Genomic DNA, 72089 nt, shown 5'->3' with positions numbered 1-72089 from the left:
TAATATTTATCACTATTATATATAAATAAAAAATAAAATTACTATAATATTTATCACTATTATATATAAAAATAAAATAAAATCATTAAAATATTTTTCACTATTATGTAAAAAGTAGATTTCAAATATATCAAATTTTTTTAAAGATATTGTACAGATTTTACACACTTTAAAATTATATAAATAATTTTTCTTGTTAAAATTTAGAGATACAATTATAAGACTATAATATTTATAACTATAATAAATAATTTATCTTCTTAAAATTTCTATATAAATAATTTCTCTTATTAAAACACTAATCTAAACTAATTTAAAATTAAAATAATTAAAATATAAATAACATATCATACATAAACTATCAAATTTAATTTATAAAATACTAATCTTTCATCATTAAATAAATGATGAAATTTTATTAAATATTTTTAAGAAATTAATCTCAACCCTTCATTTTAAGTACCTAGATTTGATCTAACGATAGAAATTTAAACACTGATTTAAACTAATTTAAAATTTAAATAATTAATATATAAATAGCATATCATACATAAACTATCAAATTTAATTTATAAAATACCAATATTTCATCATTAAATAAATGATGAAATTTTATTAAATATTTTTAAGAAATTAAAACCATATAAATAATTAGAGTTTTAACATAATTTAAGTATGATAATATCCTTAATTAACTAAATAAATAGCATATCATACATAAACTATCAAATTTAATTTATAAAATACTAATCTTCCATCATTAAATAAATGATGAAATTTTACTAAATATTTTTAAGAAATTAAAACCATATAAATAATTAGAGTTTTAATATAATTTAAATATGATAATATTCTTAATTAACTAAATTAGGCAAACGTGCGTGGGGAAAGAAAGAGAGGGAGAAAGGAAAAGTGGGGGAAAATGTTGATTTTTTGGTTTTAAATTCCAACCCTTCATCTTGAATCTTCAGATTTAATCTAACTGTTGAAGTTTAAATATTGATTTAAACTAACATAAAATAGATAATTAAAATATAAATATTCTATCATACACTTAAAATTAACTTTAATTTATAAAATACTAATTTTTCATCATTAAATAAAAGATAAATTTTTAATGAACATTTTTAAGATAATAATATTATATCATACACTTAAAATCAACTTTATTATATAAAATACTAATTTTTCATCATTAAATAAATGATGAAGTTTTACTGAATATTTTTAAGAAAAAAAAACTATCTACTTAATTTGAATTTTTAATATAATTTAAATTTCATAATAAATTATGAACATAAATAAATAATAATTTTACTCTTATACATTAGGCTATTTTAATATTTGAGTTACACTTTATTTTTTTTCTTCAATTTGGCAGATGTGGCAAACGTGTTCTGCACGTTTACCACAGCTAGTACATATATATATAATATATACATAAATACATAATATATACATATATATGTATATATATATACACAATCCAAATTCAAAAGACTAAACTAGTATTAGGAGGGTCCTTTCTGTTGTGAAAATTCAACATACATTCTGGTAGTTTAATAAGGGGTATGTAGTCAAAGACATTATTTGTTGCGACTCGTTGCGTCAAATTATGCGCCGTGTTTTTTGAGTAGACCAACTCCAAAATGATTTTAGTAAGATTGGGATGTCTGTGAGAATTAGGGGTGTAATCGGTTCGGTTTTGGAAAAAATTTGGGACTAAATCTGTATGCACCGGTTTTACATTTTTAAGAATCGATTCCGCAACGGTACTTCTGCTTTTATCGGTTCCGGTCTAGTTCGGTCCGATTTTTCAGTTTTAATATACTATATTATATAATATATATAATACTATATAATACTATAGTAATAATATATTGTAGTATATTATAATATATATTATTATTGTATTATAGACTATAGTGATATATTATAATATATAATATAGTGATATATTATAGTATATTATAATATATAGTGATATAGTATTAGTATAACTATTAATACACACTATATAGTATTAATATAACTATTAATACAATAGACTATAGTGATATAAGATTTTAAAATTTAATATTATATTAATTAATAATTTATCATATAATACAAAACTATTTTTTATATAATTATATATTATATATAAAAATTATATACAATGTAAAAAATTATAATATATACATATATATATATATGAACTAGTCCAGTTTGGTCCGATTTGGTTTTAGAAAAAGAAAAATCGAAACTGGACTGATTTTGACTGATTTTAAGAAAAATAAAATGGGTACCGGATCGAACCAAACTGGATACCAGACCATACCCATCCGGTTACCAGTTTTTTTTACATCTCTAGTGAGAATGTTGAAGATGTACCAGTCAGGAGATAATGGAGGATTGGATATGGCATTTGTTACCACTTGACTGTCACTCTCTACAATGATATCAATTAGTTGCCTGGGAGTTGCTTCCTCAATAGCCATTTTTGCTACCATTGCTTCTCCAAAAACTGGGTTGATTTCTATATGTCTAGAGGCTGCAAAGATGATTTCTCCCGAATTTTATTTACAAAGAGTAGCTATTGTTGATCCCTTGCCTCTGACTGCTACATCATAAGATAATGAGTATTTACCTACAAGGGGAGGGATCCATTTAGGTGGATTGGATTGTATTTGAGTTTTTGTATTCCACATGAGTTGATGATCTTTGAAAATCTTAATTAGGGGTGTAAACTCAAACCGGAAAACCGGACCGGTTTTACCGGTTTTGAACCGGTCCGGTCCGGAACCGGTTTTTAAAACGTAAAAACCGGCCGGTTTCGGTCCGGTTCAGGTTCCGGAATTTTTTGGACCGGACCGATTGATTAAAAAAAATAAAAAATAATATTTTTATATATAAGTTTTATACAAAATATTTTATATATATTAAATATTAATATATATAAGTTTTATATATAATGTATAATTATAAATTTTTATGTGAAATTTTATATATAACATATATATTCATATATGAAATAATTTCTTATTATAATTTATAAATTATTACATAAAATGTTAATACTAAATCACTAAAAGTTTATAACTAATACTAATATATAACTTATAACTATACCAATAGTCTAATATTAATACTATTATATAGTCTAATATATTAATAAAAGTATAAAATAGTTTTTTTTAAATCAATTTTTTTTTTTTATAAACAAATTTTTAATGACAAATTGTGAAATTTATATTTTTAAAAAACCGGAAAACCGGACCGGACCGGACCGGAAACCGGTAAAACCAGAAGTACTGGTTTAGGAGGGTAACCGGTGCGTAATCGGTTTTGAAAAATATAAAACCGGTACATACCGATTCGGTCCTAGATTTTATCCAAAACATGACCGGACCGGACCGGTTACACCCCTAATCTTAATCACTAAATTAGTGAAGAGGATGGGAGGTTGGCAAATGTTTTTGTGGATGACTTGGCAATTATAGCAAATAGTTGGAAGTTATGTGACATCTCTGCCCAAATTTAGGAGCTTGGAGGGGTTTAGGATCATTTTTAACCACTCATGGTAGGCAATGCAGCAAAGGAAGAGATATTTAGAGGCCATGGGGATAGTCTCCAAAGGATTTGTGAGTGAGCACACCTGAAGAATAAGTGTCAGTGGTTTCTTCTTCTGCATGGCATAATAGGGCAAAGGGTATCATTCTTTGAGCTTGACAATGGGGATCTCAGTTTGGCCCTTGTTGGGATAATATTAGAGATAACCTTCCACAGAAACAACTTTAGTCTGTCTTGAATCTTGATTTTTCAAAGCCTTTTTCAATCAGATTTTGAGAATGGGGAATTACTAACAGGTTGGAAGTTTTGCTGTGATATGATAAAGTAGTCGTAAGCTAATTTCACAAAAAAATTTCCCGAGTAATGATTAACCTAGATTGGTTTGTCTGTCATGTGAGAGTTGATTACTTGGGGTAAATGGATTTTTTATGATTTCTTAGACAATTTGAGGGTGGAATAAAGCAGCAAGGAGGATATTGTTCCATCTACGAGGTTGCTCTAACATTAAAGCTGAAACAATTAACTTAGGGTCTAATGGAATGGAGTGATCTTTGGGAGTAGGCTTGAAGGATTGCAGAGAAGGTATCCATAGGTCTTCCCAAACTTTTGTTTGGACACCATTAACAATCTGATAGCAGAAATTGGCTTCAATGAGAGGTTTGGTTTTTAAGACACATTTCTAAAGCCAAGAGTCTGATGGTTTTGGTGTGACTTCGAGAAAGGATGAAGTTTTCAAGTATTTTGAGGAAAGAAATTGATGGCATAAGCTTGGTTTTTTTGTAGTGAGGTTCCATCCTATCTTTGAGATGAGTGCTACGTTGAAATCAATAGCTCACCTTATGTCCAGACCTCCTTTAGATTTTGGTTGGTAGATTGAGTGCCTAGCTTTTGTAGTGAAATTTGATTTTTTATTAGGATGAAAGCCCCACCAAAAAGTATTGATATGAGAATCAATTTTTCTGCAAACAGATTTAGGGATACTTAAGGAAGACATGAGGTAGGATGGAATTGAACTAGCCACATATTTAATCAGAGTGGTGCGGCCAACTTGAGAGAGTAGTTTTGAGCTCCAACCACTTAGTCTGGTCTGTATTTTTCCTATTATATCAGCAAACAATGAGCTTTTGGATCTACCAATTGTGAGAAGGAAGCCAAGATGTTTGATTGGTGAGGTTGTAGATTTGAAGGGAAGGATGGAGGTTATGGAGGGGAGACAGTATCAAGGCTAGTATTGGTACCAAAGTTTTGAATACCGTTCTGTATTGGTCGGAATGACTAGAATTTTCCTTACCGGAAGAGTAATCGGCACGATGAAGGTAGGTGTTTTATACCGGGTCAAATTTTGATTGTTTCGGTGTGCTTCAATCATCCGGTCGATTTTCAGTGTATCAATCAAAGTTAAGATTTTGGTCCGAAATGTTGAAAGCAGACATGGGTCATGGCATTTTTGTAATTATAGTGAAGCTCATGGCATTTTCATCAATTTGCTCCATCACTTTCCTAGATAATTGAAAATGAAGACCCATTTCGTATTTTCGTGTCTCTTCAAGTTTCTCCTATTTCGCCAAACCCATTTCGTATTTTCTACAAAACCAAACCCCTAGCCACCACCAACAGTGCGACACGCCAACACCACCTCTGGTCCTCCACACTATCGCAGACAAGCTTGAAGTTAGTTTGAGCCTTGGCTTCTCCACGCAATGGCAAACTCACAGCCACTGCTACTACTCTATTTCTTGAAGCAGATCGTCGATCTTCATCATTGCAAGTCGACCCATTTAGATAAAAGTTGGGTAAAGTTTAGATCAATGTCCTTTTCTATCAGTACAGACCAATGTACATGAGTGACCACTAATTTAGATCAAGGTCCACAAAATCATGTTTATTTGAAAAGATTATATGCCAAGCTTATATATCAATTGAGAAACCCACATATGCAACTTTTGTTAAGTTTAGTTATCAATTGTTCATGTATTTGTTGCCTTATTTCATGCAATTGTTCATGTATTTTCAAAATATAGCAAAACACTTGCATACGATATAAAAACCTGGAAATATATACGTTAGCTACTTATATTTGATTAAATAATGCTACAATATAAGCTTGGAAAAGTACTGCTCAAATTCTTGATCAAAGGTTTATAAATATTTGATTTAATGCTACAACATAAGTTTGGAAAAAAATGCTCGGATTGAAGCTTGGAAAATATGTGATTTTAGGTTGGCAAATGGCATAGGTGTAAATTATCATGTTATGCCAGTATGCGCTACATGAAAGTCAGGGGAATAGCTTTAGGTTAATAATTATTGAGTTCATGACTTATATTTTTGTTATTTTGGAATATAGTGTGTATATATATATATATATATATAATTTATCCATATATAAACTATTCTGAAACATTACCGGTATTGAAATATTTCGTTTCAGTGTCTCAACCAAAACGGTCACTAATTTGATCGGTACTTAATTGGATGATGGATTTGTTGTTGTGGATTTTTTGGCTAGACCATTTTGAGTAGGTATTGAGACAATTGAGTATGGACTGTGCTGATTGAATGGTAGCTTTGTTGAAAATTATCAAGTCATCCGCAAACAGCAAGTGTGATGAAGGATCCTATTAATCTCAATCCCTTCAAGTAGATTTGTGTTGGTCTCCCTAATGATCAGTCTGATAGAACTTCACTGCCCAATATGAAAAGAAAGGGTGATGAAGGATCCCATTGTCTTAATCATCTTGATGACTTAATGAAACCATGAGGTGAACCATTTATAAGGATTGAGTAAGAGATGGTAGTAATGAATTCAGTTATCCAGCTGATCCATGTTTGACTAAACCGAGTCGATTTTGTTTATCTATACATTGTCATATTCAAATACATGAAGATTGAAGCAAACAACTTCCATATCGATACTAATCTATTTGAAACACCCTCGTGACTTGAAGGTCATTAAAAAAAGGAAAAAAAGAAAAGAAAAAGAAAAAGGATTGAAAGGTCATTAAACCAAGAGAGTTATGGTATCAAACCATGATTCCCTGTAACTTAGATACTTATCTCGTATTATTAAAGTTTCCTTTCTCCCTAAAGAACTCAGCTAATTATTTAACTATTTTGGGAAGACTAAGCTCGGTAAACATAATATATATATATATATATATATATATAAATATATTTATATATAGCGAACATGGATCCTCCAATATATGATTTTTTAAAGTAAATGAAGGCTTCTCAACCATATTCTTTATATGTCAACAATTTAAATGATAATGGCTTAAAATGAATCGCGAAGAAATTTAAAATGGAGTTGGTCTAGATTCAAATGGTTTCAGTTTTGGAGACCTATTGGATTTTCAATCTCAAAAGTCAAAAGCTTGTAGTCTTGTTTGTTCAGCACCTAGAGTTATAAAAAGATCTTGATTAGAGGTATAAATTTGAATCGGAAAATCGGACCAGTCTGGGACCGGTTCTTGAAACCGTAAAACCAGCCGGATCCAGTCCGATCCCGGTTCTATGGTTTCCAAGATCGGACAGGTCCGGTAGGAAAAAAAAATTAATATTTTATATATATATAATTTTTATACAAAATATTTTTTATATATAAGTTTTATATATAATATATAATTATATATGAAATAATTTCTTATTATGATTTATAAATTATAACATGAAATGTTAATCTTAAATATAAACATTTGTAATTTGTTTGATCATATTTATTAATATAATTATATATAAGATAGTGTTATTATAATTTATAAAATAAAAGTTTAATCTTCAATATGAAAATTTAATTTATCATATGCTTTAAGCATAAAATATATATTTAAATTATTAAAAACATTTTATTTATGGCTATACTAATATATAACTAATTATACTGATGTATTATATATAGCTAAATTATCACTATACTAAATAATCACATATAAAATAATGATATAGTAATTAGTTAATACTAATTACTAATACTAAATTACTATACTAATACTATCACTATAATACTATCAATAATATAGTTATAATAAATTAAACTCACTAAAACAATTAACAAATACTAATATAACAATTAACAAACTCACTATAGCTATAGTTATACTTATACTTATAGTCTAATATAAACTATACTTATACTTATATTATATAGCTATACTAATATATAGCTATAGTAATAGTTTAATATTAATACTATTATATAGTCTAACTAATAATAATAATCTAATATAGACCACAGTCATACTTATTCTAATATAGTTATACTAAATCACTATAACTAATATTAATATATAACTAATACTAATATATAGCTATACTAATAGTCTAATATTAATACTATTATATAGTCTAATATATTATATAGCTATAACTAATACTAATATATACTTATACTAATATAGTTATACTAAATCACTATAACTAATATTAATATATAGCTATACTAATAATCTAATATTAATACAATTATATAGTCTAATATATTATATAGCTATAATAATATATAACTAATACTAATATATAACTAATACTAATATATAGCTAATACTAATATATAGCTATACTAATAGCCCAATATTAATACTATTATATAGTCTAATATATTATATAACTATAACTAATACTAATAGTTTAATATAAACTATAGTTATACTTATACTAATATAGTTATACCAAATCACTATAACTAATACTATACTATAGTATTAGATATAAATAACTATAATTTTAGTATAATATTAATATTATTATTTAGTCTAACTAATATTAATAATCTAATATAGACTATAGTTATACTTATACTTATACTAATATAGTTATACTAAATCACTATAACTAATACTAATCTATAACTAATACTAATATATGGATATACTAATAGTCTAATATTAATACTATTATATAGTCTAATATATTATATAGCTATAACTAATAGTAATATATATATACTTATAATAATATAGTTATATTAAATCACTATAACTAATACTATACTATAGTATTAGATATAAATCACTATAACAAAATATATATAACTATATATTAATATAACTATATATATTATATATATAATTAATATATATAATATATAATATACTATACATTATATATTATGCATATAGACTAAATTTTAGTCCTAAAGGCCAAACGACATCGTTTAATGGGGCTATATATATTACGGTTCTCTTCCCCGCTCGATCATCTCTGCTCTACCTCTTGAGTCCCTGAGTCCCCGCAGCCGTCTCTCACGCTCAACCCCTCTCTCGCGTTGTCAACAGCCCCTCGCTGTCGACATTGTTGGTCCGTTATGTTCTCCTCCGCTTCCAGTTGTTCCTGAGGCTACAGAATCACAAATATTGTTTTCCCCTCTCTCGGCGAGCTAATCAGTATGTGAACATATATATGCTTTTTAATTTTCAAAATCTTACATTTACTTCATGAATCATTATAATGTTTCAATTCATTGCTAATTGATTCATTTCATTTAGGGTTTTTATTGAATTTATAGATTTGAAATTTAGGATTTTTTATAGATTTCGAAATCTTATTAGGGTTTATATTTTATAGTTTTTTTTGTATAGCTCTCCATCAAGCTAAATCTGTATTTTATAATTGTGGAAGGTATAATTTTATATTTTAGGATAGGGTTTATATATGTTGTATAGCTCCCCATTGAGGATGAACATGTATAGTTCCCCATCCAGCTGAAAATAGCTTGATTTCTTTCCTTTTTGTTTTTGTGGGTAATTTTTTTTGTTTGTTCATATATATCTGTTAGTAGATTTGAACCTAATAAATTTTTTTGGGTTGCATGGATGTTAATCAGTGATTCTACTGGTTTGGTTTCTTGTGTGTTTTGTGTTTTCTTGAATCAATACAATGCTTTATTGCATTGTGTGTATTCTCTATTTGAATTTCTTTATGTCTGTATTCTAAGTATATTCTTTTTGTGTGTATTCTCTATTTGAATTTTCTTCTATTGCATTGATGATTTTTTTTTTCTCTATTAATCTTTATTCTGTGTGTATTGATATAAGAAATCTAGAAGCTTTTTTTCTTGTGCTATGAAACGAGAGGCAGGGTACTTTGCTCTTTTGGCTTGTCGTTGCAATTCCATGTACTTCAGATTACTTTACATCAATTTATTTGGTGTCCATTGAACACTTATAAAAAAAGTCAGTTTTGGTTGATCTTTTTTTTTTGTGTATTTTTTGTGAACTGGCATCAATATGTACATAACTATATATTGTAAAAAGTTTAATGAGCTTCTGATTTAGAGTTTATTTTGTTGTTACAGTTTTTTTTTTATATCAGATTTTATATTTTTATAGCAGATTTTTCTATAGCAGTTTTTTTTGTTATAATAGATTTTTTTATAGCACTTTTTTTATGACAGCATATTTTTTACAAGGGAGCAATTTTTTTATGGTAGAATTTTTTTTATGGTAGATGATTAAAACCAGACCGGAACCAATAAAACCGGAAGTTTTGGTTTAGGGGAGTAACCGGTGCATAATTGGTTTTTAAAAATGTAAAACCGGTATATACCGGTTTGGTCCTAGATTTTGTTTAAAATCAGACCGAACTGGTTACACCCCTAATCTTGATAGTGAACTTACAACTATGTAGTTTGATATTAAATGTTAATTTTATATTACAATAAAAGAGAAATGTTTTGTGTACAAAGAGATTCTTCAAAAATAAATTCAGATATTGATATAATTTGATATGTTACGTCAGATTCATATAAAATTAAATTAAATCTAACGTACTATCACATTAAACTATATAAGTTCGTGAGTTTATTTTTATAAAATTCATGTAACACTTTTTAATAAATAAAATTTTATAATCTAACGTCGTCTCAATCAAGACAAATCGTTTTGTAAGCTTACTGATCTTTGCGTGTACAAAACATTTCTCTTAATTTAAAACGAAGAGTACATGCCGACCGGCCTAATGCACTACTTTCTCTCCGGAGTAATGCTAGATACAAACTCCAAATCGACAAGCCTCATACAAATTTTTTGTAAAACAATGGATCTCACTAATAAAGAATAGTTTTTTTTATATTTTTTTAAGGTGAGATCTACTTTTTTACAAGGATTTGTATGAGATTTGTCTATCTAAGACTTGTACAAATCATTTATCTTCTCCACGAGCACGTACCAATCTTCCAAACGCAAGCCATGACGACGAACATAGAAGATGAACGATCACCTTGCATACTGTACGTAATTCCATAGACCCACAGCACAATTATTCTTTTTTCCGATAAGATGGGGACCTAAAAGAAAAATATTTGAAAGACATGATTAGGCATGCATGATTTGTTTTCGAGATTAAGGATGCGTTTGGATGTTGAATTGAGTTGAGATGATAAAATATTATTATTTATTATTATTATTATTTTAAGATTTGAAAAAGTTGAATTTTTTATTATATTTTGTGTTGAGATTTGAAAAAGTTGTAATGATAAGTTGAGATGATTTTAGGTTTAAAATTTAAAACTTTAAAAACCTCTCATCTCATCATTATAACTTAATTTCCAAATTTTCATACAAAATAAAATAAACAATTCAACTTTTTTAAATATCAAAACAAAAAATAATATTAAAAAATATATTTTAAAAATATTTTATTTAACTTTTTAATTTTAATCACAATTTATCTCATTTCATCTCATCTTATCTCTAAAATCAAACAAGGCAGCCTTGTACAAATTAAATTATTATATGCTAACCATATGACTCATGACAAGGCATGCAACATCGAGGGCGGCTAGCTTTTCAACCTTGAATTTAAACTGCGTTTTGTGATATCATCTGAGGTTAAATAAAAGTGAAGTGTTGCAGTCAATAAAAGATTTTATAAAAATAAATTTAGAAATTGATATGATTTTTTATAATACGTTGGATTTATTTTATACTAAAAATAATTTTACAATCTAACGTATTACATTAAATCATATTATTTTGTAAGTTTATTTTTATAAGATTTTTTTGTGACTAAACTACTTTTCTAAATGAAAAATCAATCACGTTAAATATATTTTAAATTGGTCCTTATGATCTCGCATTGAAGTTTCTATTCCTTATAATCAATAATAATGATAAGATTTATGACAAATTGAGTGGATCGACCCCTGGTCTAATATTCAACTTTTATCAGTTTCACACTTTCACTAGAGGAATTCATATATGCCAATGAGCAATGCTAGGTACAGTCCCACTTAGGAACTGCATGTGTAGGCCTAGGCTATTTTAATTTTAAAATTTTGTAAAATTATAAAATTATCCCTCCTAAAATAATGTTTTCTCTCATTTAAGCATGTGTCTGCACATACAGTCCCCACTTCAAGACTGCAAATAGAATTTCTCTATGCCAATATTACACCTCAAATGAGCCACGTGGATTAATTAATGTCCATGTCATCGTGTACCTGTTAAAAAATATTATGAAAGTAAACAAAAAATAAAACCTTATAACATAGTAATACAAAAAAAAAAAAAAAATGTGATCATCATAGTCAATTACCCAATAATTCTTCTTTTAATAAAAGTACTGCTAAGTGATCGATCTACAAATAAATCTTACAAAAAAAGTTTACAAATTGATAGGCTTAATCTGTAATGTGTTAGATTTATCTTATTATAACAAAAAATATTATTTATAACAATTTAACAAATCACATTAAACCATGTCAATTTGTAAATTTATTTTTTTAAGATCTCTATATAGACTATTTTTTAATATCATGACTTCAAAAGTCATATATATATATATATATATATATATATATATATATGTTGTTTTTCAACATAGAGCTGGTATATATAATTAATACATGTTACAAAGGAACTTAATTAACAAATTACTAGTTAGATAGAGGGTGATCTTTCCAGCGATTTCATAAGCATAATAATATATATATATATATTTATATATATATATATATATATATATAAGTTAGTCTTAGAAAATGTTTTAATGGAGGATGAATATGGAAGCATTGTGATATCCTGGAATATTATTGAAACCATGTTCATGAGTAGTACCTCTAGCTAGCTAGCACGCATAAACTTTTTGAACATCCATTAATGAATTAAAATCATGCGCATATATGCATAAATAGTAACATGCACTATATATATATAGTCAACTCAACCCAAATGCATCCCCCAATTAAAAATGAACTGTAACATCCCAATAAAATGTCCAAATCACATGATTTATATTTTAAAAGGACTAATCAATTATAATACAATTGGAGTCCTATTGAAATCATATAAAGAGTAAAAACTTCTCATTCCTAATGTGAGATATTATATGTACACTACCTAACTTTATCCTTATTATATGGGATATCACATGAACAAAGAAAACAATAGACCAAATTAATTTAATTATTAAGGGAAATCCAGAGTTAAAAGATACTGATGCTAACTGTATATATGCATGTATAGGACCAATTACTTAATTGTTATGTGGTGAGACACACATATCAATATCTCTCAAATTATGATGTGCTCCAAAATGCCAACATCCTCCATTTTTATTTGTGAACCCTTTTTTTTATCATTTCATCTTACGTACGTATCGCCCTAAAGTCACAAGATCAGGTGCAATTACTTAATTTAATATATATGTTTTTTTAATATTACTAATATATAATAGATAAATTATAAAATCAGTACAGCATATAAAATCAATACACATGATGACGTTCTTCTGAAATCATGTATAGGTCTGGGCAACGGAGAGTAGTACTGATTAATATTCTTATCAAACATGCACGTACAATTAACAATACGATGGGGGGTTACTTTTACCGAATGAATTGCATCGAAATGGTTATCCTTGACGTCCTCCTAGCTGCTTGCTTTGACCAAAAAATCATGGGTTAATCTGACTGAATTTATTGTCATTGTTTTTGCTTTTATCATCGTTTTCTTTACTTATAATGTTTTTGTTGAAACGGGGCTTTTGTTTGTCGCCATAATTCTAGCCAACCAGCTTCTTCATGCTGATCAATGCAATAGGTTTTTTTAAGTGGGAATTAAAAAACTTCCAACTCGAGTTCATTATAAATATTTGCCCAAGTTCACTGAACAAGGCACGCAACTCAACTTCCTACGTTAATTAATTCTTTGACCTTCCCAGCCTCCGGCCTCCCTCTCGCACTCAAAACTCTGGGTATATATATATATATATATATATATATATATATATATATATATATATATATATATATATATATATATATATATATATATATATATATATGTTGTTTTTTAAATAAAGAGTTTCAGAGTTTCTTTCAACCACAACTAGATCTGCTTTTTGAAAAAACTTATAAGCGATCGAGAGAGAGAGAGAGAGTCTCCAGTACCAGCCGGTTCATGCATACATGCAAATTAATTGGCATAAGATCTAGACGATCATGGCAACCAAGTTGTTAGCTTTAGCTTGCATTGGGCGGGAGAGTCATGGGCCTGATCTATCGCCGCGGTCGCACTATCCGTCGATGCCCAAGTACCCCAAGGGCATGTCGGTGCAAGAAAGAAGCGTGGAGCTGGCCGGGTCAGAGGCCAAGCCGGCCGTGTTCTCGGTCATGGGAATGACATGCTCCGCATGCGCTGGATCGGTCGAGAAGGCGATCAAGCGGCTTCCTGGGATACGCGAGGCCGTTGTCGATGTCCTAAACAATAAGGCGCAGGTCCTGTTTTATCCAAGCTTCGTAAACGTACGTAAGCTGGACCTTTTAATTATAAGTTTTAACAAAGAGAAGCGATCGATCAGATTTCACAAAATTAAAATTATATATTAACATAATTTAATAGATTTATTTTATAATAAAAATAATTTTACAATCTAACATATCATCCGTATGAGTTTATAAATCTATTTTTATAAGATCTTTTCATAGTTAAAGTATTTCTCTTTTAAAAATTCTGGATTTTGTTTGATTTTTCCGCGGTTTGTTTCCGGAGTTTTTTTTTTTTTTTTTGTCTGTAGCAACTGATCATATTGTTTCGTTCTTTATAACGAGGAAAATATTTTCACGACTTTAGAAACCTTCGTGTCACTATTGAATGGCCCTTCTCTTTCCCTTGTAAACAAACTTGTGCACTTTTCTTGTATTTCTTTTCTTCTCTTCATTGGTTGATTATTGCTTTAATTAGACGATTGAGAGATATATGATCATATTATTACTTTAGCAAGTCTTGTGAATTTGCAATATTTACACTTTTTATTCCAATTACCACCTTGACTCTACCCAACATGTACGTTTTGCCATTCAAATATGTCAATATATTATTTCTTACATGAACATGAGAATTAAGGGAACAACGCCATTAATTAATTACTAGCTTGGCTTGAATCCAATATTCTAGTTTTAATACATATTGATAATATTTATATTTTACTTACAAATCAAAATGCGTAGGATGCACTATGCAGTATTAATATATATATATATATATATATATATGTATATATATATATAGCCTCTGCCTTAATTCTAAACCTCTTTCTTCCATGGGTAAAAACTGGGTGCGGAGGCCCTCCTCTAAATTGCAGCTTGTGTTAATTAAGTACCTTGGTACCATTTTATTAAAGATTAATGATTTGTTAAAAGCAGGTAGGCCATGATCTATTAATCTTACTGCTTCTTACTACTCATTTACTATTTTTTTATTTTTTTATTTTTTTACTTAATAGTTAAGGAAGTGACTATTAACTAGTGAAGTTGTGTATTTTTTTTTTAATTTTTCCTTAATGATTAAGGATGTTAAAAAAATACTTAAAATAAAATAATAAAAAAAATAAAATTTTCAAATACACTATAGAATAGTAAAGAATAAATCTGCACTTCAGCCTACTGTTGGCTGTAGTCGCAACACACCTGATGGATGGATAGGCTGATGTGCTACAATAGACTGATGTGTTGTGTAGAGGAAAAAAACAAGAAAATGGAAGAAGAAAAAAAAAATGTCAACTCAGGTGTGCTACGGCTTATGTGCTACAATGGGCTACTCTATAGCTTTACTTGAATAGTAAAAAAGTAATAGTAAGTCTATTATTATCCTTAACTAAATATATGTCATTTGCTAGGAGCATGATGACATAGATCCAATTCTCCAAATAAAAATTTGGATTCGAAATTCCACTCCCTTTATATAAAAAAGAAACAAATATATAAAAAAATTAAAAAATTAAATATATCACTCTTAATTTTCCTTTCAAAGTGTTTATCATGGTTTATCTATTTTTATTTTATTTTTTTTGCGGAGGGGTTGTCAGTGAAAAGCGACTGGACAATATATACCTATATGGCCGGGCTGGGCTATCTCTGGGCTGGGGGTGCATGATTACGTTAATTATATATTAATTATCACATATATATTTTGTAAAGCCAAATCCATAAATTTTGTCCAAGTTTTTATAAAATCTTATGAAGGAATAAGCTGATCTGTTGGGAGAAAAAAAATAACTTTTTCACACTTTTTTTATTATATGATTCATTTTTTTTCATATAAAGAGTATACATTTAGAATTTGTATATATTATTACTCAGTTTTAAAATTGATGATCGGAGTTATAAATTACGTACTTAATATTACAGTTCATATCTTTTTGAGAGTTTATTTCACAATTTTTTGGATCATTTCTCATCAATACAAAAGCATAAGTACTACGAAAACATGATTTTCTATAGTAATTGTTACTAAACATCACATGTACAGGAGGCGACCATTCGTGAGACTATTGAAGATGTCGGATTTGAAGCCACATTAATTGATCAAGATGAGATGAATGATAGATCTATTCAAGTATGCCGAATACGCATAAATGGAATGACATGCACATCTTGCTCCTCCGCTATTGAATCAGCCTTGCAGGCAATTCATGGTGTACAAAAGGTTCAGGTGGCCTTAGCAACTGAAGAAGCACAGATTCATTATGATCCAAAGATTGTGATCAGCTACAACCAGTTATTGGAAACCATACTAGACAGTGGATACGGAGCCATACTTATCAGTTCTGGGGAAGAATATCTCCTTAGCAAGATAGAGCTCAAAGTTGAAGGTGTACGCACTGACCACTCAATGAGAATGATCGAAGAGTCTCTTCAAGCACTTCCAGGAATTCAAGACATAAACATATCCCCAGTACTCAAGAAAATATCCCTCTCTTACAAACCAGATGTAACAGGGCCCAGAACTTTTATTAATGTGATTGAGTCAACCGGGTCAAGACGTTTCAAGGGAAGCATATATCCGGAAGGAGGCGGAGGAGGAAGAGAAACTCATAGGCAGGGGGAAATTAAGCAGTATTACAGATCCTTTCTGTGGAGTTTGGTTTTTACAGTTCCTATATTTCTAACCTCCATGGTCTTCATGTATATCCCAGGAATTAAGCATGTATTTGATACCAAAGTCGTCAATATGATGAGTGTTGGCATGCTTTTGAGGTGGGTGCTTTCAACTCCAGTGCAGTTCATCATAGGCCGGCGATTCTACACTGGATCCTACAAGGCTTTGCGCCATGGATCTGCAAATATGGATGTTTTGATTGCCTTGGGAACAAATGGAGCCTACTTCTATTCAGTCTACTCTGTGTTGAGGGCTGCTACCTCTAAAGATTTCAAGGGTACAGATTTCTTTGAGACTAGTGCAATGCTTATCTCCTTCATTCTACTTGGCAAGTATTTAGAGGTTTTGGCTAAGGGAAAGACATCAGAAGCCATTGCTAAACTTATGGACTTGGCACCTGACACAGCAATCTTGTTGACCTTGGATGATGAAGGAAATGTCGTTAGTGAAGAAGATATCGACAGTCGGTTGATACAAAAGAATGATGTAATTAAGATTATTCCCGGAGCAAAGGTAGCTTCTGATGGTTTTGTGATACGGGGTCAAAGCCACGTAAATGAGAGTATGATAACAGGAGAAGCACGGCCAGTGGCCAAAAGGAAGGGCGATACGGTGATTGGAGGCACTCTGAATGAGAATGGGGTGTTGCACATAAAAGCAACTCGAGTAGGATCAGAGAGTGCTCTTTCACAGATTGTCCGACTTGTTGAGTCAGCCCAGTTGGCTAAAGCTCCTGTTCAGAAGTTTGCTGATCGCATTTCCAAATACTTTGTGCCTTTCGTAAGTAAATACCTCAGATTCACATCATTTCTGATGTCATGTTATACATTGTCCAACTAAAGTTATCGATATGATTATTGTGGAGACCTTTGTCTGAAAAAATGGATTTTGTTTTTCTATTTTCAGGTCATTATATTTTCATTTTCAACTTGGCTTGCCTGGTTTTTAGCTGGAAAGTTCCATGGGTACCCAAAATCTTGGATTCCATCTTCTATGGATAGCTTTGAGCTTGCACTCCAGTTTGGGATATCTGTCATGGTTATAGCCTGCCCTTGTGCTCTGGGCCTAGCAACACCCACTGCTGTTATGGTTGGCACCGGTGTTGGTGCATCTCAAGGTGTACTGATCAAAGGAGGTCAAGCATTAGAAAGTGCACATAAGGTTTGCATTTACACACAAATTTCTGATTGCTATTTTTTTTTGTTTTTGTTTTGAGGTATGAGATATGCCATGCAGCTTCATCCACTTTAGTTGTTTCAGAAGATTTTTAGTTACTGATTCAGATCTCTTTTTCTTCCATTTTGCTTGAAATTGACAAATAACATTTCAGGTTGACTGCATTGTTTTTGACAAGACTGGAACTCTCACAATTGGGAAGCCTGTTGTTGTTAACACAAAACTCTTGAAAAATATGGTTCTTCGAGAATTCTACGAACTTATTGCTGCAACCGAGGTAAGTGTTTCATATCGTTGTTTCCAAATTAAAGGGCTTCGAATTAGAATTTGGCATAGTTGAGCCTGGACTATACCACTGTTTATATTACAAAATGACAATTAAAAGCGGCAGTTTGATACATGATCTGCATCAGGTGAACAGCGAGCACCCTTTAGCGAAGGCCATTGTCGGGTATGCTAAGAAATTCAGAGAAGATGATGAGAACCCAGCCTGGCCTGAAGCACGAGATTTTGATTCCATTACTGGCCATGGGGTGAAGGCCATTGTCCGGAACAAGGAAATAATCGTTGGAAACAAGAGCTTGATTTTGGACCACAACATTACCATACCAGTGGATGCTGAAGACATGCTAGCAGAAGCTGAAGGGATGGCCCAAACTGGGATTCTAGTATCAATTGACGGTGAAATGGCTGGAGTTTTAGCCATATCTGATCCATTGAAACCAGGTGCAGAAGAAGCCATTTCAATTCTAAAGTCAATGAAAATTAAGAGCATCATGGTGACAGGTGACAATTGGGGAACTGCCAATTCCATTGGCAAGGAAGTTGGAATTGAAACCATTGTTGCCGAAGCCAAACCCGAGCAGAAAGCAGAAAAAGTCAAGGAGTTGCAGGTAAAAAAATAAGAACATGCATCGTTTCAAGAATATTGTTGTTCCCACATGCATGCAGGTTCATTCTCAATGGCTTAACACACACGTATGTATACATTTTTTTAACTCCATTCACAGGCTTCAGGCTATACTGTGGCAATGGTGGGAGATGGCATAAACGACTCTCCAGCACTAGTGGCAGCAGATGTTGGAATGGCAATTGGTGCTGGCACAGACATTGCAATTGAGGCAGCAGACATTGTTCTCATGAAGAGCAACTTGGAGGATGTGATAACTGCCATTGACCTTTCAAGGAGAACATTTTTCCATATTAGACTGAACTACATATGGGCTTTGGGATATAATTTACTTGGTATCCCAATTGCCGCCGGGATCCTTTTCCCCTCCACCAGATTCCGTTTACCGCCATGGATTGCTGGAGCTGCAATGGCAGCCTCTTCTGTCAGTGTTGTCTGCTGTTCTTTGCTGTTGAAATACTACAAGAGGCCCAAGAAACTTGACAACCTTGAGATACGTGGAATAAGGATCGAGTGATTGTCGGTACTAGTACTGTTGGTTTTTATCTAGTTGGGTGTTTTACTTTTCTCTCAAGAATAAGTACTCTAGCTAGCTAGGCAGCAGCTTCTTGTTGAAAATGTAAATGCATATATGCTTGGTTTGGTTGTTTGGGTATAGGTGGCATTTCATTCTCATGATTAGACTAGTTTTGATAGTAATCTGTAAATGAATGGATCTTTTTGTGCATTTATAAAGATTGAAGTCATTCAAATGAGCTTAAAAAAAATAATTTTATAATATTGAATCTTTTAATTAGAGCACGTTGAAGTGACAAAATTTTAGAAACACATGATCATGAATCCATGCACCTTTATAGGTCATGATCACCAATATGAATCTTATATTACATAGAGAAAAGATATCGACAACTGTAAATTATGTAATCATCGCATAATCATTTTGAAAAAAATAAATGAGATATAGGATCCACATGAAAAAAATAATAATTTTTTATTAGTTGACCTTACTATTTTTCAAAACGATTACGCGGTATTTACGCATTTCACGGTTGTATATAAAATTACTCTATTAGATATTAGGAAAAAATGATATGACTATTTTTTTTTTCCAAAAAAATTATTGTGAGCATATCTTTATTAATTATGATGGTTAATTACCAATTAACCAATATCAAGTACCCCTCGTTATTTTTGCTGTGAGGTTCACAAAATTACCAATATTTAAACTTCGGTAAAGCTAGCTCATGTATGTATATATAATAGCTTATTATTATTAATTATTGTGGTCATTTATTATTTATAATTTTTTTTTTCTTTTGGTTTACTAATTAGAACTGGACAAATACTACCGCATATACAAACATAGAGTAAGTCTGCTATCCGCACGGTGCGGGGCGGGGGGATCATTCCTCGGTGCTCGGGGCGGGGGGAAAAAACATCATCCATCCCGCCCCCTAGGCCAACACATTGAGTCTTAAAAAATATTTTTTGGTTCAAAAATATCTTTTTTGGAACAAAATTATAATATAATTAAAATTTATAAATACAAAAAAGAATTTAAACTCATTAGAGTTAGATTTTGGATTGTCTTGATCTCCTATATAAAGGTTGGCCTAGGAGGCCAAGGAAATCTAATAACTTAAATACAATTTTAAGTCTTTAATAATTGTATATTTACATACAATATATTTATATATATAAATATAAAAAAAAAAATATTTTTTTTTAATATATGTGGAGCCGTGGGCAGGGCAAGGCCCCATTGGGGTCATCCCGCCCTACGCCCCCTCTAGACCTTCTCCATACGGGACGGGGGTTCCTACCGCCATATGGGTGGAACGGGATAGCCCGCCAGCCCATACGGGGATGGAGCGGATGGGATATGGGGTCCCGCTGCCCACCCCTAACATAGAGAGCTAGCTGGTTTGATGGTGATCAGTCTGTGTCATTAATTAATTCTTGTATATATATAGTTGCTTTTCAATTAAAGTGATTATCTCTCTCCCTCTCATTAGCCAAATTAAAGAGGGGGAAGTTAAACAAGGTACTGACACACTTAAAATAAATATATATATATATATATATCTATTCTATTATAATAAGTAACTATCTAATTATAAATAGTAATTTTTATTATTTTTCCGTTAACTTTTCTTGTTTTTCTGTTAAGTCCTGGTTTACCAAAAAATCATTGATCATTTGATGTGTAGCTTTTTTGTAGAATTTAATGAATGATCATGTTTTACCAAAAGATCCTTAAGACCCTTGACTATTTGACATGTAACTCGCTTGTAGAATTTGATGAAAGATCATGTTTTATCAAAAAACTCTTAATAGCCCTTCGGTTAGATACTTTGCTGAAGTTTAGACTTTTTTTTTAATCTTGATTTTTATCTTTCTTTAACCTTATATTTTTTTTCTTAGACAAATAAGCTTATATTGACTTTTTTATCTTTTTTTATTTTATTTAAATCATTATATCAGGTGTATTCCGGAACTAACGCACCCTCCGAGATCGTTCCCTAATATATATATATATATATATATATATATATATATGCCCTCACCAGTAATTAATTTCGAGTTGAGTTGTAAGTAACTCATGTATTTAAATATTATTTGATAACCAGTAATTAATTTCGAGTTGAGTTGTAAGTAACTCATGTATTTAAATATTATTTTTCAATTATTAATGTTAAAGCTTTTTCATTCTTTAATTAGCACGCGCGTACACGTACGCTTTTGTTTATCTGATCTCTCAGTTTTCTACACATATAATTTGGAATTGAAGCAAGCGTACAGCTCGCCGCGTCAGATTTGCAATATCTTCTCCGTTATCTTCTTCTTCCTTCTTTCTTTCTTTCTTTCTCCTTTTTTCTTTCAAAAAATAAAAAATAAACATTCATTCATTGAAGTCAAATTGAGTCTAATTTGCAAATATTATTTTTATCAAGCCAAATAGTTTAACTTATAAAAGAAGAACGGAAATCCCACCACATCTTATCTATTCCATTAATACCCCCATGCATGTTGGTCTTGCTAACTGATGCGCAATCATATTTCTCAGTCTATACATATGTAAGACTTGAACATTTTGAAAAAATCTCGTCATTCTTCAAATATCTTGAAGTAAAAATTTAAAATCTGTTAAAAACTCAAAAAAATTATTCAGAACATTAACAAAAATTAAACAATCAATTTCTAATAATAATTTTAAAACTCTCCATTATGCACACAATTAAAGATCCCTTAATAAAGCCTTTGCCTCAATAAATTATGCAGAAAGCTAGGGATTCGTTTTTAAAACATCGATCGATGCGCGATGTTTTATTAATGATGAGCCTGTGAATTGTGATAATGGCGTTTGTTGATGGGTCGACGTCATGGCATGCGCATTAATCATGTGGCCGTCCGTTGTGGTATTAATGGCCTTGAAGTGATACGGGCAGCATGTATATATAAATAATAATACTTAATATATATATATATATATATATATATATATTGTAGTACTGAGAAATAATGTTAATTAATCATACTTGTGGGTCAGTAATTTTCCATCACTAGTAGTCTAGTACTTATCATGCATGCATGAAAACTAAAAAACTTTGAATCTATTCAACCGCGATATATCAAGTATATAAATATATATATATATATATATATTATAATATATATATATATATATACATGAACTTATTGTCAATCAAGAAATTAGAAGTATACATGAACAGCTTATAATGGGAGGAAACGATCAAGCTGTCCTAAACCTAAAATTATAATGAATAATTGATCTACTTATCATCTCCGTTCACACACCACACAATACCACATGACCTATTTTAATTTATTTTTTTTTTCATTTTTTCTATAACAAATATGTAGTGTATGGATAATAAGTAGAACAATTCAATTAGATTAACAAGAATAAAATAATATTAAAATATGTAAAGTGTGGCATCCCTCAATTATAATTATAGACAATTAATCTAAGACTAGTTAACAAAGCTTTTTGTATAATTCAAAGGATATGATCATGTGAGCTTCCGTCTCAAACACCATCAAATTCTACCTTTGTCTTTGTGTGTAAGATCATGAAAGAGAGACGCAAAAGCCAAAGAAGAAAGGGCCAAAAAAGAAGAAGAGGAGGTGCGCCTAGAACTTCTTGAATATGTAAGACATAAGTCTCTACCATGCATGCATGCGTACGTGCACCTTTCCACGTACCTGCGACGTACGTCTTTGATAACAGCAAGCTGAGTCAAGATAGTCAACAATCTCCGTCGTCGCATGCAATTCCTAGTTGATTTTCCCAGAAAACCAAATATATAACTCGATGGATCGATCCCCGGCATGCATGCATCGATCAATCAAATATATGTGTTAGGTTACGCGGTAGGCATTTTTATTATTACCTTCTTTTAATTGCCTGTGGAGTTTAGTGGGAACTTACACGTATCCTACTAAACATTATCGATCATGGCTTTTATCCCCATTAATGGTAGGACCCAGAAATCAATACATCTTTTTTGAATTTGTAGCTGTAAATGCTGGTCGAAATCCTCGCTATCATGAAGGATAAAGTGTTTCTAATAACACCTTTTGTTACTCATCATTCCACACATTATAATATACATTATATTTTTTTATTTTTTATTTTTTATTTTTTATTTTTTTCTTAAACTAATTGAATTTTTTTTCTCATTATCCATACACTACATATTTGATAAGATAAAAAAATAATAAATTATATGTAATATGCAGTATAATGTGAATCATGATAATCAGTATAATTTTTCTTTTAATAAAGTGTATATGCCAAGAATTAGCACAAAATCTCTAAGATCCTCACCGTTAAAGTCATACCCAGAGAAGCCTATATAATAAATCATGTAGTTTAGGGAGAAGAGACGCACACAACATATATGCATGCTAGCTTGTGCTGGTGGTCGCCCAGTGAAGGTGGGATCGAGGAAGTTGTCGCTGGGCAGGGCCACATGCAGCGTCCGGGCTCCTGCATGCCACCGCCTGATCAGGCGAAGGCCATCTTTGCAGTCATCAGCACGACGTGCTCGGCGGGGGCTGGATCGGTAGAGAATGCCGTCAAGCGGCTGCCGGGAATACGTGAGGCCGTGGTTGATGTTCTTAATAATAGGGCCCAAGTCCTCTACAACCCCAGTTCTGTCGATGTATGTTTATCTACTTTCCTATATGGCAATATATTCTTTGCCTGGTTTTCAACTTTTCATTATTTTTGTCTGCTTTTTTTGTTTTTATCTTAGTCTACAATAAATGGGATGCTGCTGCATGCAGTTCTTCCTGGGTTTTCCTAAAATGAATGAGCTAATTTTAAAAAAAAAATGGAATTAATTATTGTTGAATTAGATAGTAACTTTCCATTTTACTCTTTTCACTTGAATTAGTTACATTTTTTAAAAATTTAAACTACCCATCCCCTCTTAATTATTAACTCAACCAAATATAATTATATAGTACTGTTATTTATATCATTCAGATACGTGTCAATATTTATGACTTTGTATATTTTCATACTCTTTATATTAATCAAGATTTGAAGATTTTATATATTTTTCCGTACGTTGAGATCAATTGAGAAGGCATGAGAGCTTTCATCATGGGTAGCTTTCTTTTATTTTTCTTTTCTTTTTTAATTATGAATTTCTTAGTTTTAATTGTGAATTTCTAGGAATTATTATTGCGGATCATGAATTATTTATGAATTAAGGGTTCAAAGATTTTGGAATATGTACGTTGTGCATGCATGCTAGCTGCGTGAAATTTAAGCTGAGAAGGAATATTTATGGAACTTTCTATGCATATTACTTTCCATTATTATTTAACAATAATGACTGATCAACCATTGAAAATTTTAAAACTAAAAAGACTGCAAAAAGTATTGTGACCTTTGAATTTCTATATTTTATGAGCTCTTCAATCGTTCTCACTTCTCATAGATCAATAACCGCAATTATGTAAATGTTGGAAAAAAAAATTATTTTTGGTGAGACTAATGTTTTCAGAATATCTCACTATTATTTATTATTTTATTATTATTTTTTACTTATTTTTAATTACTAATTATTATTATTTAATATTCTATTATTATTTTTTAACTATTATTTACAGAATACTTGAAAATATTTTTATTATTCAAACGCAACCAATTCTGTTCATTTTTTTAATAATAATAATTGAAGAAGTGCGCTAGCTTCTTGTCTTGTCTGCTAAATGGTCCTTGTGCCTTTTCCTAGCGCACAAACTTTTGCTCTCTCTCTTGATTGCTTGAAGATGATTTGTGAGATTTCTCATCATATCGGCCTCCTTTATTACGAAATATACATATAATACTGTGGCAAAAGTAGGTAAAGATATGTGATTTAGGCCAATCTATATATGCAATCTTCGCTAGCAGCTTGACCCTTCATCTTGGTTTAGGCCACTTATGCTCCTTCAAAGTTGTGCACTTTATAAATTCTTTTTACTTTTTCAAAGGATTACCCCAAAATAAAATTTTGTATGTGATGACCAATCCTTCTTGGGGCTTGGTTATTTTTCTATTCTGTTTTAGGCTGAGTGACCAAATTTAAGTTCATCCATGAGCATGGGTTTGGTCTGTAATCACCCCAGCTAGAACTTCTTTAAACCTGGGCTGAACAGGCCTGCTAATTCCTTTAAGCATTCTTATTCCACTGATTTAACAAATATATATCTTCTATTGGAAGGAGCTCAGCTGAGAGTACTTAAGATTCTATAAATTAAGCTCTTAGTACTGTACTAATAGTAATTCATCAAAACAATTTCCCAATGCCCCATGTTATTTATCCTTCACTAACACTTCTAGCTGGAAAATTTGGGTTCCAAACAATTGCTCAAGGTAGACCAATTGCACTCTTAAAGTTCCATTAATTGGTTCTCAGCCTTTATCATTGTCTTCAATCATTTTACAGGAGGAAAGAATACGTGAGACAATTGAAAGTTCTGGTTTTCAAGCTACATTGATCAATGATGACACAAATGAGAGATCCACTCAAATATGCAAAATACACATAAATGGAATGACTTGCACCTCTTGCTCCTCCACTATTGAATCAGCTCTGAAATCAATTCCAGGAGTACAAAAGGCCCAAGTGGCCTTGGCAACTGAAGAAGCAGAAGTTCATTATAATCCCAAGTCTGTGAGCTATAATAAACTGTTGGAAGCCATAGAAAACACTGGATTTGAAGGCATTCTTATTAGTACTGGGGAAGACATAAGCAAGATTGAGCTTAAAGTTGATGGTGTAGACAATGATCATGAAACGAGAATGATTGAAAAGTCTCTCCAAGAACTCCCAGGGGTTCAAGAGATAGTCACATACCCTGAACTCAACAAAATTTCCATATCCTACAAACCAGATATGACAGGTCCCAGAACTTTCATCAGTGTCATTGAGTCTACTGGGAGTGGACGTGTTAAAGCAAGGATATACCCCAAAGGAGGGGGAAGAGAAGCCCGTAGAAGGAAGGAAATTAAGCAGTATTATAGATTCTTTTTATGGAGTTTGGTTTTTACTATTCCAGTATTTCTAACATCCATGGTTTTCATGTATATCCCTGGAATTAAGCATGTATTAGATGCCAAAGTAGTCAACATGTTGACTGTTGGAATGGTTGTGAGGTTGGAGTTGTCTACTCCAGTACAGTTTATTATAGGCCGGAGGTTCTACATTGGGTCTTATAAAGCTTTGCGCCATGGTTCAGCCAATATGGATGTTCTAATTGTCTTGGGAACAAATGCAGCCTACTTCTATTCTGTCTACTCATTGTTAAGGTCTGCTTATTCTAAAGATTTCAAGGGTACAGATTTCTTTGAGACTAGCTCAATGCTAATCTCATTCATTCTGCTTGGAAAGTACTTGGAGATTTTGGCTAAGGGAAAGACATCAGAGGCCATTGCCAAGCTTATGGACTTGACTCCTGCGACAGTAATATTGTTAACTCTGGACAGTGAAGGAAATGTGGTGAGCGAACAAGAAATTGATGGTCGATTAGTACAGAAGAATGATGTGATTAAAGTTATCCCAGGTGCCAAAGTAGCTTCGGATGGTTATGTTCTGTGGGGAGAAAGCCACGTAAATGAGAGCATGATAACTGGAGAAGCACGGCCAGTGGCAAAAAGGAAGGGAGACACGGTGATTGGAGGAACTGTGAATGAGAATGGGGTGTTGCACATTAGAGCAACACGAGTAGGATCAGAGAGTGTTCTTTCACAGATTGTTCGGCTTGTTGAGTCAGCTCAGATGGCTAAAGCTCCAGTCCAGAAATTTGCTGACCGTGTTTCCAAATACTTTGTGCCCATGGTAAGAAAGTTTGTACAATTGCCTTGTCCTCTTTCTGAATTTACCTTTCTGGAGTTAATTTTACTTGAAAGTATTTTGTTTGTGGATGCCTTTTGTTACCAAATAGGTTTCTTTTGCAGGTTATTATACTTTCATTTTCAACCTGGTTATCCTGGTTTTTTGCTGGAAAGTTCCATGCTTACCCAAAATCTTGGATACCATCTTCCATGAGTGGCTTTGAGCTTGCACTTCAGTTTGGGATCTCTGTCATGGTTATAGCCTGCCCTTGTGCTCTAGGCCTAGCAACTCCAACTGCTGTTATGGTTGGTACTGGAGTTGGCGCTTCACAAGGTGTACTAATTAAAGGAGGCCAAGCTTTAGAAAGTGCACATAAGGTAGCATGTGAGATTCATCTTGGAATTTTCTACTTCATATGAAAATTGTGAAAATCAGGTTCTATCCACATTACTCAGTACCAAACACTATTTTTGACAATCACCTGAATCTGAATTTCTTTGAAGTTCAAGCTTGTCCCAAAGATAGTGCTGTGAAGATTATGTCTAGGCAAAAAGACTGCTTTATATATTGAAACTACTTGAGTTGGGAGTACTTGCATAAGAACGTGAAGAAGCTGAAACCCAAAATCATTTAGATCTTTATTTTATCTTTCTTGAGTTTTTGGCCCAAATCTGGATCAATAATCTAGTTTATGCTTGTCTTTAGTAAGCCATTGTGTCGTCAAGTCATAAAGCTCCGAGTCCAGATAACTTGAGGAAAGTTCTTTTTCTGATATCCTTAGATATTGTTGGTGTGCACCACTCAGCATTCTTATACTTGCTTCCTGTGTCTGTTTATGTTACAGGTGAACTGCATTGTGTTTGATAAGACAGGCACTCTCACGGTTGGGAAACCAGTGGTTGTTAACACACGACTGTTGACAAACATTGCGCTTCAAGATTTTTATATTCTCATTGCTGCAACAGAGGTACACTGTCACATATATACATATACATGATATATTATGTATATGTAGACGGACATATAATATATTTATTAATATATTTTCCTGTGTGAAACTCACTCCTTAAGAGAAGTAGCAAGAGCAATATGATGTATCTCCAGCATTGACAATATCGACTTGGGCTATCTCTATTAGGTAAACAGTGAGCACCCATTAGCCAAGGCCATAGTGGAGTATGCCAAGAACTTTGTAGAAGATAAAGAGAATCCTGCCTGGCCAGAAGCAAGAGACTTTATCTCCATTACTGGCCATGGAGTGAAAGCTGTTGTTCAAAACAGGGAAATAATTGTGGGAAACAAGAGCTTGATTTTGGACCAGAACATTGCAATTCCATCAGATGCTGAAGATATACTTGCAAAAGCTGAAGGGTTGGCCCATACTGGGATTCTAGTATCTATAGATAAGGAACTGGTTGGAGTTCTAGCCATATCTGATCCACTTAAACCAGGTGCTCGAGAAGTCATTTCCATTCTCAAGTCTATGAACATTAGGAGCATAGTGATGACAGGTGACAATTGGGGCACTGCCAAATCCATTGCCAAGGAAGTTGGAATTGAAACTGTTATTGCAGAAGCCAAACCAGAGGATAAAGCAGAGAAAGTGAGAGATTTTCAGGTACATAAAGAACATGTTCAAGAAATCTTTTTCACAGCATTCAAGATTGTGTGGAAGCATAGACACATGTCATAGTCGGAATCTGGCCAATATATCCACTCAATGAACATCATTTTGCCGTTTAAATCTAAGATGACTTTTAGCATCATGACCAGCATTTTGACAGTCAAAGGCCTAGTCCAAGTTTTTTGTGTTATGTGATTAAAGACTTCATTAGACGTGAAAAAAAAAAAAAAACATGTTTTCTTTTTTTTCCTCATTTACAGGGTTCAGGCTACACTGTGGCAATGGTGGGAGATGGCATAAATGACTCACCAGCACTTGTGGCAGCAGATGTTGGAATGGCAATTGGAGCTGGCACAGACATTGCAATTGAGGCAGCTGACATTGTTCTCATGAAGAACAACTTGGAGGATGTGATAACTGCCATTGATCTTTCCAGGAAAACCTTCTCACGCATTCGTCTAAACTATATCTGGGCTTTGGGATATAATCTGCTTGGCATCCCAATTGCTGCTGGGGCCCTTTATCCATTCACTGGACTTCGTTTACCACCATGGATTGCTGGAGCTGCAATGGCTGCCTCTTCTGTCAGCGTTGTATGCAGCTCCCTCTTGTTGAAGTATTACAGGGTACCTCGAAAGCTGGAGATGCATGGAATAAAGATCGAGTAATCTTTGTCTCTACGCATCTAGGAGGGAAGAATCTCCCATTATAAATAAATTTAGGCGGTACTGTTTTCATCGATGAAAAATTGTAAATAATTTATGAGAAATGATATCTGTAGTCATAGAGTACGTCAGCACCACACATTCATTTTGATAAAAATGAATAAATATAGGATCTACGTAAAAAAATTATTTTTTTAATAGTGGACTCAACGCTTGTACAACTCATGACTGTATCCAACATTACTCATAATTTATTAGGTCTGATAGATATATTTTTCCCCGTGTTAACTATTCGCATTGATTTAAACGCATGTGTAACAAATGATGTGGTAATTTGAATGAGAAAAGCTGAGGCTAATCATTCTACATAACCCGAATATCGATCCCACAATTCATCATCTCTCAAATTGAGCACCCATTACCATTAAATTTTGAATCAAATTTCTTCCAATTCAATGGTATTTATGAATGACAATCATATGGTAGCTCATGTGAAATGGTTACAGTGCAGCCCCACCCTCTAAACGACGTATTCCTTGGTGAATAATAATTGAAAAAGAAGTTTCGACAAGTCGAGCGACATTGCTCCATCCGGCTTTCGTCCATTATGAAAAAATTTTCCACTGCTGCCTAATGCCTCCTGTAAGAGTCTGGATCGTGTCTCAATCCCAGTATGGCTGATCATCCTCTTGGTCCAGCTACTTATCATCGCCTTGACAAACTATTGCTTCACCAGCTGGCTAATCACTCTCAGAAGTGTTTTTCTTTTTACAAAAATAAAATGAATGATGTTTTGTTTTGGCAACGTTTGGATCTGTTTCGCTTCCGCATTGCCAAACATTTTTCTAGATATTGTTTCCATATAACTACTTGTGAAAATAATTTGTTTTCAGCGAACATTGTAGTGATATTCCTTTGAAAATAAATTGCACAGTACTACTTTCAAATGCACTAAACCCGGAGAAATGGATTTACGAACATAAATTCGAACACATTTGGGTGCTAAAATAAACTTCTACATTTATTTCACATGAACTCCCAGTAATTTGGCAGATAAGCCGATGAGTTAGGCATTCTTCGCCCACCAAGCAAAACTAGAGTTCCTGGGTCACATTTTCAATGCCAACCATAGCCCTTCACATGACAAATCCAAAAAGATGTATTACATAATCTCACAACAATGCTCAACATTCTAAACTGAGTCATCTACAATGCTTACCGTAACAGCAACATGGTTTTCACATCTTTGAAGGCAACACCCTTTTAATGCTAGATTCCATCTCGCTGTTTGCTCGCACTGACAGCTGCACTGCAAGTTTTGTTTTGACTTTGTGGAGGATGTTATGCGCTTCATCAAAGTGAGGTCTTGTTGCATTTCTTGTATCCTGGATCCACTGCTGCACTTTCTTGTGTGGACCTAGTATACGACTGCGATCCTCCTCGGACAAAAGCTATATTCACCAATAAGTAACAGAATGAGATCCATAATGCCTCCCAGATAACTAGTATTAATTTCTAACAAACTTCTAGCTACAATAGGACTAAGCAAGAACAAATCCCTCTTCACAACGCTAGATAAGAACTTCAACAGACAAAACATAAAGCTGTAGGGGTTTTTTTTCCCCTTAAAATTGAAACTAACTAATCTCACTTAATGATCTCAGTAAACACCATTACCCCTTGTCCTGGTTTGGGTTCTCTTTGGAGAACTGAAGTGTGCAATCCCCAAATAATGGCCTTGTCTTGTTTAACGCCTATATTTTCCCGCCCAGTGATCTTAACAAATGCCAATTATCATGCTACTCTATAGAAATCAATTAAAGCAAAGAATAAACTTCCCTTTAGCCCAAATTCAAAATATTCCAGAAATTAAAATATATGTGATCTGAGAAGTTTGGCATTCATATCTAATCAGAATAAAGGTATAAGGAGGATTACTTCTTATCATCCTTCATGTCAATTTACCCAAAACTGCATAAAACAATACAATAAAAAGCATGCATGTGCTATATTGCTCCTGTTCAAATTTTAATCGCACTCATTAGCAAATGCAATGCTCTGGCCAAAATAAGAGCTTTGACTCAAGAGGACAACTACAAAAACATTGTGCCATCGTTGCTACATTTTGTTTCTCAGATAGTACTCTTTTCTATTCCCTACTTTTTTGGGACCCCTTTCTCCCATAATATTTTTTCACAGTAATTATAGGCCATTACAAAATTGTAAAACAACAACAAAGCACTGAGTCACATCTATTTACCTCTAGTTGCATAATCTCACAAACCAGACTGAGATCAGCTATGGATGGTTGAAAGCCACCAAGCAAAAAGCGTCCATTCCCCTTGAGCCAAATGGACTCTATTATTGACAGAGACGTGGACAAAAGTTTCTCAGCTTCAGCAGCTGCTTGTGGATTCAAGGAAAGTCCAAGTGCAGGTGCTAGTACGGTATTGAGAACAAACGAGGCTGAGACAATAAGAGTAAAATAGCTATAGCCCACCAGAAAAGAGAAAACTCGGCATCATCCTACCACCAAAGTTACATTGAAGCCACTTCATATACGTTATCCATTTTTTCAGATACATTTGACAAGAAAACATGGGGACACCAGTATGCATGTTATTATAAATTTTGAAACTATCAATCTCAATTCATCTGTGACTTGACATATTCTATACAACAACGAAAGCTTCAATTGTTCCTAGCACCCATGACCAAATAGAAGTAGGTTTATATTTGATACTATTTAAAACTACGAGCATCTATTGGAGTTATGGAAAACCTGCACCCCGGCGTAAATTAGAGTGATGCCAATCCAAAACTGAGTGGATTTTAGCCCTCCTGGAAACATCAGCCGGATACCTGGTAGTGTGAATGGAAAAAGAAGTTAAACCAGGCCACAGAATTAAAAATTGGGGGTAAATATGGAATACAGCAAACCACTGAGAAATAGTAGCATCTCTGCTACTGGAAGCTCTATCAACAAATATTTTAACCTAATTTGCATACAAGTTGGAGTGATTGTGTTGAGTATACTTTTTTTTTTTTTTTGAACGATAATTTTTTTTTTTTTTTGACCAGGCCCTAAGTTTATTAAAAAAGCCTCACTCATGGCGGAGGAATACCGTGGTAACAATCTCAGGGACACCGAAGAGTTATCAAAAAAACAAACGCAGGTGCCAAAAAAACCAATCAAATAACAAAAAAACCACTCCACCCACCAACATCACCATCTAAGGTATGGCATGCCAATTTTGTCTAAACGAATTAATCCCCGAAATGACCTTGAATGGAAGAGGCGTCATAAAAATCTGAAGTTATCCCTTGAGTCCCCTTCTTTGCCAAGAAATCTGCCACTATATTAGCTTCTCTATAAATATGACGAAATCGAGCATTAAGCTCACTTACCAAGTTTTTTACTTCCTCCCAAAAATCCTTAAGGAACTAACATTTGCATACCCGGATGCTAACCAACCAACTATGACCACAGAATCCAATTCTACCAAAATGTCCCGAAAGCACAAATGCCTGCATAACCGAAGACCATCAAGGAGAGCTCTACATTCAGCAATGGTATTAGTAGCATGACTATATGCATGTGCAAACCCCCCAATAACGTCACCATTTTCATCTCGAATAATACCCCCAGCCACCCCCAAGTTACCCGCAAGATCCTCCATCCACATTCAGCTTCAATCTTCCTCTCTCTGGTGGAATCCAGGCAATTAACTTCACTTGCTTGGGACAAATAGGAATAATCAGGCATGCAATCCGCTCCATAACCTCCCTATCCTCTCTACCCATATGCTGGAGTTTTTTAAGTTTGCAAGCAATATCTCTAACCCATACTTTAACAGATCTAATAACATTTTCAACCATGAATTTTGTACCTTCCATTCTTGCCACACATCGTGCACTCCATAATGCCCATGAAATGACTATAGGGAGAGATCCCCGAAGCCATCCAACCTGAGAGCACATTGAAGCTCTATGCCAGCAACTCCCCATCATCCCCTCCCAACTCTGAATGTGCAGGAGTCGAACTCGGCATGCATCTACAAAAAACCTCCAAACCGTTTTAGCTCCCTGCCCCTCACATAATATATGATGTAAAGTTTCCACCTTAGGTTGATCACAACATTCACACTTAGAGACCAAAGGAATTCCTAAATTCCGAATAACATCGTCAACTGGAATAGCCCGTCTCTTGGCTCTCTATACAAAAATAGACATTTTCTTTAGTAACCAATCCTGCAAAAGCCATTTCTTCCATGTGCACACTTCACCTCTATGCCGAATAAGCTGCCATGTGGACTTGGTAGAGAATTCCCCATCAACTGAGCTCTTCCAAACACATATGTCATTCCCCTCCTCAGCCGAATGTCCGCCTGCCTCATTTTCGTAATAGTTTCCGCTGGGATCAGATCACGCATGTGACTCGAATTGGGACCCGTTTCAGCAACAACATCTCTCACTTTCAGATTAATATTTCCAATCACTAGCATGAGTTCAATCAATGGTCCATCAACAAGCCAATTATCCATCCAAAAATTGACATCCCCTCCCCGAATAATCCACTTCGAATTGTGTATTACTCTCGGCATGAGGGCCATCAATCCCCTCCAGAAGCGCGACCCTCTATGTCCCTGCATAACTGAGAAGATGTGGTTATTACCAACATATTTAGACGTAAAAAAATCTGACCACAATGAACCACCTCTAATTAATTTCCACGCAAACTTCATAAGCAAAGATTCTTGAACCTCATGAAATGCCCGAATTCCAAGTCCCCCCTCCTCCACCAGTAAACAAATTTGCTTCCAAGAAATCCACTTCCTTTTTTTATTTTCTACCGAAGACCCCCAAAGAAAGTTTGAAAAAATCTTCTGCAGTCTTGAGATCACTCCTTTGGGAATATTTAACACTGAGAGCAAATGAACCGGCATACTATTGAGAACATGTTTTATTAAAACAATTTTACCCCCAAAGGATAAGAGTTTACTTTTCCAACCAGCCACTTTCTTTTAAACTCTAGCCAAGAATGTATCAAACATATGGATTCTCATGCGCCCCACAAATAATGGTACGCCCAAGTAAGTACACAGCCAGCTTCCCTCCACGAACCCGGAAATCACCTTCAAGCCCATTTTTCTCTCTGCTGAAATAGATAAAGAAAAAAACATTGACGACTTACTTGAATTTATCAATTGGCCCAACATCAATTCATACCTATGTAAAACCTCCATTAGATGTCGCATAAAATACTTCCCACCGTTAGAAAAAATCAGCACATCATCCGCATAGAGCAAATGGGAAATCAACACCCCTCCACAAGAATGAAAAGGTTTGATCCGACCCAACCTAAACTCTCTATTTATCAACCGTGAAAGTATTTCTTCAGATAAAATAAACAAATAAGGGGAAAGAGAATCACCTTGTCGTAAGCCACGTGAGGCCTAGAAGAAACCTTTAGTGCAACCATTTAGTATCACTGAGTAGTAAGGGGATGAAATAGCATTGAAAACAATACTACACCAATGTTCAAAGAATCCCAACCGACGAAGTACCTTTAAAAGAAAACTCCAATTAACACGGTCATAAGCTTTGGCCATATCAATTTTCAACATCACATTTCCACCTCTCACTTTCCTATTAGTGTCGTGAACCAACTCCTGAGCTCTTGACATATTATCAAAAATACTTCTTCCATTAATGAACGCGGCCTACTCAGGATAAATGATTTTATCTAGAATCGGAACCATTCAAAAGACCATAATCTTGGACATAATTTTATACACCACTGAGCAAAGACTGATTGGGCGAAATTGACCAAAACCCAAAGGTTCATCCACCTTCGGAATCAGGACCCAATTAGTAGCCCCAAAGAAAGTGGAATATGGTTGCCCCGCAAATACATCAGTAGCCATCTCTAACAAATCATTTTTAACAATATCCCATGCCAACATGAAGAAACTGGCAGCAAAACAATCCAGACCCAGGCTACTATCAGCTAGAATAGACCATAGAGCCTGCTTCACCTCCTCCAAAGAAGGTACTGCACACAGCAACTCATTCTCATCCATAGAGACAATCGGCTCAAGCAAATGCAAATCATTCGAATTCCTCACCACCTGCGAAGCCGAAAGTAGATTTTGGTAAAATACTATAGCTCCATCGTGAACTGCATCAGTGGAATCCAGCAAAGTGCCGTCTTCCAACCTCATCTTTTCAATCTTTTTATTTTTTTTCTTAATCCGCGTGGCTGCTTGAAAGAACTTGGTATTAGAATCCCCATCGGCAATCAACTTAATACGAGATTTCTGGCATGCCAAAGTCTCCTCACGTTGGACCCATTGAAGGTGATTATGCTTACACAGCAGCAACTCATTCTCCACCTGGTCCGAATAGCTTCTAGTCACCTCAAGTTCCAACTCAATAATACGTTCTTCTAGCCGTTTAAGTTCCTCCTCTACACGGCCAAAAGTGACTTTATTCCAGTTACGCAATGCACCTTTAAGCAATTTTAATTTCCTACTAATCCGCACCATGGCACACCCATCAATTCTAGAGTTCCAGATTTCCTGCACTATAGGGATAAACCCCTCATGTGAACCCCACATACGGAGAAATTTGAATGGCCGAGCTGTAAACTCCCGCTCTCTAGTAATCTAAGCAAGCATCGGTGCATGGTCGGATGATGATCGAGGCAAATAAGACACTTGAATATCACCAAACCAGTTCGAAAATGGCAGATTAATCTCAATGAGCTTCGTGGTGTTGGCTTCTCAATATGTTTCTGATAGTCACCATCAGAGTCATTCTCCGTTAATTCAAACCAGTTCCCTCCCTTTGTTCACTGTTGTTCAGTGTTATTCTCAACTTCTGCCTTCGTCTCTGTCCTCCTATGCTCACTCTCCACATTAAGCTGCTCGTCTACACCCCACACTACTTCTGGAGTACTCATCGCATCTGCAGAACACACCTCCTGGACTAACTCTCCACTACATTCGGCCAGACATGATTCATGGAGTTCGCCCCCCATTGAAACGAACCAGATTTTCTAGGTATCCTCATCACCCACTTTATTACGATCACGGACAGATTCTAGAATTTTTTCCCATCGAGATTTCGACGCTTCCCCAACCTCCTTTACAACCTCATAATTCTCATTCTCCCTGCTACCCACTATCTTTCAAATATTTTTCACTAGATTTTTTTTCCCTTCATCAAGCATTACAACTTTTTTATCCTTTCCCTCCCCCGATGGACGTTCACGCTTCAAACACTTGGCCTTCGTGTGCCCCTATTTTCTACACAAGACACAGAAGAGCGGCATAGATTCATAGATGACCTCCTGATATCGACTCATCGCAAGCCCCAGAGGACCCAACCAGAAAAATTGCCGTAATGGTTTCAAAACATCCACTTCAACACAAATGCGCGCAACCTCAAGCCGAGTCACACACGATGTCGCATTGTCCCTCTTCAAGTACCGTCCAAACCCATTACCAATACTACGTAAAATCGATTCCTAAAAAAAATTTGGAGGCAACCCCAGCAATGTAAGCCAAACAGCAACCCAAAGAGAGTCCTCTTCCTCCATAAAATCCGGAGTCCAGTGCAAAACTCGAAACGGCACCCCATGAATCTCCGAATTTCCTCTCGCCATCACACTAATAAAATCCTCTTCCTAAGCCATTCTGACCAAAACATTCCTTGGATTTCGCAATTGTCCAATTACCGGTATAGATTTCAATCCCCGTCAATTCTTGATAAAACCATGCATGTGATCCAGCAAAGGACAGCGACGAAGGAATTTTAGCACCACTAAAAACTGAAACGGGTTCGCCGATTATTGAATCTCCGCCTTCAAAAAAAGAAAAAACATCTCTCCATCTTGAAAGCGAGGATCCCACAGCGGTAGATGCACCACTGGAAGTACTTGCAGTTTCGCAGCCACTACGTCTGCGAAAACCAGCGCAGGAGCACCTCCTACCCTTTGCGCAGTCGACTCCCCATGCTCCACACAAGGCATAAGCCCCTCCCCAGCCCCCTGCCCTACCAGTGGCAGCAAGGAACAGGCGGCTTGCACCATGCAGCCCTAGTTGCCCTTTCGAAAGTTGAGAGAAAAAAATCCCTCGTGCCATGTCACCTCACCTTTTGAAGGATCATGTGTGTTGAGTATACTTATCAAAAAAGATTGGGTTAAGATAGTTTCATGTCTGGCTATTACTAATTGATTTTTCAGTTTTCTTCTTATATTCACGAAGTTAAGTATGAGTTTAAACTGTGAATCTAGATTAAGGAAGAAAACAGAGTATGAAAATGGTCAAGGAATTCCTAGCAAACAAAGCTTCTTGTTCCTTGGTTTTGTAGGATAAGAGTGCAACTTGAATGAGATGAACACACAACCCATATCTATATAGTATGAACACACCAAAAACCAGCACCATCCTTTGTCTTTTCAAATATATCACGTATTTTATTTGCCGATAAAATATAATGATGAAATTGACTGCAACAAGGAACACTCTACTTACCAATGATCTGCAACTCCAGGAAATGCACCAGCGAGATAGATAAGAATTGCATGACTACAAAGACAAAATAGGTTCATTAGATAGATCAATAAATAAAATGAGAAATTAAACAGAACAGATCTTAACAGGGTCAATACAGTTTTTAGAGTTGGCATACAATTAACTTGCTGGAAAAGTTGCAAGCAGAAGTTTTTCTGGTCTATACTTGGTAAGATTAGATAAGTAAAACATCATGAAAGTTGGTAAGCATCACAATCCAAAAGCATAATGACAAGTAGATATCTATAAATCAACTATACATCCATAAAGTGAATTTTATTTAAGGAACACGACAAAGATGATTGAACTGAAGACTAGAAATCCAATATTGAAGTACATACGCTTTAACATATTTAGTCTAGAATATGGCCAATAAAATCCATGCTGTGCATACTCCAGACCACACGAAAAATTAAGAGTGGGAACAATAAAGATGACTGACTTTAGTGATGATAGCAATCATGAGTATTTGAGATACCAATCATCATCATATAGAAATATTTTTAAAAAAAAATTATAGGAGAACCTACAGCAATTATATAAGAGAATCCAACAAAAATACCATAAAGATCCATAGTTTATATGAGATAGACATCCAAAGAAGCCCATCCAGCTATGAAATTAATCTCCTAGAGAAGAACTTGGACCAGGGAAAAACATGAGCACCAAGTCACTCCTCTCAGGAAAAATAACCAATTGGTGGATAACAAGGCCAATGTTTCAAAAGATATGAAAATCATCTGTCCCGCCAAGGACAGAAGACCTGCATACTTTTGGAATCAAAAGACCTCCTACAATAGTTTTTTTTTATCGGTAAATAATAAGACCTCCTATAATAGTTCAATTGCATATTTATTAAAACCACTTAAAATATTTCCTCCCAATTCTCAAAGACAATATAACTTCTATCGGCAAAAGACACTGCTAAAAAATGATGAAGCAGGGAATTAAAACCCTCGATTACCTTTCAAACAACTTCAATCTTCCATCAACAATAGCTGGAACTTTCCCCATAGGGTTTATTTCTGAAAATATATCAAAGGGAAAAAGGAAAAAGTTGTTCAGTTCTAAGAATCGAACCCAACATCTCCATATACTCCGGTCCACAGATGCATTTTCGTCCTTAACTCCAGGCTAAAACCCCTTGGCTAAGCTTTCTTCATCTATTGTATCAACTGTGCTGTGGATGTTTTTACTAAATAGCACAGATGTATGACATATAGCGCACGCGCGCATATATATATATATATATATATATATATATATGTATGTATGTATGTATGAGGCCGTACCTTTGAACTCAGCAGACAATTGCTGGCGTTTGGACAGCTCCACTTTGATTTCCTCAAAGTCTATACCATTAACCCTGATAACACCCAAAGAATGGGAACCCAGATTCCAATCACAGTAGAAAAAGATAGAACCACGTCTCAAAATTGAAGAGAATGCAACAAAAATAAGAATCGATAACCAAAAAATATAAACGGATGATCAAGGAATATATAGAATTACTTGCAGAAGATAATAACAGCACGAGATGGCTGGGACATCCGATCCGCATATACTTTGAGCTTCATTTTCTTCCTCTGTTTCCCTCTCTCTCTCTCTCTCTCTGTGTAAAGTTTTCAAGCTTTCAGCCGAGCTTTTGTCAGCGTTATAGCAGTTCGGAGCTTATATACGGCTTCGATGTTTACAGTTAATTGCGAAGGCGAGTATTTAAGCTGTTAAGGTGATAAGATTGCTTTAACAAGTGATTTTGGTTAAGCGGTAAACTGAACCCTTTATAAAAGATACTTCTTGAGGCGAACTTTAGGTACAGACGCAACAACTATTTCAACATATGAAACTCCAAATTAATTTTTGTAATCCCCAATTCTAAAATGTTTTCAATGATCCATTTGGGTGGATTTCATTTTCTAATTTTTAAACAATAAGTTTTATAAAATATAGATTTAAAATAAGAGAAAAATATTGGTGGATATATTAAAAAATTAGGATAAGTTTGCATTATTATTTTTTTGTATGACTTTCTTTTTTAAAAATTTCATGTAAATGCATTGCATTGTAAAATAAGACTAAGTGATGGAATATGAAATGAGAAATCATAAAATCCAATTAAAAAAAAATTGGATACCATATGATTTTCTTTTTTGAAAGGACCGTAAGATGTTTTTAAGTTAGGCATGTTTGAAGCTTAGAAGATTACAAAATATAAGATTTATTTTTATATTTTCTAAGAAGTTCTATGTGAATATAGATGGCAATTCATTTATAGGTTATAAGACACAAAAATAGATAAGGTCTTACTTAACAATGGCAATTCATTTATAGGTTATAAGACACAAAAATAGATAAGGTCTTACTTAACATGTCATATATATATATATATATATATATATATATCAATTAAAACTAGTATTTATATAATTAAGTGTGTTACGTGTACTATTTGAACTGTATTATAATATTTGAATAATACTATATACAAGTTTTAAACTTACAAGTCTCATAAAAATCTTTTGTAAAAAAATAGATTTTACTAAAAAAAAGGAGTAAATTTTTCACACATTTGTACTGCAGAAGCAACTTTTTTATAAGTAAAATGCTGGATGCAGTCGCCTCACGTAAGCGGCGCACAAACGGCTGCTGATGTGGAGAAAAAATAAAACGCATCGTTTCGTTTAAAAACCAAAATCACACCGCACTTCCCCTCTGTCGGCATCCTCTGGATTGTTTGAACCCAACGTCCAAGCTCTTTGTTTTGGGTCCCTGTTTTCTGGGTTGGTGCTGTCGGCACTTACAGTTCCTGGTGTGATAAATTTTGGCAGCTACTGTTCACATTTCGACATCTCGAAATTTCTGGGCTGGGCATCTCGGCACCCCTCTGTCGGCATCCTCTCGGTTGTTTGAACCCAACGTCCAAGCTCCTTGTTTCTGATCCCTGTTTTCTGGGTTGGTGCTGTCGGCACTTTCTGTTCTTGGTGTGATAAATTTTGGCAGCCTCTGTTCACGTTTCGGCTTTGTGAAATTTATGGGCTGGGCATCTCGGCATCTCAGATTCTCATATAGCCGCTACTTGCTTCTGCGAATCTTTTTTATTGGTCTGGTATTTTCGACACTTTTATGTGGTAATTTTTTGGCAATATTATTTGTCTTCGGCATCCTCTGCTTTGTGTTCTCTAATTTCACTCCATTTTAAGATTAAGCCAATCAAATCTATGGATGTGGGAGTTTATTGTTGTTGTTGATGGGTTTGGAAATTAATCGTTGGTGGAAAAGAAAGGAGTTGAAGTAGTTCAAGAGACGTAGCCCACCGGATCGTGAAGGATTTGGGTGCTGGTGTTTGCTTCTTGATCTATAAATACAAGTGCGGGGAAATCGCTAGAGTAAAAGTCAGCAACTTGAAGAAAGAAAACGAGAAAAGTTGGGTTTTTAATTTTCGTGATGTTTATTTCGAACAGAAAAGTAGTTTTCTAAATTGATGGCGGCTGTGTTTTCTTTCGTTTATTTTGCTGCATTTCGTGATGGGGTGGTGTAAATGTGAGCTTGAATTGAATTGATTTGAGCTCTTCACTGGCCATGCAATTAGATGGAGCTTCCGAAGGTGTAGCAGCAATTTACGCAGGAGGGGTCGCCGAAGCCTCAGGAGAAACAGGGGAAGGCGATGGCGGAGAGGTCACCACTGTCGGGGATGGAGCACTCCGTCGGCAGAGTCTTCGTTTCTGGATGGACGATGAAATCTCGCGCTGTTTTGATCTCAGAAGCGGGAAATGAAATGAGCTTAGTCTCTGTTTTTGTATTCGTATTCGGTTTTTTTTTTAAAATTATTATTATCAGCTGACGTGATGCCACGTCAGCCGACTGCACAGCGTCTGCACGAGACGACTGTGCATAGAAGAACTGTTTTTATAAATACAATTGTACGAAATTTGTGTATTTAATATATATCATTATTATGTCAAAAGATTTCAATATTATAAAAGTAGTTAATAATTTTCGGTTAATTAATAGTTTGTTCGGGATGCGTATGCCTGATATATATTCGGCCTAATGGAATTTGTACCGTATATTTGGTCCATTTATTTGTTATTTCGTGCCCACGTATAAAAGAAGAGGACTTTCAAGAAATTAATATTTACACATTCTTGAGTTGTGTTTTACTCGTTTGGATAGTGAGATGAGATGAAATAAAATGAGTTTAGATGATTTATGAATAATAATAAAATTATTAATTTTTTTTAACAAAACAAAAAACTTAAGCCAAATCTTACATACGAAAGATCCAACTTATTTATCTTCAACATTTCTTTCAATAAATGAGAAAGATAAGAAAAATTATCTAATGTCGCACTAGTACTTTCAGCATCCATCCTTACCAAAAAATCAGCTGGAGCATTACCTTGTCTAAACACGAGAGAAATAGAGTAGTTTAAACTTTTGAGAGATTATTAGTTAAAATTATATGAGATGAGGTAAGGTGAGATGATTTGTTTCCAAATGATCATAGGTCACAACTCTTTTTTTTTTCCCCCTTCATTTCCTCCTTTACCTACATTTCAGATAGCTACAAAAAAATTTCATAAAAATAAATTACAAATTAACTTGGTTTGATGTGATATGTTAGATTGTAAATTTTTTTTTTTTTAATATTCATCCACTATTATTTTTTTTAATTAAATATTTTTTTTATAGAAACTATCAAATAATATTTTAAAATGTTTTCTTTCATTCTAGCGTGTAAGCTAGTTTATTAAGTTTTATGTAAAATCTATATATTTTTTGTATCACATTAAACATATAATGAATCAATGATATAATTGAGATCTTAAATAAATTTTTGTTTGCTCAATGAAGTTTAGAGGATAAAACTTCTCAACTATTTTTTATATAGATCATCAACGTTAATTGATTTTTCTTGTAAATTCACTTTAGATTCCATATTAAGAAGTCTAATATTATATAACAAAAAACTTTATGATCCATATTAGTAAGTTTATTATTTCTCCTCAACGTAGTTTAAATTACTTTTAGTGAGGCCACATCCTTGAAAATAGATAATATATAAAAATTATACAAAATTTTAAGACTATAGGTTAAAAATTAGAGAAAGACAATTTTAGATATATTGAAATTTTAGAGAATATATAGAGATTATAAATTTTTTGGGAGGGCCATTCTCCATATTTATAGAATTATAATTAAAATTTAGGGGGCATTTTGAAACTTTTTTAAAAAAATTGTGGTTCGCCACTAAATAGATCTAATGTATCATATGAAGTCATGTCAATTTGTAGAATCTCGTTGTGACTATAACACTCATCTAAATGATTCTTGGCACTTTGTAATTATGGAGTGTAAAATATAGAGAGAATGACTAGTACAAATTTTATAAAAGTTAACTAATAAGTTGACATGATTTAATATGTTACGTCAAATTATAAAATTATTTTTATTATAAAATAGATCTAACATATCATACAAAATTATATAAGTTTATAAATCTCCTTTAATGAAATTTTATGAACCAATTATGGCAGCACCAGCATAACAGCGAAATTGAAATGCCAAGACGCTCTGTGGCTATAACACTTGTAAAATGTAAATAAATCAAAAAGTTAAGAAGAGAAGGCCCGTTACCAATTAACAAGGATATTGTATATCAAATTATCTTAAATTTATTAATATAAATTTTATAGAACTTTATGAAGATGATGAATTTTATTAAAATTATATTTGAGTCGAGAAAGATTCTTGAGTCAGATATATATTAGAAAATGGTCAGACTTCTTTGTTCCGAAAATTGAAATAAAATGTAAAAGAAGTAAGATTTTTTATAAAAATAATTTATTTACATGTTCGATTATTAATATATTAATGCATCAGATTCCAACCTAGGCCACTCAAACTTGGAAAACAAATAGGAAAAAATATACATACTCTGGGTCTCGTTATAGGTAAGATGCATTAATATAAATTAAATAATTAAATATAATTATTTTTTAGAGTAATATTATATACAATCATAGAATTAACAAATGTCGCACAATCATTTTAAAAAAGAATGAAATTTATTATTTAAAAATTAATTTTTTTTTCATGTGAATCTTATATTCACTAATTTTTTTTTAAAAATACGATATTTACGCACTTCACGACTATAAATATAAATTCTCTTAAAAAAAGTGATATAATCATTAAAAAGAATAAAAATGATTTTTTTTTCCAAAGAAAGCATCTGATATTATAAATGAAGGTTAGCTACATTAAGTAGCATATTACAAGCAAACAAATAAATACAAACAAGTTACAAAATAGTAGATTTGTATGGATTTCACATTTACTTTTTTTAAAGTATGCCAAACTTATGCATTAAGTTATGTAGTGAGTTGAAATGAGTTATTTTTTTATAAATAGTAAGAAGTTAAGATGTTGAAGTGAATTTTACGAGGTTACCTAAGATGAATTTATATGTATTTGGACGTTAAGATGAATTTATATATATATGAAGTTAAAAAAAATTATGGATCCTTCCTGTAAAGAAGTATTGAGTTATAAAAAAATTATAAATCTTACGTGTAAATATATTTTGAGTTGAGATAAATTTAATAATTTAAGAATTAAATATTTAGATATCAAATTTAATTTAAAATTAGACTAAAACGAGTTCCAAGCGAGCCTAAGAATTATAAAAAATTATTCTTTAAATCAATAAAATGTCACTTTTCTTTTTGTGGACAAATATAATCTGACTCACGAGTGAAAAAAGTATTAGATATAAATTACGTAATTAAATTTCTCTTTAAGGAGATTAGGTTGCGTTTGAATATTAAATTAAGTTGAGTTAAGATGATAAAATATTATTAAAATATTAATTTTTAATATTATTATTATTTTAAAATTTAAAAAAATTAAATTATTTTTTATATTTTATATTAAAATTTAAAAAAATTATAATAATAAATTAAAATAAATTAAGATTAGATTAATTTCCAAACGTAGCACGGTCACGATTAACGTCATTTAACAAGTCGAGCCTCTCTGCTGAAAAAAACATATATCTCTCTCTTTCTGACTCATTGCTGCTGCGCTGTAGCTGTATTTCTTTTTTCTTTTATGAGCTTTCTCTGCTGCATTTGACTCCTCGTTCTGCGTGCTCTGCCTCTCGGTCATAACTCTCTCCCTGAGCTTGATGCTTCAGTTTTACGAGGCTGATATCTTCTAAAGACTTGAAAATGGCGAAACAATATTGACGCTCTTAGCCAAAAGAAGGTAACTCTTTTTTGTTTTCCCGTTTAATTCCTGATCTCTCTGCAAAGTATCACCTTTTATGCCGACCTCCAAAAGATTAGATTCTGCTTGTTTTACGTCTTTTTGTTCTTTGAATTCTCTCTAAACTGCTTGAGTTTACTTTTCCATTTTTTTTTCTGTTAAATATTTATGAAATAAAAAGGCTAGCTTCAGATTTTGTTTTTTGTTCTTTTTTCTGAGCAATGAACTATGACATTTCTCTATTCATGACGTGTTTATTTACTCCTAATTTACTTGCTGCGTTATATTCATTAATGTTCGTAAATCTTTGAACGATCTGTAACGTTAAAGTTTTTTCCTTTCAGTCTTGTTTAACCTCCGTTACTCGGTGCATCTTTATCTTTATTTGTAATTTTTTCTTCTTCCCCTGCATTTTCTCGCCAACCAATCGGATTAAGAGACTTCATTTTTGTGTTCTTGTCCCTTTTTTCTTCATAGATTCAGTGGAATCTCCCCTGCAAACCTCGCATGTGGAGCGGGCTTTAAGGATCTTTAGCTATGAAATGTAGCGTCGTACTAATACAATAATCAGCTTAATACTTTTAAGATCCTTCTACCACGGCATGTTGCACATGTTTTATATATATTTATATAAAGGCATTGGTCTTGTTTGCTCTCTCAGTTTAGTTTTCGCTTTAAGTGTTCTAAAAGTTAGTAGATTAGCTATCGGTTTTCCGTGTAATTTTCGACTACTTGTAATTTATAAAATTCGATAAAAAAAAATGAACCAGATCGAAAGATAAGAAGTTTTAAGAGTGCTTTAGAGCTTGTCCTTTTCATGTTTGTCTTTTTCTTCCCGTTCTGCTCGTTTCAAGGAGGTGAGATTGTGGTTTTTGTGATTTGGTTTTTGAAAATGTTGTTTCTGTTTTGCCTCTATTAGATATAACTGAGTTGGTTGGTGGTGGTTATTTTTTTAGCTACTTGTGTCCTTTCTAACCAATTATTCAATAGACAATGTCTGCAAAAATAAAGAAAAAAGAACTGGGTTTGGCTTTTTCTCTGTGGCACTATCTCTCTCTCTCACTCTCTCTCTTGTAAAAAGTGTTTGGTTCATAAAAGTGTAGGGAATCCTGATCCATCCAAAACGTGTCCATGTGTGTACATTCAAACTGAGATGTCCTCCTATTATATGTTAGATCTACTTTACAATAAAAATAACTTTACAATCTAACGTACCACATGAAACCGTGTCAATTTCTAGATTTACTTTTGTAAGATCTTTTTGTGGCTAAATCATTTGACCTAGGGATGACCTTTTTTCGTGATTTGATGTTGAGTAGAAGTTGATAATCCTTAAGTTTGGCAATGTAGCTTGGGCTATGTTTACCAATAAAAAAAGAATCATTTTCCTTCAACTTTCAACACAATCGTGTTTATACCCAAAAATACTTTTTCATCTCTCCAATAAAGTTTTCATGTGATTATTATTGGACCCCACTATTTTCATAAAAAATCCAAAAATTAATAATCACATTTACAGACACTCAAAAAATACTCACAGAACTTTTATACTTAAAGTGGACCCCTTCATTTTTTGCAAACACTAAAAACACTAATCTCTATCATTTTCCTTTCCAAACATCTTTTCAATAGACTCCACCACTTTCACAGGCACATAACTGAAAACACCTCAAAAATTTGTCTAATTTCTCAAAATCTTGTTATATGCAAACATGCTCTTGATTTTTTTATTAGGGAATGTGAAATTTGTGTTTGCAAGCTCTGGTGTATGTCCAAAGTTGCATACATTGGTATTTCTTCCAGCTCTTTTATTAGATTAAGAATAATTTTGATTGAACTATTTATGAGAACTCCGCTTAATAACCAACATTTTCAAAGATTAAGGCTATGTTTGGGTACCAAAAGTTCCTCAACACTTTTCAAGTATTCTCGTACTTTTAAAAATACTTTACATGCCAAACAACTTAAACTACTCTCAATAGGACCCACAAACTCACTTCAATCTCTACTCATAACTATTCACAAACATTCTATAATACTTATCACTATTACATATAAATAAAAAATAAAATCACTATAATATTTATCACTATTAAATATAAATAAAATAAAATCACTATAATATATAAATAAAAAATAAAATCACTATAATATATAAATAAAAAATATTTATCACTATTATATATAAATAAAAAATAAAATCGCTATAATATATAAATAAAAAATAAAATCACTATAATATATAAATAAAAAATAAAATCACTATAATATATAAATAAAAAATAAAATTACTATAATATTTATAACTATTAAATATAAATAAAAAATAAAATCATTATAATATATGAATAAAAAATAAAATCACTATAATATATAAATAAAAAAAAATCACTATAATATTTATAAATAAATAAAAAATCATTATATAATATATAAATAAAAAATAAAATCACTATAATATATAAATAAAAAATAAAATCACTATAATATATAAATAAAAAATAAAATCACTATAATATATAAATAAAAAATAAATATAAAATAAAATCACTATAATATATAAATAAAATCACTATTAAATATAAATAAAAAAAAATGATATAACATATATATCAAAATAAATAAATATTTATCAAAAATAAAATTATATATAAATAAAACGCTATAATATATAAATAAAAAATAAAATCACTATAATATATAAATAAAAAATATTTATCACTATTATATATAAATAAAAAATAAAATCACTATAATATTTATCACTATTAAATATAAATAAAAAAATCATTATAATATATAAATAATAAAAAATCACTATAATATATAAACAAAAATAAAAAATCACTATAATATTTATCACTATTAAATATAAATAAAAAAATAATTATAATATATAAATAATAAAAAATCACTATAATATATAAACAAAAAAATATTTATCACTATTATATATAAATAAAAAATAAAATCACTATAATATTTATCACTATTAAATATAAATAAAAAAATCATTATAATATATAAATAATAAAAAATCACTATAATATATAAACAAAAAAATATTTATCACTATTATATATAAATAAAAAATAAATCACTATAATATATAAATAAAATCACTATAATATATAAATAAAAAATATTTATCACTATTATATAAATAAAAAATAAAATCGCTATAATATATAAATAAAAAATAAAATCACTATAATATATAAATAAAAAATATTTATCACTATTATATATAAATAAAAAATAAAATCGCTATAATATATAAATAAAAAATAAAATCATTATAATATATAAATAAAAAATAAAATCACTATAATATATAAATAAAAAATAAAATCACTATAATATATAAATAAAAAATAAAATCACTATAATATTTATCACTATTAAATATAAATAAAAAAAAAATCATTATAATATATATTATATATAAATAAAAAATAAAATCACTATAATATATAAATAAAAATAAAATCACTATATATATCTCTATTATATATAAAAAAAAATAAAAACACTAAAATATATAAATAAAAATAAAATCACTATTATATATAAATAAAAAATAAAATACTATAATATTTATCACTATTATATATAAATTAAAAATAGAATCACTATAATATATAAATAAAAAATAACATTACTGTAATATTTATCACTATTATATATATATAAATAAAATCATTATAATATTTATCACTATTATATATAAATTAAAAATAAAATCATTATAATATTTATCATTATTATATATAAATTAAAAATAAAATCATTTTAATATTTATCATTATTATATATAAAAGTAAAATAAAATCACTACAATATTTATTAATATTAAAAAATCACTATAATAAAATCATTATAATATTTATTATTAAAAATCAAATCACTATAATATTTATGGAACCCACACATTTTTCAACTACCTACTCAAAAGTCAACAACTCAACATATTTCACACATCCAAACAACTCAAAATATTCTCAATGGGACCCACAAACTCACTTCAATCTCTACTCATAACTATTCACAAACATTCTCAACACTTCTCAACACTTTTCAACATCCAAACGTATCCTAAGGCATCCATTGTTTTCTTTTTGCCACATCATTTTTGGCCTACCTTAAGGAAGTAAAGGGTGAAAGAGAGGCCAAATGTAACAAGTGGAACTTATAAGAAAAGATGTGGCTTATAGGTTGTAATTGACCATAGTAAGTTGAATTCAGGGCTTAGTTGAGTTGAGTTGAGTTTTATACAATTTGTTTCAGATTGTCTTTTTCAGGGTAAATTTGATGGCAGACAATGATATATCATGTTTTTATTGTATATTTGCATGATTTCTTTTAAGTATTTGCCTCTCATTTTGCTGCATTTTTCTTGATTTAAAGCCTCTTGCCAAGTCTTTTGGTTAGTTGTTGTAGCCAAACAATCTAACTTCAATTCATTGCAAGGAATGTTGTTCAATTCATTCTGCTGACATCTGATTTAGTTTTCTGAAATATGATTCTTGGGTGAGGCCATCTCTGTTTAATGAACTTTCTGAGAGATTTCCATTGGATGTAAGATGCATGAAATTTGAGGACCTTCGGAAGGTCACATGTAGAAATGTTGTCCACATCTTTAATTGCTATTTTGAAGTGCTTCATCACTTTCTGTTTTATTATTCAGTTTGCAAGAACATCTATTGCTCTTAGAGTTGGATGTTTTATTTCATACGTATATTGATTATACCACTTTAAATTAGATGTGATGTTTCACTGGTACTTTCATGCATATTTATAGTTATCTCCTTTGCAGGTGCCAGTAACCATCAACCATCTTGCCAGTAGTTCTCTCTCTCTCCAACAACCCCCACCCAAATATTTGTCATGATGAGCAATCTTAAGTTAGGGGTAGATGTGGTAAGTGCCCACAATCTCTTGCCTAAAGACGGGTTTGGTTCATCTAGTGCATTCGTGGAGCTCTGCTTTGATGGCCAAAAGTTCCGTACCACCATCAAAGAGAAGGACCTCAACCCAGTTTGGAATGAGAGTTATTACTTCAACATATCCGATCCTTCCAACTTGCACTATCTCGCTCTTGATGCCTGTATCTACAATAATGTAAAGGCCACCAGCTCCAGGTCCTTCCTTGGGAAGATTAGTCTCACCGGGACTTCTTTTGTTCCCTACTCTGATGCTGTTGTCTTGCACTATCCTTTGGAAAAGCGTGGCATCTTCTCACATGTTAGGGGAGAGCTCGGCTTAAAAGTTTATATTACTGATGACCCATCCATAAATTCCTCAATTCCAATCCCTGCCGTTGAATCCTTGTCAAATAAGGATCCAAACTTAAATCATGCGCATGCCCAAACGGTGCCAAGTGCAGCTACAGGCACTAACTCTAACAACAAAGCTGAGTCAAGACACACCTTCCATCATCTCCCTAACCCAAATGATCACCATCATCGTCAATCTTTTGCTCCAGAAGATCCCCTTCATCCACCCAAGTATGGGGCTGAGGAAATGAAAATGGAACCACAGCCTCCAAAGCTAGTACGCATGTACTCTGCATCATCGTCGCAACCCGTTGAGTATGCGCTGAAAGAGACAAGCCCTTTCCTTGGTGGTGGAAGAGTTGTTGGGGGCCGTGTCATTCACAGAGACAAGACTGCTAGTACTTATGATCTTGTTGAACAAATGCATTTTCTCTATGTACGAGTTGTTAAGGCTCGTGATCTTCCTGCTATGGATGTTACAGGGAGTCTTGATCCATTTGTTGAAGTGAAAATTGGAAATTATAAGGGGATTACAAAACACTTTGAGAAGCAGCAAAATCCAGTGTGGAATCAGGTGTTTGCATTTTCAAAGGATCGGATGCAAGCGTCTGTACTAGAAGTTGTGATTAAGGACAAGGATCTCGTCAAAGATGACTTTGTAGGCCTTATTAGGTTTGATATCAATGAGATTCCATTGCGAGTTCCACCAGATAGCCCTCTTGCTCCAGAGTGGTACCGTCTTGAGGATAAGAAGGGAGAGAAGATTAAGGGTGAGCTGATGCTTGCAGTCTGGATAGGCACCCAAGCAGATGAGGCTTTTTCTGATGCATGGCATTCTGATGCAGCTACACCTATTGATAGCACTCCGGCTGCTTCTGCTGCGATACGTTCAAAAGTCTATCATGCACCACGGTTGTGGTATGTCCGTGTCAACATTATTGAGGCACAAGACTTGGTTACAACGGAGAAGAATCGCTTCCCAGATGTGTATGCTAAAGCACAGATAGGTAACCAGGTTTTGAAAACCAAAACTGTTCAAGCTCGGACTTTAAGTTCTCTTTGGAATGAGGACCTTTTGTTTGTTGCTGCTGAACCCTTTGAAGATCATCTGGTCCTATCAGTTGAGGATCGTGTCGGTCCTGGCAAAGATGAAATCATTGGAAGGGTCATCATACCATTGAGCTCTGTAGACAGGCGTGCTGATGATCGTATGATCCCTTCACGTTGGTTCAACCTAGAAAAGCCAGTTGCTGTGGACGTAGATCAGTTGAAAAAAGATAAGTTCTCCAGCCGTATCCATCTAAGAATATGTCTAGATGGAGGATACCATGTTCTTGATGAGTCAACTCATTACAGCAGTGATCTCCGCCCTACAGCAAAGCAGCTCTGGAAGCCACCAATTGGAGTTTTAGAACTTGGAATATTGAACGCTGCTGGACTTCACCCCATGAAAACAAGAGATGGAAGGGGCACATCAGATACATATTGTGTAGCAAAGTATGCTCACAAATGGGTCAGGACACGCACCATTGTTGACAACCTTAGTCCAAAATATAATGAGCAGTACACTTGGGAGGTGTTTGATCCAGCTACAGTTCTCACTATATGTGTATTTGACAACAGCCAGCTTGCTGAAAAGGGTTCAAATGGTAACAAGGACCTCAAAATTGGGAAGGTTCGCATACGTATCTCAACTCTTGAAGCAGGCCGTATTTATACGCACTCTTATCCTTTGCTGGTTCTTCACCCTACCGGTGTTAAGAAGATGGGGGAATTGCATTTGGCATTACGGTTTTCGTGCACTTCATTTGTGAACATGCTTTACCTATACTCTCGACCACTTCTACCAAAAATGCATTATGTAAGGCCTTTTGGCCTAATGCAGCTTGACATGCTACGTCACCAAGCTGTCAACATAGTGGCAGCAAGGCTAGGTCGAGCAGAGCCTCCACTTCGAAAGGAAGTGGTGGAATACATGTCAGATGCAGACTCACACATTTGGAGCATGCGAAGAAGCAAGGCAAATTTCTTTAGGCTAATGTCAGTTTTCTCAGGATTATTTGCTGTTGGGAAATGGTTTGGTGATATCTGCATGTGGAGGAATCCTATCACGACAGTGCTAGTTCATGTCCTCTTTCTTATGCTTGTTTGTTTCCCAGAACTAATTTTACCCACAGTTTTCCTGTACATGTTTCTGATTGGAGTGTGGAACTTCCGGTACCGGCCAAGATATCCTCCCCACATGAACACAAAGCTCTCACAAGCTGAGGTGGTACATCCTGACGAGTTAGATGAGGAATTTGACACATTCCCTACGAGCAGGAGCCCAGAGCTGGTGAGAATGAGGTACGATCGGCTGAGGAGCATGGCTGGTCGAATACAGACCGTGGTTGGTGATGTGGCAACTCAGGGGGAGCGAATTCAGAATCTATTAAGTTGGCGAGATCCGCGTGCTACGGCCATGTTTGTTACATTCTGTCTTGTAGCTGCACTAGTGTTATATGTAACACCATTCCAGGCGGTGGCAGCTTTGGCCGGGTTCTACGTAATGAGGCATCCGAGATTTCGCCACAGGTCACCTTCAGTGCCTATCAACTTCTTCCGTCGACTGCCTGCTAGGACGGATAGTATGCTGTAAATTGGAGATTGGTATGTGTTGTGGCCCGGGGGTCTTATAATAATGTTTCTGCTTCCCCTATGTTGCAAATCGCTGTTGTCCTCATGCATGCAGTTTCTTTTTATGTCCTGGCCTTGCACGTTGTTGTTGTTGTCGTCGAGATGCCGAGGGACAATATCGAATAATTTGTATCTTTCCTTTCTAGCTTCAGTGTAAAATAAAGCGACGTACGGATTCAAGATTTTCTTGAAAAGTTTAAAATCAATGCTGCATAGGATATCGGTAAGGAGTTTTTCGCAAACGTACGTTAGATAATTCAATGAAGAATCCTCCTAATCTGACGAGTGTACCCCTAAAATCAACACTCTTACCATTTGAGTCAACCAACCCATAAGGATTGCGATCAAATTAAGTAAATTTGACTATTGTTTCTAATATAGAATTTCTTAGTTTAATCGTACATAATACATTTAACACGGTGAAATGTAATAAATTGATATGGAATAGAGATATCTTAATTGAATTCAAAAAATGAATGACTTGAAATTCAAAATGAAGGATTACAAAACAGTAGTCCCAAATTAAAGACAATAATCTCAAAATTTCAAATTCAAAACACTGTCATACCACCATGAAAACTAAATAAAATGACTAGACCAGACCAGACCAAACTGCAAGAAATTATCCCATACTTTGGGAGAGCAGAGTATTGCAGCAAACAGATTTGATTAAACCATCATCATCATAATGATGCTTAGAATAGCCATCAACATAACGCTTCCCATTATTGCTGATGGAGGAGAAGAAGAAGAAGACTCAGCCGCCACTGTTATGGCAAGCTTCTGGTTTCCACTCTCACAATGCTTGGAAACACCGCAAATGTACCATTTTTGTCCCGAGCTTGTCAAGTTAATCACATCATTTCCGGTGGTAAGGGGCTCAGCGTTAGCAGGTGCCACACATTGTTGGAAGCCAGAGCCATCCACTTTAATGACATTGTGGTCTCCCTGTGGGTAGATGAAAACTGCACCCAAGAAGTCGGTTTCTACCATGAGCAATGAGATTATAGTGGAAAACATATACACTTGTTATCTTCTTAAGTATGGGGGAGAATGTCACTTTGTCTTCTAAGATCTCAAATGATTGGTATTATATGGTAGATCAAAGATATAATTCCAAGATAGATAGTTATTTGAATCATAAAGAGAGTTACAAAAAATGGCTTTACAAATTGACGTGATTTGCATGGCACGTTAAAAATAATTTAAAATACCATGTCAAGTCACGCCAATATATAAATTTTTTTCAAAATCTTTTTATAGTTTAACATTTTATGTTCATAAAAAAAGATTTAGTTGGACTAAGGGATATGATTCTAAGAACTTAACGTAAAATTATCTAACAAATATAGAAGATCTTAGTTCATACCACCCCAACATGATAGCAAGTAAAAGACAAACAATGAGAGTTTATAGGAGCTAATTTACCGAGTTTATCACCAACAACGAACTCCTTTCCCTTTGCCCAAGCTTGATAATCAAAGTTATTAGTCCAACCCTTGTCATCACCAACTTTAATATCTTTGGCCAAAATTGAAGGGGCAAGAATGGCTAGAATGGCAAAGAAGATGAATTGGGTAGAGGCCATTATGATCAGAGATGCTTCGTTTGAACAGATTGATTCTCTTCTGTTTGTAGGCCTTGTGGTGTTAGTAGTAGTAGTAGTGCTTGTCTCTAAGAGTTCCCTTCTGTGCCTATTTATAAGTTTCAAAGTCCTACATATTGAGTACCGTCCGCTTTGGACGGCAAGGCCGAATACAAACAGTAAGATCCGAGTACTCCAGAAAAATGTAGGTGAAAAAACTTCACACGGCCAAAGACTCGACACAAAACTAAATTTCGTTGGGGTTGATCACGAGGCTCTCTCTTGTGTGTCCAGCTCTACGGCAGGCCATTTTTTGTGCATCAATATTGACGTGAACTATTTTGTCGATGTTAATTAAAAAACAAAAGATCATTTTATTAAAGTCTATATTTCTACCTCAGCATTGATGCACGTATTGATGTGCAAATTCACTTACAACTAAATTTTTTCTTAAAAAGTTGATTGGTTTAAATAATTTGATGTGATTTGGATAAGAAAAAATCCAATCGTAAATGATTCTACACACTAATATACGCATTCATTCAATACAATTGATTAGAAAGTACATTTTATTAAAAATAATGTTAATTTAAATTTAAAATATGAAGATAATAATATTAATATGCAGATTAATACGCAAACTTACTTGTAGGTAACAAAAATCGACAAGGACAAATGCTATTCAACACTATGAGTCCACTTTATGCCTTTTTCCCCTGCTCCTACTTTATTCAATGTTTAATCCCTAAGAGTTATTTAATAATTCATCTTGTTTGGGGAAAGAAATACCTTAATGAACTGGACACGTTAATTGGTTCTTAAAACCCAAGAAGTTGAGGTTTAAATTTAAAATTTTAAAAATTAGAGAATTCAAGGATCAATTAAATATTTAGAAATGATATTTACAGTCATAGAGTGCGCAAGCATCACACATTATTTTTAAAAAAAGTAAATAAATATAAAATTTATATAAAAAAATATTATTTTAATAATAAATCTTATTTTTTTAAAAAAAAAATATTATGACTATATCTAATATTATTTATAAATATTTGATATGTTGCTTTAATTACTTTTATGGGCTGCTTAACAAAATCAAAGGCAGGGTGGTTTGGGCCATTTCTGAGTGGGCTGGGTCCAACACTGTGGCCACTCGCGAGAGTTGGTGGTCTAGACTAACCTTGATACCAATGGCCACTTAAAATTAAAAGATAAAAATGTTCTAAGAATTTGAAACAACCATATATATAAATAATTATGTTATTTTTAAATTAAATGCATAAAAATAAATAAAATAATTATTATTATTTTAGTTAAGTCTATCTTTCTTGAGAAATGTAACAAATAAAAGTCATTAGTTATCACAACAGTACTAATTCCATTAGGGTTTATTTCTTAATGTAGAATAGCAATTAACCTGTAAGATAGTTAGCATCTATTTTATTTCAAAATTCTTCTTTAACAATTTGACAGGAAAAAAAAGTGCGCTCAAATTTTTTAATCCAAAACATTGTTTATAACTTAATTTTTTTTAATTACCTATTGTAAGGGGATTCTCCCCTATTGGCCCGTTTAGCAAGCCCATAAGAGATTTTTGGGGGAGGGGAAGGGGGAGCCCGATCAAACCCAACAACCCTCTTCTAAAAGGAGTCAATGAGCCTCTACAGAGTATTCGGCTCATGAGCAAAATCAACCAATGAGGCAACCCTCACGTGGAAAAAATGGATGGTAGGGGCAGATGAGACTCCCCGTCTAGACACCCCTCAATGACGCCCAGCCCTCAGGAACTTGTGCAGGTAGGTGGGCGAGAAATACGGAAAACCCTCGATCTCGTGACAGTTTCGACGACGGTTTCAACGTTATCAAGGTGAGAGCACAGGTCCTTGATAGTAGCATCGCAGGCAGCTATCACACGGTTGGCTTCAGCAAGCAGGCTCTCCAACCTTGCAGCCCGAATCTTCTCGTTGGACTCCCCAGCACGGGCCAAAGCATTCTCGGCCTCCAAGTCCTTCACTCTATGGGATTTGGCCTTGAGAGAGTCCCTTTTTTCCTGCAAAGACCTCGAGGCCTCTTCGAATTTCCCTTCCAACCATTTGTACGACCGGACATCGAAATTGTGATGTTTGGCCAAGTTCGAGTTTTCAGCTCGCAACCACTCCAGCTCCTCTTGCTGGCAATCGAACGATTCTTGAAGGTTGTCCCTCGCTTCCTTAGTAAGCACCGTTTCAAGACGACACGAACCGACCTTCTACTGAGACCTCGCCAAGTCAGACTTAAGTTGGGTCTTTCGGTGACGAAGCTAGAGTATCCTTTTTTGCCTCCATCGCCGGCTAAATTGCACATTGACAAGGGTTTCCTCTGACTCCTCTTTTCTCTCCCTCTCTTCCTTGGCATGGCGCAAGGTCAACCGCGCCAAAGGTCGGAGTGTTCAGTTCTTGCCTTCCAACTCTTCCCAGTCATCCACGATCAAGGCTGCCAACTGCTCTACGCTCTGCCATAAAAGTTTCAAGTCAGTGTCAAAGGAAAATGCACTAAGAAAACTTAAAAAGAAATATCACAAGTTGATAGCTAACCTTAGAGAAGAACCCCTTGAGCTTCTTGGGCATTTCTTGGACAGGGTCAGGACAGGCCCAGCCTACCATCGACCTTGGAGCTACATCCCCCTTCTCCTTAGAACGATTCTCGATCAGGATGCCATTGCCCCCCGATGCCTTAGCGCCCTCTGCAAACTCCGCTGGGAATGGACCTCCCCGGCCTTTTACTCTCACCTTCACCTTCCGCAGCACGCTTAGAAGCCACTCCAACCCTTGGGCAGCTGGGCCCGTGGAAACTACTGGAGCATCATTAGTCGCTGATGTATCTGTACCAGGACCAAGGAGGCCTTCTTCGGTCTCCCTCGCCGCTATCATCCCCACCTCGGCGCCAGCCCCGGTAGACACCAAGGTCGGGATGGTGTCATTGAAGGACAAAGGAGCCCCAACATCCACTAAAGTAGCTGAGACCTCACCACCCTCGCCAACTCCAACCCCAGCTCCAACTTCCGTTGAAGCCAAGGCCGGGATGGTGCCAATGAAGGGCAATGGAGCCCTGGCGTCGGCAGCAACAACCGAATCTTCGTTGACCTCCACTGACACCGCTGCGAGTCAGTCTTTGGGTGTATCCACCTGAACCCCCGTGGTCCATGACACAACCCTCGTTATTTCCTTCCCAGACACAACGTCGTCACCTCCATCACCCTTCGAACTAGGCTCGGCCGAGATAACCTCGACTTCAGGAGAATAAATAATGGGAGACTCCGGGATAGAGACCCGGTCAAGAAAATCCTTGCCCCCGGCAGGACGCTCCTCGAATAAGGCAAGGGAACCTTCTCGAGGTCAATCGTAGGGGACGGGGGCACTATTTGAGACTCTCGAATAGGACGGTCCAAAATGACCCCTTAAAATTGCAAGGAAAGCAACTCCTATCCGAATGAGAGTTCCACGAACCCCACATTGTCCGGTGGGGTCAGAGAAGAAATTTTCGAAGCGATTGGGAGAGTCCCCCCAGGCTATGTAACACCGGCCATCGAAAGGTCGGCCTGCACTTGCTAAAGGGAATCAGCACCGCCCACCTCTCGTGGAGAAGGAGAAGGAGAAGGAGAAGAAGACGCGACATTAGGGGACGATACAGTCTTCTCTCCCCCTTCGATGATGGCATCGGCCGCTGAACGAGCACTAGAATAGAAGACTATCTTGAGAGGGCAAGGCGCAGAGTCAAAACTGCTTTTGGCAGGAGATTTCCTCCTAGGCTTCTTCCATTTCCCCTCTACCGGCGGGCTAGGAGAATGCCTATGGACCTGGGGAATGGTCACTTGCATCAGTATGGACAGATGAGACTCACTGCTCTAACACCCCTCGATGATGGCGAGTCCCATCTGGGGAAGGAGGAGAGAGAGCCCGATCAAGTCCAACAACCCATACCGATGACGACAAGTCCCATAGGAATTGGTTGGTCTTGACTAGTCCAATAGGAATTGGTGGGGTAACTATAAAGAGATTTTCCCCCTATTGGCCCATTTAGTAAGCCCATAAGGGATCTCTGGGGGAGGGGGAGAGAGAGCTCGATCAAGCCCAACAATTCTCATCTAAAATAAGTAAATGAGCCTTTACACCGTACTCGGCCCATTAGCAAAATCAACCCATGAGACAACCCTCACGTGGGAAAAACGGATGGTAGGGGCATATGAGATTTGCCGCCCTAACACCCCCAAATGACGCTCAGCTCTCGGGAGCTTGTGCAGGCAGGTGGGCGAGAGATATAGAGAACCTTCGATCTCCTGACAGCAGGCATGGGGAGCTTAACAATAAATATATGCAGGATAAAATGAGTACGTGAGCCACCCCTCGGATTCTTTGCTGCATTAATGGCGCCGCCCTAGTAGCCACACCGCATTAAAGAATTTTGACTAAGTAAACAGTTGAAGTGACGTGAACTCCCTGAGGCAAGGTATGGGCTGTCCCCACCCAGAAACCCAGTATAAAAGTCAACCTCCAGGTACAAAGAACTCTATCTGATTCCTCTAAGCTCTTGTACAAACTACTAAGGAGATATATTGACTTAAGCATCGGAGACTTCCCGACCTCCACCAAGCCCCCCATTCTCTGTGTTTTCTCAAGTGTGTAGGTGCGAGGACAAGACCCGAGTTGTTGGAACCTGGCCCAAAGGTGTACAAAACACGATATTAACACCTATATTATTCAATCTAAAATTCCCAAAATAGAAAATAAATAAAATGACTCGAATTAATAGAGACATTTGTCGTTTATCAATTTAAAAAAAAAAATTATTTATCCTTTTTCATTCATCTTTGTTTTAGGCCCCATTTTTAATTTTTTTTTAAGTGTACTCCAATGTCTCAGGAAGAACGGGTTATTCTCCATTAATTCTATAAAAATAATAACTAATTAAATTCCTTCATAACATATTATTTTGCCAACTAAACGCACTTATAGGCATAGTGACTCAGGCCATCCGAAAGTTTTGACTATTTCTTCTTAAATTATTGCTCGGATATCTAGCAATGCCATCTATAATTGTGAAAGTGTGCATACGATGCACAATTTTTTCAAAAAAAAAAGTAAAATTCATTATTAAAAGAATTTTTTTATTATATAGATCTAGTATTTATTTATTTCTTTTAAAATAATTGCACGGCACTTCCGCATTGCACAACTGCAAATATCATTTCTCATAAAAGAATAATTATTCTTTTCTACCACCTTATTCTATCAATCAACAGAATGATATTTACAGTCGTGGAGTGCACAAGCGCTTTGAAAAAAAAAGAGTAAATACATGACTTACATAAAATAAAAAAACTAATTTTTTAATAGTAGACCACGTTCTTTTTCAAAAAGATTGCACAGCACTTACACACTTTACAATTGTATGTAACATTACTCATCAATCAATAATATTCCCCATTCATTCTATAGAAAAATAACTAATTTAAATACTAATCACTCCTTTCTAACACCTTATTACGTCAAGTAAGCACATGACCTAAAAGGCACATAGGGTGGCTTATGCTTTCCAGGATTTTTAACCTTTTTTTTTTTAATTAAAAAAATGATTTCTACAAATTCTATAAATAAAAACTTTGCATAGATTTTTTTATTAAAAAAAATATAAGAAAAGTTACTTTTTTTCTAATAAGTTGATTTTTTTATAAATTACCTTGCAAAATTTACTAATAAACTTGTAACAAGAATCCGAAAGAATTTTGTTTGTAGCCGCTCTTAGAAAATATGAGTTCCTCTCCTCCTCTAGTAGTCCCTACCTTTATGACCCCCACCTAACTCACCCTTATACCTTCCATTCCCACTTCAAGTAATCCACCAACCATTCCTTTGCTTTCCCCAACCACCGCTTCTTAGCCATGTCAAAAGACAAACAAGGCATTAGAGGTGAAAACCGACTGTATCGGCGCGGTTTTGGGGTAAAACTGACGCCGACAGATAGTTTATTTTTGGGAGAGGAAACCGGACGAAACCGATCGATGGGGAGAAAAACACCGGCCGTCTCGACACCGGCAATTCTCTGGCGGTTCACGGTCGGTTCATCGGCGAGTTTCGTCTGAGAGAGTAGAGAGAGAGAGAGTGTCGCAGAGGAGAGAGAGAGAGGGGATGAAAAATACGATGCATCACTGGGAAGAAGACGCCCGAGGAAGAAGACGACCTAATTTCAAAACGACGCTGTTTGGTCTAAACCAAACGGCGTCGTTCTACTTAATTTTTTTTTAATACGTTATGAATAAAACGACGCCGTTTGGTTTAATACCAAACGGCGTCGTTTCCGTTATGTTAAAACACAACTACAGATTTAAAACGACGCCGTTCCACTTAAACTTAAGTGGAACGGCGTCGTTTTGAATACAGAATATATAAAAAAAAATAACATTTCTTTAATCGGCCGGTTCAGCGGTTTGAACCAGGTTCGAACCGACGCCGAACCGGCCGATATCGGTTTATACTATTTTCTGCCGCACACCGACCGGTTCTTCACCGGTTTCGGCCGGTTCCGAGCTCCGGCGGCCGGTCTGAGTCAGTCTAGGTCGGTTTATCGGTTTTTTGTACAGCCCTACAAGGCATTAACGAAAGCTTTGACTTGAGAGGATATCATCTTGGTTCCAGCTTCTGAATCTGCAGCAAAGATATCCAACCATGCCCTCATAGGTAAGTTGGTTTCATCCAAAGCCCTCAATAAACATATCTTTCATACAACCATCAGTGCGGTATAGAGTTTTGTACCGGGACTAAATATTGAAGACTTGGGAACCAACACATTCGTTTTCACTTTTCCCTCAAGTCTAGGAAAAAAACATAATATTCCATCAAAGGCCATGGAATTTCAAGGGCTATCATATCGTTCTCAAGGAATGTCCCCCCGGTCTTAGTATTCAAGAAATTGATTTTTCTTTCTCTGCATTTTGGATTCACATTTGTGGACTTCCTCTGGAAATGATGACTGTAGAAAATGCGGTCCAAATAGGCAAGGTCTTGGGAGGGCTGATAGAAATTGATTACTCATATCTTCCTGAGAACAGCGTAAAGCCTTTCATGTGTATTCGGGTTGAAATTAATACAGAAAAACCACTCTTTGAAGGTTTTAATTTACCCAGAATCAACAAGAAGCTTGGGAAAATTAGTTTTAAATATGAAAGACTATCCAAGTTTTGCTATGGATGTGGCTGTCTGGGACATCTTCAACAAGCTTGTCCAATATATACTAGTTCAACAGAGGATCCTTGGTTTAGTCATTGGATGAGCGCTGAAACTCAAGAACTACGTCGTATGAGTACTAACATGTCAAGGGTTGATGAATCATTAAAAGAAAAACTCTAGACAACACTCTTCCTTGAAAAGCCATACCAAGATCCTAACTCATTACCCCCAGTGAGAATCAAAGAGGCAAATGAAGGTCCCACACAAGTTTGTTCTGAAGCTACGGCAACAACAAAGAAAAATATCCTAGTAAAGCATTTGGGAAAAAGGAAAAGCAATCATCATCAGCACTTTAAGAGGTAAAAAAAAGGAATTTTGTATAAAACAACTTTTCAATGGCACTTTTGCTGAGATTCCAACTAGCAAAGAAGATCACATTGTTCATCAACCTGAAGATCAGCCCCTCCAATCAGAAAGTATGGGTCCACGAGTGGACTTCTCTAACCCACATGGTAATATGCAATGCCATCAACAAACAAGCATGTTGGTCCCATTCATTGAAGACAATAATCTGGTCCCCAATTTCCCCACAAATCTGCCATATGACGAAAGCCTTCCGTTAATTCAAGCCCCCATCTCAGAATTGTCAAAATCAGAAATCTATCCCTGCCTCCTGAAGAAAAAATCTTCCTTTATGGATGAAGTCAACTTACCATCACCAGCCCCACACATCGAAATAAAAAGCCTAACTCCAATTAAGCCAGGGACCAACCCATCATTCCTCAACCAAATCATTGCCCAACTACAAAACAACAAAGGCCCAACCCTCATTAACTTCTCCAAGCCCAATCATAATCTTTCCCTTCTTGTGAGCCCCTTAGGCAGAGCTTGTATTACTTTTAACACTTTTCAACTTGGCCCAACTCCAGCACTCTCTCATACCCAATTAACTCCACATCAGCATCACTTCACCCAGAACGACATCCCCCTTCAAACCCTAGAACAAGAAATCATGGCTTCTACATTCACAATCCCTTCAACTTCACTAGCTACATCAAATGAGACTATTCGAAAGAGGAAAAACCTCAATGAGGAGAAACCAATCTCTCATTTCCTGCATAAAAATCTTCAACAGTCACAATAGAAGAACCTAGCATTGGCAACAAGGAGATTGACGACAATAGTCTTGAAGCTGAACCGCATATCCTCAATGACGGTCCTTCAAATTCCAAACCAGTCCGAAAAGCAACAAAGGAAATGTTGCAAAGGAGGAGCAAGAGGAACAACCTCACCACTGCCTGATATGCCCTGTACCAAAGGCAAGAATTGAAGGCTTTGGGTAATAAAGTTCAGACTCAAACCATGAACCTTTTTCCCATTAATCCAATGACTGGAGTGGCAAGGTCTTCACTACCACAAAAAAATCAATGAGGCGCATGGAATCGCCGAGGTATTGTCCGACCTCGTGCAATCAGATCCCTTAGGGCAAATATCAGGGTCTATAATCCAAAAATAGTTTTTCTTTCTGAAACTTTATTATCTTCTAGTGATAATGATCGTATTGTTAATATGTTGGGCTTTTCATATTTTGTGCACTCCCCACCTATTGGAAAATGGGGAGGTGTTTTGTTAATGTATCGACTTGGTTTCCATACAGAACTTGTGAATATTTCTAGTAATATGATATCCATGTTGGTTTACTCTGATCCCACTCACATGCCATGGCTTCTGAATCTTGTATACTGCCCTGCCCCTTTCAGTAGAAAGCAGCACTTTTGGGATCTTCTTAGTCTAACAACTGAGGATACGTTTGGATGTTGAAAAGTGTTGAGAAGTGTTGAGAATGTTTGTGAATAGTTATGAGTAGAGATTGAAGTGAGTTTGTGGGTCCCATTGAGAATATTTTGAGTTGTTTGGATGTGTGAAATATGTTGAGTTGTTGACTTTTGAGTAGGTAGTTGAAAAATGTGTGGGTTCCATAAATATTATAGTGATTTGATTTTTAATAATAAATATTATAATGATTTTATTATAGTGATTTTTTAATATTAATAAATATTGTAGTGATTTTATTTTACTTTTATATATAATAATGATAAATATTAAAATGATTTTATTTTTAATTTATATATAATAATGATAAATATTATAATGATTTTATTTTTAATTTATATATAATAGTGATAAATATTATAATGATTTTATTTATATATATATAATAGTGATAAATATTATAGTAATGTTATTTTTTATTTATATATTATAGTGATTCTATTTTTAATTTATATATAATAGTGATAAATATTATAGTATTTTATTTTTTATTTATATATAATAGTGATTTTATTTTTTATTTATATATTATAGTGATTTTATTTTTTATTTATATATTATAATGATTTTATTTTTTATTTATATTTAATAGTGATAAATATTATAGTGATTTTATTTTTTATTTATATATTATAGTGATTTTATTTTTTATTTATATTTATAATGATTTTATTTTTTATTTATATTTAATAGTGATAAATATTATAGTAATTTTATTTTTTATTTATTATATATTATAGTGATTTTATTTTTTATTTATATATTTTAGTGATTTTATTTTTTATTTATATATAATAGTGATTTTATTTTTTATTTATATATTATAGTGATTTATTTTTTATTTATATATTATAGTTATTTTATTATAGTGATTTTATTTTTTGTTTATATATTATAGTGATTTTATTTTTTATTTATATATTATAATGATTTTATTTTTTATTTATATTTAATAGTGATAAATATTATAGTGATTTTATTTTTTATTTATATATTATAGTGATTTTTTATTATTTATATATTATAATGATTTTTTTATTTATATTTAATAGTGATAAATATTATAGTGATTTTATTTTTTATTTATATATTATAGTGATTTTATTTTTTATTTATATATAATAGTGATAAATATTTTTTATTTATATATTATAGTGATTTTTTTTATTTATATATTATAATGATTTTTTTTATATTTAATAGTGATAAATATTATAGTGATTTTATTTTTTATTTATATATTATAGTGATTTTATTTTTTATTTATATATTATAGTGATAAATATTTTTTATTTATATATTATAGTTATTTTATTTTTTATTTATATATTATATTATATATTATAGTGATTTTATTTTTTATTTATATATTATAGCGATTTTATTTTTTATTTATATATAATAGTGATAAATATTTTTTATTTATATATTATAGTTATTTTATTTTTTATTTATATATTATAGTGATTTTATTTTTTATTTATATATTATAGTGATTTTATTTTTTATTTATATATTATAGTGATTTTATTTTTATTTATATATTATAGTGATTTTATTTTTTATTTATATATTATAATGATTTTATTTTTTATTTATATTTAATAGTGATAAATATTATAGTGATTTTATTTTTTATTTATATATTATAGTGATTTTATTTTTTATTTATATATTATAGTGATTTTATTTTTTATTTATATATTAATAGTGATAAATATTATAGTGATTTTATTTTTTATTTATATATTATAGTGATTTTATTTTTTATTCATATATTATAATGATTTTATTTTTTATTTATATTTAATAGTTATAAATATTATAGTATTTTATTTTTTATTTATATATTATAGTGATTTTATTTTTTATTTATATATTATAGTGATTTTATTTTTTATTTATATATTATAACGATTTTATTTTTTATTTATATATAATAGTGATAAATATTTTTTATTTATATATTATAGTGATTTTATTTTATTTATATTTAATAGTGATAAATATTATAGTGATTTTATTTTTTATTTATATGTAATAGTGATAAGTATTATAGAATGTTTGTGAATAGTTATGAGTAGAGATTGAAGTGAGTTTGTGGGTCCTATTGAGAGTAGTTTAAGTTGTTTGGCATGTAAAGTATTTTTAAAAGTACGAGAATACTTGAAAAGTGTTGAGGAACTTTTGGTACCCAAACATAGCCTGAGTCTTTTTGGTGCCCCTCACTAGCAATTGGTGATTTCAACTCTATCCTTTCTCAATCAGAAAAGCTAGGGGGTAATTTTTTTTCTCAATCTTCTAAGCTGAAAGGACTCCATTTATTCATGAATATGTTTGGTTTTGTTGATATAAGGCTTAATGGTCACAAATATACATGGTCCAACAATAGAGGGATTGCCAATTTGTCATGGCCTGATTTGTTTCCACAAGCTTCCATTACAACTCTCACTCGAGTCTCTTCTAACCATGCCCCGATCATTCTGCACACCTTTAATAGAAATCATTTTTCCAAAACTTTTAAATTCGAAGAATTCTGGTTGAGAGACCCTTCCATTTTTTAGACTATTAAAAAAGCCTGGAATTCCAACTTCATTGGCACCCCCTACTTCATCCTCTCAAAAAAACTCAAACATACAAAAAAAGCCCTTCGTGAATGGAATACCAAAAAATCTTGCCATATTCAGACCCAAATAAAAAAATATGTCCAAAGTTCTCTCATCAATACAAGGTCAAGAATTTGTGCCTTCCTCTATCTCCTTGGAATCTGGCCTGCAAGCAAACCTGAATGAACTCCTCTCTAGGAAAGAATCCTTATGGTGTCAAAAATCCAGAGTGACTTGGCTCACTGCTACGGATTTAAACACTAAATTTTTTCATGCTTCTACCTTTATCAGACGTAGGAGCAACAATATTGAGTGTCTCAAAATTGGAAGAAACCAATGGACTTCAGATCCATCAATTATTTCTACAAAAATTCTTGAACACTTCAAGAATACCTTCACTTCTTCTAATCCTTCACCCTCAGTAGGTCTTAATCATTTATTTTCGAGGAAAGTTACTGACATTGAGAAGGCTTTCCTTTGTCAAATTCCCACTGATGAGGAAATCACCCTTGTTGTTAAAAAACTTCCCTCCTCAAAAGCACCAAGACCCGATGTTTTTACTGGTCTTCTCTGCAAAAACTTCTAGGAAATCATCAAACTTGACCTACTGGTTGTTGTTAAAAGCTTCTTCATACATGGTAAACTTCTTAAAGAGCTTAATCACACCAATTTGGTTTTGATCCCCAAGGTGGAAAATTCAAATGATGTTAACCAATTTAGACCTATTAGCCTGTCAAATGTTTGCTATAAGATCATAGCAAAACTTCTTGCTAATAGATTTAAAACTATCTTGCCAAATATCATCTTTCCATATCAATCTGCCTTCTTACCGAGTAGGCTTATTCAAGAAAATATGATTTTGGCCCAAGAGACTTTCCATCTTAAGAAGAAAAGAAGAAGTAGACTTTGCACAATGGCCATAAAAATTGATATGGCCAAAGCTTTTGACTCTATGGAATGGTCATTCCTCCTGGATGTCCTTCATCAAGTTGGGTTTAATCAACAATGGATTCTCTTGGATTAAAGAATGCATCTCAACCTCACCTACTCAATCATCATCAATGGCTCCCCCCATGGTTTCTTCCAACCTAGGAGAGGACTAAGATAGGGAGATCCCTTATCTCCCTTTCTTTTCATTCTAGGAACTGAAGTGTTAACAGGACTCATTATCCATAAGGAAAACCTTGGCTGTCTTAGGGGTATAAAACTGTCAAGAGAAGGCCCCTCCATCTCACACTTACTCTTTGCTGATGATTTATTCTTATTTGGATTGGCCAACACCCAAACTGCTCAAGCCTTTGCATAATGCCTAGACGCCTATAATTCTTTGTCAGGTCCGAATATCAACCAGAAAAAAACTTCTCTTCACTTCAGTGCTAATACCAACCCTGACTCCATCAATGCAGTCAAAAAAAGTTTTTATTTTAGAATTTTACCTCCAAATTCTAAATATTTGGGACTACCCATCTCTAATGGTGTTGATAAGAAAAAATTCCTCTCATATCTTATATTAAAAATTCAAAACAAAGTCCAAGGTTGGAAGACAAAAATTCTATCTCAAGCTTCTAAAACTGTCCTAATCAGATCTGTTGCAAGCTCTATACCCTTATATGTCATCTCCACCATGCTTATTCCCAAGGACACGGCAAAAAAAATTGATACTTTGATAAGAAGGTTCTGGTTGGGATTTGAAGACACTCAAAAAAAGAAATTTACCCCAAAAGCATGGGAAACCATATGTTTGCCAAAATCCATTGGCGGCCTTGGTCTGAAAGAAGCCCCCACTTTCAATTCAGCTCTTATTTCCAAACAAGCTTGGTTTTTCATCAATGGTTCTACCAACCTCAGGAAAGATGTCATTTCTAAGAAATATCCGAGATCAAATTCTTTCCTAGAAGTTTCTTCCAAGTCTACAGACTCAAGATTTTGGAAAAATATCTTAAAACAAAGAGATTTTCTAAGGTCTAGCATCTGTTTTCAGATAAACAATAGAGTCTCCACAAGAGTTTGGAGTGATCCTTGGATCCCAATTCTACCATCTCGTATGCCTTTGCCACATCCAAACAATACAATTGTAGACCACTCCATGATTGTTTCTGAACTCACCTTAGAAGAATTGAGGCATTGGAACACTCTTCTCTTAGATACCCTTTTCTCAGAAAATACTTCTAGAGATATTCAAAAAATTCCTCTAGCCAGTCATAACTTTCAGCTCATTCCAGATATGACCAAATGGCTTCACCATGCATCTGGAAAACTTTCTGTTAAATCAGCCTATGCAGCCCTGGTTTTTTATAATGGTACATCTTCTACTAGTAATTTGCCCATTAACTGGAAGAATCTTTGGAAGACGAAGCTGCAGGATAGATTAAAAATGCTTCTCTAGAAAATAAGCCATAATATACTTCCTTCAAAAACAATTGTCAACAAAGTCATTCCCCTTGATGCAGACTAAATCAGATGCCCCTTATGTAAAACAAAACCTGAAGATCTCCCTCATCTTTTTCTCAATTGCATTTTTTCTAGAGTGATGTGAAGACACTCCAAGTGGCCGATTGATACTTCTTTCTTTGCAAGCCAATCGATCTCAAATTGGATTAATAATATTATTAATCGATCAACAAATCTGAAAATCCTAGAAGAAGAGCACCAAGATTTCCAGATCTTTGCTACCATTGCAATGGACAACCTATGGTTCACTATAAATAAGATTGAACATGATCATATAATACCCTCAATATCTGTGTATGTAGAATCAATATTAAAGATTTTCAAACAGCACACAAGAGCATAGGCAGGGCAAGAATACTAGATAGAAGAAAATGAAGAAAGGCAACATGTTGGATATCAACTCATTACCTTTGATGTTGCTACCAGAAAAGAGGGATCTATTCTTGCATCCCTTTGTTGGGGATACAATGGGAAATTATTATTTGCAAAAATCGATCTCATCAGCAAAGTAAGTTCAAACGTAGAAGCATCTGCAGCCTTAATGGCCATCAAAGAAGCAAAAAGGTTGAAGTTGGAAAAAATAATTCTAGAAGGTGACTCAAAGGTTACCATCCAAGTAATCTCAAATTCATCTCCAATCCAATAATGGATCATGAGCCCAATCATCAATGATATCAGACGCCATCTAAATTCATTCAAGGAATGGAATGTGAGAAAAATTCATCGATAAAAAAATCGATGTGTGCACAACTTAGTGCAATGGGCAGCGGCGACACAAGTCTTTCGTAATATCCTTTTAATCCAAATTTCTCCATCACTGCTGCAGTTTCATAGTGGGAAGGACCCTCCCAACAATGTTATATTTTACTAATATTTTTAGCTTCCAGAACTTATTGTATGCGTTTTGAGTTATATATTAATATCCTGTAACTTGCTTAAAAAAAAGAAAAAAAAGAAAAGAAAAGAAAGAGAGAATCTGAAAGATCACAGTTTTTCACACCCAACAGCTTCTACTTCGCATATCGCATTTCACACCATTAAAGGCAAATTTGACTATTGTTTACGCTCGTATAGAATCAATCTTCTAGTTTAGTTTTGCATGATACTCTAACATGGTGAAATGTAATAAATTGATATAGAATTAGGATATTTTAATTGAATTCAAAAAATAAATAACTTGTAATTCAAACTGCAGGATTACAAAACAATTGTCTCATATCAAAGACAATAATTTCAAAACTTCGAATTCAAAACACAACCACATGAACAAAATGACCAAACCAGACTAGACTAGACTAGACTGCAAGAAGTTACCCCATACTTTGGGAGAGCAAAACACATTTGATTAAACCATCAGCATCATAACAATGCCCAGAATAGCAAGAACCATAACACTAATTCCCATTGCTGCTGATGGAGGAGAAGAAGAATAAGACTCATTTGCCACTGTTATGGCAAGCTTCTGGTTTCCACTCTCACAATGCTTGGAAACACCGCAGATGTACCATTTTTGTCCCGGACTTGTCAAGTTAATCACATCATTTCCAGTGGTCAGGGGCTCAGCGTTAGCCGGTGCCACACATTGTTGGAAGCCAGAGCCATCCACTTTAATGACATTGTGGTCTCCTTGTGGGTACATGAAAACTGCACCAAAGAAGTCAATTTCTACCATGAGTAATAAGATTATAGTGGAAAACATATACAATTGTTTTCTTTTTAACTATAGGTCTTATCTCATCTTATCTCATTTATACTCAACATATATCAACACTATTCACAAATATCTCAAAAACTCTCATCTCATCTCTGGAAACAAACGAAACCTTAGTCTTCTAAGATCCAAATCGATTAGAATTGGTAACTTAAATGATTGGTACTATATTGTATAAAGAAATTTACTACACGGGTTCAATGGAAAAATACACACACTTCTTATTAAGTTCTGAAGCAATTTATACAAGTGCAGTAGCAAACTTTTGGTAATTACATAGAAAAGGAAAGCAGAGTTATGCTGAAATAAATGTACAATAAATGAAAATTATTCACATTAAAATGAAACGGCTATATTGCTATACAGAGGAATGAAAACAGATTCTGCTGACTTTGGTAATTTAATCTTGATTCCTTGATTCAGTTTGATTTGAGGGATTGATGCAATCTTCCTTAATACGCCCCCGCAAGATGGGGCTTCCATCGGCAAGGCCAATCTTGGATCGAAGAAGTTCAGTGCGCTGCCTAGACAATGGTTTGGTCAGCAAGTCCGCAAGCTGATCCTGAGTGTGAACATGTTTGACATGGAGGATCCCTTTTTGAACCAAGTCACGGACAAAATGGAGGTCTATTTGAATGTGCTTCATGCGAGAATGGTTGACTGGATTAAAGCTGAGATGAGTTGCACCAAGGTTGTCACATAACAAGGTAGGAGGCTCTTTGAGAGGAAAACCGAGCTCATTGAGAAGTCCAAGTAACCACATTGTTTCGGAGGCTGCATTTGCTAAGGATCGGTATTCAGCCTCCGTAGATGAGCGTGCAACAGCCCTTTGTTTCTTTGAACTCCAAGAGATGGGATTGGTGCCAAGAAAACTGATGTAAGCTGAAGTAGAAGATCGATCATCGACATTTCTAGCCCAATCAGCATCGGAATATGTCATGAGGCGCCAAGAAGTGTTCTTTTTGAGGTGAATACCATGGAAGATGGTTTGCTTCAGATATCTAAGTAAACGTTTTGCTGCTGTCCAGTGTGTAATGGTGGGCTTGTGCATAAATTGAGACAATTTATTTACAGCAAAAGATATATCGGGACGAGTGAGGGAAAGATATTGAAGACTTCCAATAACTCGTCGAAATTCAGTGCTATCAAAAGAAGCTGTACCATCAATCAATTTTAAAGAAGTACTTGTAGATAAAGGAGTGGACACATCCTTAGCACCCACCATGTTGGTTTTGGAC

The 72089-nt window shown here is 33.7% G+C and overlaps 6 protein-coding genes across 7 annotated transcripts in view; 3 read left to right on the top strand and 3 right to left on the bottom strand.

The window, feature by feature from the left end:
- Positions 1-13862: 13862 nt before the first annotated feature.
- LOC109014454 (probable copper-transporting ATPase HMA5) lies at positions 13863-19764 on the top strand. Its single transcript, XM_018996921.2, has 6 exons — positions 13863-14296; positions 16302-17711; positions 17838-18092; positions 18262-18384; positions 18521-19000; positions 19118-19764. The coding sequence occupies exons 1-6, from the start codon at positions 13994-13996 to the stop codon at positions 19532-19534; spliced, it is 2988 nt and encodes a 995-aa protein (XP_018852466.1). The 5' UTR covers positions 13863-13993; the 3' UTR covers positions 19535-19764.
- A 4092-nt stretch (positions 19765-23856) lies between these two features.
- On the top strand, positions 23857-29735 carry LOC109014455 (probable copper-transporting ATPase HMA5). 2 transcript variants are annotated; one of them, XM_018996922.2, is made up of 6 exons: positions 23857-24206; positions 25986-27377; positions 27497-27751; positions 28219-28341; positions 28513-28992; positions 29259-29735. In XM_018996922.2, the coding sequence occupies exons 1-6, from the start codon at positions 23943-23945 to the stop codon at positions 29664-29666; spliced, it is 2922 nt and encodes a 973-aa protein (XP_018852467.1). In that variant the 5' UTR covers positions 23857-23942; the 3' UTR covers positions 29667-29735. The 2 variants fall into 2 exon arrangements, with proteins under 2 accessions (XP_018852467.1, XP_018852469.1); XM_018996924.2 differs by lacking the exon at positions 27497-27751.
- An 875-nt stretch (positions 29736-30610) lies between these two features.
- LOC109014457 (glutathione S-transferase T1-like) lies at positions 30611-39958 on the bottom strand. The gene is made up of 8 exons (XM_018996927.2): positions 39755-39958; positions 39535-39608; positions 39207-39267; positions 38204-38257; positions 32446-32525; positions 31924-32129; positions 30883-31114; positions 30611-30797 (listed from the first exon to the last, which is right to left on the bottom strand). The coding sequence occupies exons 1-7, from the start codon at positions 39817-39819 to the stop codon at positions 30902-30904; spliced, it is 753 nt and encodes a 250-aa protein (XP_018852472.1). The 5' UTR covers positions 39820-39958; the 3' UTR covers positions 30611-30797; positions 30883-30901.
- Positions 39959-45342: 5384 nt separating this feature from the next.
- Positions 45343-53690, top strand: LOC109014456 (FT-interacting protein 7). The gene is made up of 2 exons (XM_018996925.2): positions 45343-45511; positions 50328-53690. The coding sequence occupies exon 2, from the start codon at positions 50399-50401 to the stop codon at positions 53423-53425; it is 3027 nt and encodes a 1008-aa protein (XP_018852470.1). The 5' UTR covers positions 45343-45511; positions 50328-50398; the 3' UTR covers positions 53426-53690.
- Positions 53691-54132: 442 nt separating this feature from the next.
- On the bottom strand, positions 54133-55051 carry LOC109014508 (blue copper protein 1b-like). The gene is made up of 2 exons (XM_018997007.1): positions 54892-55051; positions 54133-54428 (listed from the first exon to the last, which is right to left on the bottom strand). Exons 1-2 carry the CDS (start codon positions 55049-55051, stop codon positions 54133-54135), a joined length of 456 nt encoding a protein of 151 aa, XP_018852552.1.
- Positions 55052-70485: 15434 nt separating this feature from the next.
- The window catches only part of LOC109014509 (blue copper protein 1b-like), a 5752-nt gene continuing 4148 nt past the window's right edge, over positions 70486-72089 (bottom strand). Inside the window, exon 2 of the mRNA XM_018997008.1 lies at positions 70486-70784. Within this exon, the coding sequence (XP_018852553.1) occupies positions 70486-70784 (299 nt within the window). The remainder of the gene's footprint in view (positions 70785-72089) is intronic.

This window comes from Juglans regia, chromosome 2, assembly GCF_001411555.2.
Source record: "Juglans regia cultivar Chandler chromosome 2, Walnut 2.0, whole genome shotgun sequence".
NCBI lineage: Eukaryota > Viridiplantae > Streptophyta > Magnoliopsida > Fagales > Juglandaceae > Juglans > Juglans regia.
The sequence above is the reverse complement of the archived record's forward strand: the minus strand, read 5'-3'. Positions and strand labels throughout refer to the sequence as shown.

Bases quoted from the DNA above. Each gene is read 5' to 3' on its own strand.
- LOC109014455 (XM_018996922.2), top strand. From the start codon at position 23,943: ATGCATGCTAGCTTGTGCTGGTGGTCGCCCAGTGAAGGTGGGATCGAG. The intron at 27,378-27,496 runs GTAAGAAAGTTT...TTTCTTTTGCAG, and splicing joins CCAAATACTTTGTGCCCATG to GTTATTATACTTTCATTTTC. The intron at 27,752-28,218 runs GTAGCATGTGAG...TTTATGTTACAG, and splicing joins CTTTAGAAAGTGCACATAAG to GTGAACTGCATTGTGTTTGA.
- LOC109014457 (XM_018996927.2), bottom strand. From the start codon at position 39,819: ATGAAGCTCAAAGTATATGCGGATCGGATGTCCCAGCCATCTCGTGCT. The intron at 39,609-39,754 runs GTAATTCTATAT...GGGTGTTATCAG, and splicing joins GCTGTTATTATCTTCTGCAA to GGTTAATGGTATAGACTTTG. The intron at 32,526-38,203 runs GTAAGTAGAGTG...TCACACTACCAG, and splicing joins CCTGGAGTTGCAGATCATTG to GTATCCGGCTGATGTTTCCA.
- LOC109014508 (XM_018997007.1), bottom strand. From the start codon at position 55,051: ATGGCCTCTACCCAATTCATCTTCTTTGCCATTCTAGCCATTCTTGCC. The intron at 54,429-54,891 runs GTAAATTAGCTC...TCTTGGGTGCAG, and splicing joins CGTTGTTGGTGATAAACTCG to TTTTCATCTACCCACAGGGA.
- LOC109014456 (XM_018996925.2), top strand. From the start codon at position 50,399: ATGATGAGCAATCTTAAGTTAGGGGTAGATGTGGTAAGTGCCCACAAT.
- LOC109014454 (XM_018996921.2), top strand. From the start codon at position 13,994: ATGGCAACCAAGTTGTTAGCTTTAGCTTGCATTGGGCGGGAGAGTCAT. The intron at 14,297-16,301 runs GTACGTAAGCTG...TCACATGTACAG, and splicing joins TTTATCCAAGCTTCGTAAAC to GAGGCGACCATTCGTGAGAC. The intron at 18,385-18,520 runs GTAAGTGTTTCA...GATCTGCATCAG, and splicing joins AACTTATTGCTGCAACCGAG to GTGAACAGCGAGCACCCTTT.